Raw genomic sequence first — 72,089 nt, 5'->3', positions numbered from 1 at the left:
TGAACATCACTGAATGAATATGGTTTTATTAAAGGGATTTTTTCAGTTAAATGCCAATAATTTGTCCACATCATATGTGAGTTAACTGTACAGGGAAAAGCTTTATTAACAGAAGGGAATTATTTTTGGTGAAAAACTGCAGGTAATCTGTTTTAAAAAGGAGGATTATATAGAATAGTCCAGAGAGCCTACAGACAAAAGAATTTTGGCATGGGGAAAAAAGGGGGAAACCTACTTAAATGAGTTGTGGGTCAAAGTCACTAAAGGTAAAATAATGTTCAAGTAATCTTCTGATTACTCAAAGAGTTCTTTCTTCCTCTCCTACACTATAGAGTAGGATTCAGTTATGCATATAAGAATATGAGAAATTCCTTGCTTGGTCAGACCAGGGGTCCACCTAACCCAACACTCGCTCCCTAACAAAGGAGAAAGCAAATGAGCGTTAGGGAGTGTTAGGGAGCCTGACCAATTTCTGTGGCAGTTAGAGGGTACATTCCTCCATATTTCCTACAGTATCCATTTATGTGTATATTATGCTTTAATTTTCTAATCACTTTTTGGACTCGATGATACTGTCTGCCTCCACAGCCTCCTAGGACAGAAAGTCTCAGTGTCATTGCTTAAAGGACTGCTATTGAAAAATGTGTTTTAGTGTGACGTCCTGGTGGTTTCTGAGTATCCCTGCTTGCGTAAGCCTAGGGATTTAGCATCACTGGGATGCTTTACAGTATGCCATGTAGCCTTAGGCTCCCTCTCCTGAAGGGTCCCCATAGGTCCTGTGTGGATATTTGCCAGCCTCTTGCAGGTTTCTTAGATATCAAAGGGGATCTAATACAGTCGGAGATGCCTGTATTTAGATAATGGCATTGAGCCAAAATGTTTACATGTGTCAGAGAACCTGCCATAAAATGTATTTCCTTGGAGATGACATTGTGTCAATTTCTGAAATTCCTAGTGCTGAGTAGCTGATTTGATTTATACTTCTGAACAGAAAATACATTGTCAGTGTAATCTCAGCTCCTCTTTATGACAATATATTCCAAGTAGAGGATTTATATCTGTAATTTGTTAAGATCAGGTACAGCTAGAAATAAATCACATACAGCTCCTATTGAAAGTCTTTTGGCCAATTTCTAAGTAGATGGTACTGCAAATTGGTCTTTAAAGCCAAAAACATGAAAACATAATACTCAGTTATATGTCACTTTTGAGCAAGACAAATATATATTTACACCTAAAACTGAAAAGCAGCATAAAAATGTTAACAAAAAAGAAATGCAATGTTGTCTGCTTGAAGCATAGCAATCCCATTTGTCTTTGGAAGGAGATGTTCTCAAGTCCACAACCCAATTTAAAAGGCTACCTTTGAAGAACAACTGTAAAACTGTAATATCCTTGCATGGACCAGCAAAAGTTAAACTAGGTAGCAGGGTTTCACATGATCTACACATGAAGATAATATCCTCTGGCATGTGATGTTTTTAATGCTGAGGATTTACAAGCCTTCTAAGGGTGCTGGAACAAATGAAAGGAAGAAAAATCCAATCAGGGTACTTAAAACAAAAAAACCTCTGGCTGAGAAAGTCCCAGAGTCAACAATTTTGGGAGGCTGAAAAAAAATTCTCAGGTTTAATATTACAGGGGTGTCTTGTTTTCACAGTTTTCCCTAGGCATTTGGTCTTGGACAAAGTCATATTTGTCCAAGACGAAGTTTCCGTTCAACTGAAACAATCCAGTAGAGCTGCTGTTAGCCTCCCCCTCCCTGCAACAAATGCTAAATCCTGGCTTTGCTTCCTGAGATGGATTGCAAGGTTTTCAGTTTCCGCATGTAACATTTGCAACTAATGCCAAATTGCTCATATGTTTCACCCTTCTGTGGAGTCTAGTACAACTCTTAACATTCCTGGTACTCCTTTACTACTATTCCATAAGTAATCATCTCTGCCTGGCTTCTCTGAAAAATTCATCACACCCATGAAAAATTCAAATTAATCAAAAACACCCCATGTCAAAAATAAAGCTGCCCTCTGAATTTTTTTCTTCTTATTAACAGTCAATGCTTTGAGAGAAACACTGTTTGAACTTGCCCAGGTTGCCTGCCTTGTTTAGGAGTTTCAGCACTGGAGGAGCTTTTAATTGCTCCAATCCACTACTCAGGATACTTTAAAAAATAATCTCTTTATACTCTTCACACTATGTGGTCTTAAGCTGTACTCCAAGAAAAGGTGTCCTCAGAAGTTATATCTACTTCATTCTGTACTTCAGTTCCTATTGTTATTGAATAAGAAAAATGCATTTTTATAGCCGTTTCTAGATGTTCTTTCTCCAAAAGAAAGACATGAAACATAGAATTCTGGTTACACAGGTACAATCACAAGCAATCAATAAAAAATGGATCTACCCAAAAGAAGTGTTCTGGTATACAGGTAGTTTGCATGTGCAATGCTTTTGTGATCAATGGGTGACAAATAGCTATGCATTGTGAAACTCTGAAACGTATATAAAATTTGAAAAGATTTGTATCCAACTGGATATAAGGAGATTTTTTTTTTTTCCCTCATGAGGACAATAAAGCATTGGAGCATATTGCCCTGAGACATTGTGCAGGCACATTCTCTGGAGGTTTTCAGGATCTGACTGGATCAAGATCTGAGCAACCTAGACTGACTTTGAAGCTGATCTGGCATAAGCATGAAGTTAGACAAGAGACTTCCTGAGGTCTCTTTATCCTACCATAACATGTTTGTATGTCTTAGGTTTCTGTAAATAAATAAATTTAAGAAAGAGAAAATGCAACATGCAATTTTGAAAGTCTATTGCCCAATTGTCATCGGATGCAACTTTTTTCCTTTGTTGAGAATAAAACAGCGAGTGGCTTTGGTAAATCATTGCAGCATTGAACTCCATTTACCTAGACATTGCCTTTGCCAATATTTGTTTTCTATTAGCTTCTCTGCTGTACACCAAAATTGGGAATAAAGAAGTTTGCTAAGAAGAAATTGCAATTTTTGTTCCTGGAATGATTTGCAAAATGTTTTACATTTTTGAATCTTTATTCCTAATAAAAATATGTAATAAAAAAGATAGGGAACAATTGGTAAATTGGAATAGTACATTTGTTAATATTAAAGAGCTGTTAACTATGAATAATTATTACATTGGTCTAAAAAAGGTGCCAGCTCAAAAGAAACGTAAAAATAATAGGGTGGTTTTGTACATGTTTATTGATGAATCTCTTAACTTATTTTCTAATTTTGGGTGTTGCAATTTTATTCTGCAAATCTTGATATATTTTGAATGATTCTTCTCAAAATAGAAGCAACCCAAATATACAGTTTCGAAAATTTTTAGCTACAATGCCTTTCAAATACTTGCATGCATCCTACAAGAACATTGACCAGGTTAAATACATATTTCTGGTTCATCTATGATAACTTCATATTTTTAGATATCATTTATTGTGGATTGACAGCCAATATCCTCAGGAAAGTATAAGTAAAAGTTTTTCCCCCCCTTTACTTTAACACGAATGTTCTGATGTTGCCCGCTAGGACCAAGAAGCAATAAGAACAAAACAATATTTTTAAGTGGGAGCACTTTGGATTATCTTTTTCTGTAGGATGGAGGCACTTTTTTCCCATTTTTTTCTATCATAGGAAAAAAAGTGCATGGACTGAAAGGGGAGTACTTTCTTCATTTTTTGAAGAAGGATTTTTTTATTTCCAACATGGACAACTTGTAGGAAAAGTATAAAATTGTCTCACAAGTTTGTTTCGTACAGAAGGACTCACCTTATAAGAAGAAGAATGTTTCCAGGTAAACAGGAGCCTTTTCTCCGTGTAGAACTAGCTGAGATTTATAGGTCAAAACAAAGTTATTTTAAATCAGTGGTGATTCTTGTACCCTCCACAGAAATCCAGTTATGAAATGTATGCTATGGGGATACATGAGCTGGGAAAAGAGGTCATTTGTGTGTGTGTGTTTATATAAATATATAAATGTCTATACATGTAAATATGTATGTATAGTTACATAAATATAGCTACAGGCAAGAAGCGGAGAGAGCATTGCTAAGTCTTCTCAAAGTTCATTTTGTAGCCTGAAGCCTTGCCAATAACCTTACTTACAATAAAGTAGGATGCAATGGCATTCTGTGTGATGAAAAAAATCATTAAATTCTTACAGGTTTTATGGAGATACACATTAAATCTTTGGTGCAGAGGATTCACAAGAAAAGCCAAAAAAATGGTGTGGCAGGACGTCTTTGTTATAACCTGTTTAATAAACGTTCTCAGGATTTCTAGTTAATTGATCTCTGGAGAATACACAGTAAATTATTTTATACTTCCCATATATTTCAACTTAATCTAATTGAGAGAAAATACTTTTCCTCTCTCACAGTCTGTTGTCTCAAAGGGGCACCACCACAGAAAATGCATCTTTAAATCTCCCCAACAGTTCGCTGTTCTCGGGCCGTCATAAGAACCTGTTCATATGAATATAGATTTGTCTCAATTAATTAATTAATTCAATCTGCAACAGATACTGCTGGCATCTCCTGTACTTTGTGCAGCTCACTAACTGAACAGAACTCCCTGTATCTCCTATTAAAGGATATGCATCTCATACAGGTGTTTAGTCCATCTTTAAAAACATTAATAGGACAATTATAAGCCAAATTGATGGAACAAAATTGTCATTAACTTTCACAAAGATAGAATTGCTTGAAAGGCTTAAGGAGATGTACTTGTTCATTTAGAAATACATGAAACTACAATTCGGTAAACTCTTCCTGCAACATATTTGTAGAGCTGACATTTTTTATCAGAGTTAGGGATTTGAGATGGCAATTATTCAAAAGGAGTCTGAAGGCCTCAGATACATATTCCCTAGCAAAATCCACAAATTATTGAGAAACTGATATCCCTTGAATTTCTTTTTAAACCCAGTCTTGGAACAGCTCTGTATTTTTCCTCAAGTGCTTTCTAGAATACTCAGGAACTTCTTTTCCCTGGAGTTGAAGTGTAATGAGGCCTGAGGTGTCCAAGGAGGTGTCGGTACAGAATACACAAAGTACAAATGTTTTGGATGTAGCTCTCTCTGCTGTCCAGTTCCTTTTTCTTTTTTTTTGTTTTTTAATTGTAAGGTAAAGAATCATGCGTGCCTTGTTTTACCCAAATGCAGGGGTGCTTTTATTCTGAATAATTTTTACACCTGAGTTTCTGCTCTTGATAAATTGTTGCCTTTTATCGTATAACTTCTGTAAGATTTAAATACTCTTATTGGCTGCAGATTTCCAGATATTATTAATTTCATTTCTTTAGGCTGTTGACCTTTTTAAGTCTACAAAATTCAGAAATATTTTAAAAGATGGGGTTGGATGTTGAATGAATTACAATTTATTTTAGATTTTTTTTTTATGAAACTATTTTCTAAAATTTAAAGAAATATATTTTTATCTTTCCAGGAATTAATATCCTGATCATATTTTAGTGTTTGGAAGGTATCACAGAATCAGGAAAAAAATATTTCCAGCCTCTAAAATTGTTTAGTATAAGTTAGTGCCTTATGACATAATAGGTATATGTTTGAACTCTCGATTGCCTTTTTTTTTTTTCTTTGCCTTACCTTTTTCCTCTCATTATTCCTTAGTACTTTCCACTCAGAATATAACCCTCATATAATTTTACTATAGATTTGAAATCAATGTCTGGACAGATCTATCAGTAAAGAAAACAAATTTGTACAACTTCCATATTAAGCTTTATAAAGCCTTCGTATTGACAGTGTCATTAGGTGTTAGGAAATGAACTTTATGTAAGGTTTTCTTCTGTGACACTCCTTGAACAAAATCTCACCAAAAATTTATTTCTTCACTTGCTCCATAGAAGCAACATTTCTGATAATTGGAGTCTGATACAGGACACGCACTGAGCCCATTTCTTTGTTGTACTTATACAGCCTTAGCTTTTAGGATACCAAAAAAGCTGATATGTATGTGACACATATGAAAGAAATGGAAAAAACAAAATATGTGTTTTCCTCTACTCCATCCAGCCCCCCATTAATTACATATCATTACAGTTTATTTGTTGATGATTTTTTTTTTTCAGTTGAGTGATTTCTAGCTTCTAGCTTTCCCCTACTCTGTGGGGAACTTTGTAGTATGAAAGCAGAACTGTGTAGAAATGTGGACCCGTGCTAGCCAGGAAAGTCAAAGGCAAAGGCAAGTGATAGATGATCCCTCTGCCAATGTCCAAACTGAGATGAAATGCAGTGCTTCCCATTCACAGAAAAAAAAAAATTAAAAATATTGATGATTTTTTACAAACCTTCCCAACCCCTACAGTTTTCAGTAAAACTGATGTCCTTGTCAGATTCATTGCTAAGAGTGCTGGATATTTGCTCAGCTGTAGAAATCTGGAGTGAAAGATTGTAGGTTCAATGAAATGGCATTTTCCAAGTAAACTGTGTTTTGCTGGAAGTACCCCAAGCTCTACCAAACACTATGATTATACATCCTATGCAGACTAGAGATGTGCATCATTCTTGCATGACAGATTTTTGAATGCATAAGACTTGGGGGAGCAAAGCTTTGCAAGGTGAACAATAGAAAATGCCCAGTGTTTTTTCTTTCTCCCACAGGCTTTCCTGCAGACACAGATAATAGGGACATTAGTTATTAAATAGTCACCAAGTCTTTCTCTATTTCTCTACCCTTTTCAAACAGGTTAATTAAAACACATTTATATGTCAGTTAAATAGAAGGTAGCTTGAGTCACAGGAAACTTCAGCACCCATTTTTTAATAAATCCTCCTGATTTTATAAATGTCCTTCAATCACTTTCAATAGCTGTCTCTTGGAAGATGCAAATATCTGCATCTTCATTTTTTTTTCCAAAAAAAAGCAAGTTTTTTTTTTTTATATGGGACTTCATTATCAAAATTTCTGTATTATGGTTGTAAATAAGCTCAAAAAAAGAAGTTATTTTATACAGTTATCATTCATAAAGAATGAAAAGGTAAAATAAAATTTCTTCCTGAGATTAAGAACAGGATAACCGCTTATCATGTAGTCCATGGGCTGACATGTACAAAGGTACCAGTATTGGGCACCTCAATCTACTTTTAGCTTAAGTGAGATGCTGGCAAACAAAGAAAGCATTTTATGCTCAGCCTCTCTCTTTTGGGACAACTGTTCACACAACTGCAAGTGCATCTTCAATGTAGGTTCTATTGATGACAGAAAACCCCAGGTACTGCTGGTATGCAAAAACCTTATTAGCCACAAGTACATAAAACTGTCATATCTGTTTGTGCTGCTCAAGACTCAAAACAAAAATGTTAGGGCTCACCTATATGATCAAGTTAAATTGCTGTCTCCTTTGTCTATGCTCTTAACCAATACCGAAGCAAGACAATATAGTGTGACTCAAACTTCTGTCACAGTTTCATGTCTGTAGAGAATGTTTTAATGTGAAGATGCACGTAACTATTTCGAAGCGCCAGGAGCAAGGAGTACACTCTTACATACATTTTAATTCTACAGATCTGGTTTTATATATTTTCTACGATTTTTTTCCCTTTAATCTGGTAAGCTCCATGAAATTGATAAACCATAAATATGGTGTTACTGTGAAACTAATACCCCAAATTGGTTTATTCTATTGTATCCCAAAAGACTGTCACAGAATACTCTAGCATAAAAAAACTTGGATCATATATTACCATTGATTTTTAGTCATAGTTCTTCATTGATTTCAATGGGGAGTTCTTATTAGGAATCCCTGGCATGAAATGGCCACCTGTATTAGATTTTTTAGAAAAAAACCCACAGCTGGTAAAAATGATCAAAATAAGCATCAAGAATTTCGCTCCATATTGGGAGCAACCGCAATAACAAAGTTATCTATCCTGCACCACAGAATAATTTCAGCATGAAAAAACAACTTTTTTTTTTTTAATAAAAATAACTCCTCGGGAGTTAAAAGTAGACAGATTAAACCATATGAATTAGGATTACTTTCTGCAGTACCAAAAAATAAAATCTTCAGAGCCTGGTGTTTCTCACTGTAGGAGCCATCTTGTGGAGAGAAATTATTTTCCCTATGTTAGCTTAAAAAGCAAATTTGCTCTCCCTGAATTGAAAATATATTCATGGGATTTAAAAAGCACACAGCCCTAAGTGTGTGCTTTTTCACAGTTTTAAGAGAAAAAGTATAGACAAATGAGTCAGGAAAATGTTTTGGGCTTTTTTTTATACCCATTATCGGATGCTCATTCCCCAAAGATTTGTGGGCATAATTCTAAATCTATTGGAGGGAGAATTTTAAATTCTGAGGTAAAGAAACACTCCTTTTTTAGGAAAAAACATGACGTGCAGTCTTTAGAACTTGGATATGAATATCCCTTATGTCGTAGTACAAAAAAACTCATGCAATATAATTTATCACTTTTGTCACTGCCTTATTTTCTGAGCAGTTTATAATACTTAAAGGACATATTTACTCACATGCAGCAATTAATTATCTGTCCCCATTTGCTAGGTAACAAGGAGGATTAAAGTCAAGTATACCAGAAATTTGTGAAAGAGGATGGAGTCAAACTTGGGAAGTTTTCCCACTCCTCATGCCGTGAGTTTAAACACTGAGCTGTGCATTTTCCCATTAGCAATTACAGTGTTTATATGATTCCTCATTCTGTTATCCCCTACTCTAACTGAGCAATTTAGTTAGTAATACTGCTAACATTACCAGATCCTGCTGGTAGTTCTGGCTGTCGGTCTTTATAGCTACTTTTCTCTCTGGGCAGGGCTTGGAGATGTTTCCTTTCTTAGTCAGTCCAGCATCATCGGCGGGGAAATCATGTCAGTTCTGCCTGCCTTTGCTCTAGCGTACATTTGATCTGAGCATCTTTTCTCTTGATCCTTCACTTTTGCTACTAAGTGCTTTGCTTTTGCAGTAAGCTTGTTCTAGCCCCAGTTTCCACGAGTCATGTTGAGATCCGAGGTTGTTATTCAGTCTCCGTACACTGGAATCCACTCCTGCAAAAGAGTGCATTGTCTCACTTCTGTGCTGCAGAGTTCATTCCTTTAACGATCTGATCATTGTTCGCTTTCATTTCTACGTTTGCAAACTGAACTGGAGCCTCACTGCTGGCTGTCTGAGGAGAAAAAGATGGGCCTGCTGCTTCTCAATGGAATTGAGTGAGCATGGCAACTCTTTTAAGAAAACAGGTATCTCTTCCTGAAAGATTATTCTTTAGTCCTTGCTTTTATCCTGAGCGCGTTTATCCGGAGCGCATTTATCCCAGCTTTCCTGCCTTTCATAGACAACCTTTTCATGGGAATTGTTGCAAAAGAATGATGAGGCATTGCTCTTTTAGCTAATAGCTGTCTTTGACACTGTCTTTCTAGAACACTCAAAAACTTGATTTTAAAGTCCCTTTATCCCCAGATTTTCTTCAATAGTGTTATAGAATTAAAAAATTTAAAATATAAGAAAGAACATCAACAATCTTAAAATCCATCTGACTTCCTGTGGTCAGGGTCCTATGGGACAACGGTATGCGGCACAGGGGAGTATGCCAGACTACCTCATTCCTGAAGATTAGCAGCAAAACTAGAATCACTGGGAAGTTTTAGAAGGCTATAAAGAAATAAGAAAGATGACTTCAGTAATGTTCCAAGTAATGAAGTTTGGGATTTTTCAAAGCTTTTTGGCAAGTGTTTTGTGCTTGGTTTAACTGCTACTTTCTTTTTTATTTTATACCATCAAAGCAAGTCAGTTCCACAATACCTTCTTTACTCCTTTGGTCTGTCTCTGACTTTGATATTCTCATTGTAGGGTCAGGTCTAAGAACTCAGAGCTTTCCCAAAAGACAAAGTTTTAACACTTACTCTAGGTTTGCTGACCCATAAAATTCTAGAAAAGCAAGTAATATGTACAAAGAGGGCATTTAGATCACAGAAAAAATACAGAACCCAAGACGGAAATACAATCAGAGGCATTACTAAAGAATAAGGAGAAAAGAATTGTTGGAAAAAAGGATGCCCCAAAACAGTTAGGCCTGCAGATAAATCAGGGAGTGGAGTTAGGGAAGGGATGTCTTTGAAAAGATTTCTTCCCTGCACACCCTGCGTTTTTCTTAAATGCAGCAAAATGGAATGTATTAATAAAATACACGACTCCCTCATAAAAATATCTGTGACCAAGCAGAAAAAACTTTCAATAAGGTTTATGTTCTTGAGGTGTAGATATAGTATTAAAAATCTCTTCCTAAACCCCATAATTTCTGCTTCAGTGATAAAAGTGACACCGACGTCTTCAGTTTTGCTGTTAACGTATTCAGGTAGTTTCAGGCAGCTTTCTGCCCATTTGACTGCTTTCAAGTTACCTTTGATTTTGTCTAAATAGGCAACAAAAGTCAGGCATTTCTTCCAGATTTAGTTACAGAATATGTAATGCTTCATCATCTTAAGCAGGCTACTCAGTCTAGTTAAAGAATGTTGTTGATTTTTCAGTGTTTGTGCAGCTACAGTAGATCTGACCTAAAACTCATTTAAATGAAAGACATCTATTGAATCCATGGGCTTTGGGGCATAAACCAGTCAGCCTTTCACTGACTCACTGAAATGCTGTAGTCAGAAAAATGATTCATGTTTCCTTCCAATGCCTTGGACTTGAATGTGGTTATTCAAGGAGTTAGTAATCGCAGGGCCAGTATTTTATAAGCTATGAATGTTATAAGAATGCAGATATATCAACTCAGTGCTGTTCTTTCTGAACAGAATTATTTTTTTAACAGTGCAATTCAGCTTCAAAGCAGAACTGAAGACAAAAAATCAAAAAAGACAACATAAATTCTGTGTTAAAATTGCAGTTCAAAACTGGAACCTACATGTATAAGCATTCACAATCATTGATATTAGGAAAACAAGACAGGTAGATAAGGTGTTAGTTTGCAACCGCGGATAACAAAAAAGTTAAAAAGATTTAAACAGAGAAGAAATCTATGGCTCCGGTTTTTAATTACATTGATGTCATTGACATTATCATTAGGCTTCACTAGAATCACTACCTAGATTTGTATAAAGTGGCAGCAGGTTTGGAAATGTGGTTGTAGATTATTTTGAATAAGCTATAAAAATAAGGATATGTAGGGGGGAAAACCACAAAACATCAGGATGAAAATCTCAACTGTATAAAAAGCTCTCATTAATCTCAAGAAAGACCAACTGGATAATTTATCTAGTTATCAGTGTATGAGGACGAGTACCAGTGAAAAGACACAGACACCTACTTGCTGATTGCTGATTTGTCAATTTCTCTCCCTCCAGTTAACTAGAAAATAGAAGAGAAAAAGACATTAATGCATTTTTTCTAGGGTTTTTTCCCTTAATATTCTTTTATGTATTCATTATCTAAATTTAGTAAGTCAAGCAAGCTCTACTATAAAAAGAAATATTTCCTGCATTTAATTAAGGGGATACTTTAGAATATGGGTCCATTTTTTCAGCCTGAATCAGTGCTTATCACACACCATCAATGACCTCCATTATCACTAAGTATTACTTAAACAGGTGTCATTCAAGAGTTTTCCGTTGTTAAACTAAATCCTAATGCTGAAAAAGTTAGTGGAATCACATAATGTATATGATAACAATTGCCCTGAGAATTATTGCAGGACCCATGAAGGTCCTTCCTCTTCTGCCTGGCTTTGTAGAATTTCAGTGGAGTCCCCTTAACTTTGTAGTCAGAGAAGAAAGTTGAGTTACAGTAGCAGATAAGGAGGCCTTCAAGTTTCTGGACCAGATTTCATTCCTTCCTTGCTAGACAGCTAATGTGAAGAATGATTGCCATCTATAAAGCCTCTAATCTGCCCCACCAAGATAAATAAAATGGGGAGCAATCAAAATTTTCAGGATACCCTTCACGCTGTATCATCCATGGTCAAATTACCTGTTTTCACCAGATTAAACTACACTTTAGTGTATTTCTGAAATGATGTGATAGAAACACGCTGTATAGCCAGGATGCTAGGGACTGGTATTTTAGGCTTATATAAAGTAAATCTTTAACCTGATATTTTTTCTCAGTTAGAGGAAGGACATGAAGAACCAGTAAATCTGGGTCTGCAATATGCCAGAAGATGATTCCAAGGGAGAGAAGTATTAGTTGAAAAAGACTATTTGCCTTAGTTTCTTAGATATATACAATTAGCATTGCTAGAGGACAATTTCATGCCCCATGAAGAAATCTGAGTGGAAACTTCATGTCACAAATTAACAGCAGACATTCTGTGAGTTGCTTTCTAACCACTGATAAAGTGTGATTGCTCAAGTTGCAGCAAAGGGAACTATACTTGGGTGCACCACCCTTCCGTTGGAAAAAAAAGGTTTTTTTCATTCTGCTTTCCTTGGAAATGTTGCAAACAATTTTTCAAGCCCACCTTGACTTTTCTGTGTTGTGTGACAGGATCATTTCCAAATATCCCATGTTTCAAGGCTACTAAGGAATGAACTAACCTCTTGTTCACTTACATGCACTTGACAGTCATTCTTGTTTCTCATTTTTAAGAAAATAACATCACTGCAGACCAAATTTATGCTTAGTGATAGGTGTGTGTCACTGCATGCCCCCAGTTCCTAGTCACCCAGATTGGTATTATTGGAACTATGCCCTCAAGTCCTGTACAGACCTTGCACCCAAACTTCCTTCTAGGGAAGGAACAGGGACCAGCAGAGGAAAAGGCTGGCACATTCGCAGATCTCACTTCAAGAAGGGATCAGGGTGTAGTTAGGGCATGGAGCTGAAGGCTCAGAAACAGAGGTGGCCAGTTTAGATATAGTTCCTCAGTCTGGAGGATAGTGACATGAGCATTGTAAATTATTTGATTCTTAAAAATAAGATAAAAATGTTTTCATTGTCTACTCTACTAATGGACTATAAATGTCCATAGTGCCAGTTCTGCATGCTCAGTACAACTGGGACTTACAAAATAGTTCCCCATTTTTCAATTTAATGGAGAATTTGTGAACTCTATTATCACTACTAATATAGTAGAATCTAAAGATTCCAATTGCTTTATTTTGCTGTACATTTTCCTGCAAAAATGTGTAGTTTGAATAAAAGAAGCTGAAAAACTATATACGTATGTATAAATATTATACACATCAAAGGTCGTTATTTCTTTTTTTGTTGACGAGGAATTGAAGAACAGAGAGAGGCAGTAACTAGTCAAAGTGCACATATGAAAATCAAAATATTAGCCTTCCCATTCCAATGCCACCTGGTTGATTCTCCCTAAAATATGCAAGAGCATGGCACTGTCACAGATGAATTACAACTTGATGTTCTCCACAGGAGCTCACTGCCAGATGCTGTGGCCCTCCACCACCAGTCAGCAAGCAGGAATTGTAGTGCTTAGGGAGGCCAGCTGCGTGAGTTGAGTTTTGGTAGTTCTTTGATTAGGTCTGTATTGTCTACCTGAAATTCAAGTCAACACAGAACGCTTTCACTAACATCCTACTTGCATATGTAGGAAAAAAATCGAGGGACAGTGTCCTCAGTGGTAGCTCCCAACCTTTGAACTTGCTCTACTGATGACCTGACATAATCCTAAAAGCCATCGGATGGTGTCTCTGCCACGCTTAGACAGCAAGAGTCTGAAGTCACCAATCATCACAGGGAGCCATATGCCCTTGTACTGCAGGAAAGGGATCAGAGGATCTTTTTTTCAAGGAGAGAGAGTGAGGATTCTTTTAATAGACAGACAGCTTTATTACATCACTCAGTGTTGTTTTGTTACTTTGAAGTAAGGAGAGTTTCTGTGCAGTAAAAGTAACCTTAGACTAAAATGTCTGAAATGGCTGTATGTGAGTAGGTATCTGGCAGTTTTGCTTTATAGTAGGCTATGCAAAGAGTACGAAGGTTAGAGAAGAGGACAGGAAGAATATTAAAAGGGAAATTAATAATTTTATGAGTTTTACAGAAGGGCTTGGGATGTAATGATAGTATGCACTGTAATATGCAGTATCCACTGAAAGTCATAGTTAATGGTTAAGGTAGGTTATATGTAGCATTTACATAGTGCTCCGCAGCTTCAAAGAACGATGAAAACATAAATTAATTAATTCTCAGGATTTTAAGATCTCTATTTAGATAGGTAGGATCCTCTTAGAAAGTTCAATGTAATACAGTTGATAACATCTACTTACAAAACAGGACAAACAACAGCAGTATTATCACTGGCTTTGTGAATTAGTTAAGCACCATTGTCCCTCTTCTGCTCGTGGAAAAGCTGAGGTTTAACTATTGGGAAATTTCTGTGAGGCATGTCAATGACAGAGCTGAAATTAAACTTTAGGAATAGCCTATGTTTTGGCTCGCTTTTTCTGTATGCTAAGTAAATCTAAGGAACAGTATGGTTTAGTGATGTGAGATAGACAAATATATTTAAATTTAAAAGTTCATAGTCATGATATTTCTGTTCTTATGACATTTCCATCACAATAGTGTAGCTTGGTGATATTTGTTTGAAGCCTACATCATAAGCAATTTTGTGGTATGGGAAAAGATATGGGAAAAGCATTCATCATAATATGGTCAGATTCTGACCCCTGCCAAAGAACAGACCAGCTTCACAGCACCTGTTAATGTATCTGCTTGGTGCTTTTTACAAGCTCTTTCCTTATTATCCACTTCCTCAGCTTTTCAGATACAGCTAACAAATATGGCTGCAATAAAGTCTGATGTAATGCAGAAATGTCCACCGGAGTCTGCAGAGATCCTGTAATAACATTGATCCCATTTAGGAGTTAACTCAGAGGCCTGATGATAATTAAAAATGTCAATATCATTAAATATTTCATTTCTCAAATATGAACGAAGAGGTTGAGTCACAAATTTGCATAAATTACATAACAGCCATCTAATTTTGATGATTGAATTGATGACACCTGGGACATGTAAGATGTTGGTTTTTTTCTCTCTAGTCCACAAAGAGTCAGACCCAGAAAACTTTTCAGGTCCCATCAGTGTATTGAAGCTCCACTACGGGTATTCAAATCCAAAAATCTGAGAGAACACAAACACTCTTATTGTGGTTATTCACATAATTTGTGAATTTAAGTATGATGGCAGATGATATGGATGGAACACAGAGAGCTTTTCCCACTTTATTGTTCTCGCCTGACTCCTGCTAGGAAGATAAATGGCAACGTTGTCAGTCAAAAATATTTTAATATTAAGTTTTCTCTCTCAAGTGGGACTAAATGGTATAACAGCATTGCATCAATCATTTTAATACAACTTAGCTTTTAAGAACAGTATATTGTGTTTTCAGAAATTAACTCAGTTCTACAGAAACAAACTGTCATTAACAGCGCAGCCTGGTAACTTCCTGTTTTACTTTATTGCATCACTAATTTGCAGGAAGATGTCCCATTTGTAAACGAGAAATAGCCAAGGAATAGAGCCAAGAAGACTCTTCATGGTGTCGATAGTGTAGTTAACTCCATTTTGAACCTTTTTTCACATAAATTAAAATGCTAAATCTTACAAGGTTTGCGTTACAAATATGTTTCTGGTGTTGGCAGCTGTGGTTTGGGGGTGGGAGGTTGCATTTTATTTTTGAGTGAATATTATAATATAGACCTAGAATTCTGTTTAGGTAGTAAATTTCTTTGCTATAATAGCTGTAAAAAATTAAAAAACAAATCGCCTAGGATAAAATCTTGACTGATGGGAAATTCATCTGTCATGGGACAAGAGGGACGGTCTTCTCATGAATTAATAAATAGCTTAAAAAATGGGATTAAGTGATCAGCTTCAACAAAAGTAGCAGTTTAAGAGTGGAGTTCCTAAGGGAGCTCTGCTGGGGTATCTACTGCTCGACATAAATGATCTAGAAAAGGACGTGAATGAGGCGACTAAGTGTTCTGATGATACAAAATTCTTCAAAATAATAATGATGAAAACTGACGGCTAAGAGTTGCAGCAGATTTCAGGGTGCTGATCAACTATGGGACAAAGAGCAAATGAACATTACTGTTAATAAATGTAAGGTAATGTACAGGGGAAAAAGCTTATCATTAGAAATACACAGTGATGGTCACTAAACAAGCTGTTACCATTCAGAAGAGATATTTAATTGTCATTGTCCATAATTCTAGGCAAGCGTTACTAGTCCAATACTCAGTGACAGTCAAAGGCTAAGCAGTATGATACCAAAAAAACAGCTAACAAAAAGAACAGAAAGTAAAAGAGACCATCATCATGGCATCACATACAGTCATAGCATAGTCACACCCTGAATTACCAATTCATTCCAGTCTCCTCAGCTGAAAAACAAGACTGCCAAAAAGGCAGGGCAAAGAAAAACAAAGGTACGGATTGCTTTCAATACTAAACAGACCCTGACACATTGGTTTGGCAAAGTGAACTCTTAGGTTTTTAAAATCATGAACAGAGAACAAGGAATGATTATTTATGTTTTTTTCATGACAGAATTAAGAAACATGAAGTTAGTAGGCAGAAGCATTAAAACAGGAGTACCTACTTTTTCAGCACAATGAATATCTTGTAGGGTTCACGTGGAGTTCATTGCCATACAATGCTTTGGATCTGAAAGGGGTTTGAAATCAGACTAGCCTGCATCATGGAAAAGAGTCCCTGCCAGGCTTCTCTTACAATGCTAAATTACAGCCTCTGCCCCAGATGCAAGGTGAAGAAAGGCAGAAGAAAAACCCGGAGGGGTACCTCTCTGTCCTTTCTCATGTGTCAGAAGCAGAAAGATTGGCTAGATGAAGGTTTCAGTCAAAGTGTTTTTATGATCTTGGGCAGTTTATTTCTTGCTATTGCCCTTCTCTTCTGTGAAATGGGGATAAAAATACATACCACCCTTACTTTCGAAGCATGTTACGATTTGAGATTTTCTGTAATGTCTTTAAAGATGCTTAAAAGTACACAGGTTGCAGGCTCTAGTTTTGATTGCAAAAATGCTCTGACATTTGCTTATGATTAAATTATTTAAAATGTCTTCTAAATAATGTGAAGACAGTTTCATCTAGTTATAGTGACTTCTAAGGAAGAATGACATTGGGTGGAAATTGTATTGGCATGTTCATTCTACACTTAATCATTTGTATTTATTGATGGGAGGGCTGTTAACGTTTTCTTTGAGCCAGCCTCTGGCTACATATGCAGAAATCTATAAAACCACAACTCAACTGCATTATAATATAAATAAATGGCTAGCATTCTGCTATTCCCAGGATAATTTACCTCAAGTGTTTTTCAGATTCCTGTTTCCCTGTCCTTAGCAGAGATGTAATGGATCATGATCACACACTCTCGCTCTTTGCTGCTGGAGCAACTGTGGCATTTTCCGCTGCTTCTTTTTGCAGCAATTGCTCAAATACTAAGTCTGTCTTGAGTTCTCTTTTCTGACTTGCCTGCTAATGAAGGAGGTGGAAGAAGATACCATAGTGTCTATTACTTTGCATGCTAGAACCACTTTCAAGTGAGTGGTGCCTTGACCTGTGAAAGTAAGATGTCCATATTCCCTGTAGAAAGTGATTGCTGCAATCTTGCTCACATGTATTCATCTCTGTTAAACATTCTGCTTGTTCTGGAATTTACTCTCTAGGCAGCTTGAAGGCCATTGAACAAAGAATTTTCCTAATATATCATAATTACACAAACACCTGTGCCAAGCAACCTTGTACTCAGCTACTCAAAATTTTTTCAGGGGTTCAACAATGCTCAGCACCCCTCAGCTGTGATTTGATGGTCTAATGGCTGAGCTTAGGGTACAATGAAGTACAGATGGGAATTCTAGATCAAAGACTTTTAAAGACAAGTGCCCAGATATACTTGTAGCACATTATTGATTTTGATATAGTTGTACAACACGCTTTACAACATAATACTGCTTCTCTTCCCTGTAAGAGCAAAACAAGAACTACACAGAGGGTCATTTGCAGGTGTTCACTTCAGAACGGATTATATAAAAAGCTTAATGGATTATTTGTTTGGCTTGATATATAAATGCCACCTTGCACAGTACTGTGTACAAAATGTCTTTTTAGAGAACTTCTTTCCTTTTCCAGATTGCTTAACTGGCTTTTGGAACCCATAAAATCTTGCTTGGAGTCATACAAACTTCAGTCTCCAAATCTCAAAGCTATTCTTTACTAAATCTGCTCCTAGTAACACACTCTTTTGTGAAGTCATCTTTGAAAATATAAATATTTAACACTGGATTTGAAAGTTCATCACAGTGATTTTTCAGAATGTCTTGAATGATTCACTCTCTCTTCAGCCATCAAATAGAGCTGATTTTTAGATGGACAGTAACTCTTTCCCCACCTCTCGAATTCTTTCTAAAACTTGTGAGGATTTTCAACAGCTTAACAAATTAATATATTCTCAGTTTTTCTCACATCAATATTATCTGGTATCATCAGCACAAACAATTCAAACATTTCAAAATGTATTAATATGGGAGATCTCTTACTCTTCACCTCGATTTACAACATTTTTTTTTCTAATGTGGTTCAAACTGCCTGAAAATATAAGTCCACTAATGAGTTTATACATTGGGATTATTTAAAGAACTAGACCTTTCAATGTAACATCAATGTCATTTTTTTTCAGAACAATGTTAGTACTAGAAGTCAGAACCTTCTTACCACATTAAAGCAAATAAAAATCTAGTATATTGACATATAGTTACTGACCTGAATTTGGAGTGGAATTGCAGAGATTCCACTTTCTTACAGATGTTATAAAAACCAACAGAAGTTATATTTCTACATTCAATCATGTTAACATTTGTGTGAGAATATGTATCATTATAAGACGTCATAGAAATGGTTAAAGGAGTCAGATCATTCTGCCCTGAAATCTCTCTTCAGCAGTGGCTGCAAGTGGATTCCTCCAGAATAAAAGACCAGAAATCGAGTGATACTTTTCCAGGGTACTCTTACAACCTCCAAAACCATAAAGGATTCCTAATGCTTAGGTGGTCCCTTTGTACTCAGCAGCTTTCATTTGTTTTTTCTCCCCCAGATTTGTCCAGTTTCTTTTTGAATCCACATATGTAAACATTTAACATTCATTTTTAGAAAAATGTGTGATTACAAAGACTAGAGGTTTGGCTTAATTTTATCTGTCTTGGTTTTTAATCTGTTTAGTAAACAATCTGCCTACAGCAAAGCATGGGGATAGAGAATATTTTTACAAAAACCCAAGCTGTTAAAACATGAGCCTGACAAAGGATTAATTCCTTAAAAAATTGCCCAAGGGTTGCAGAGGATTTTAACAGTTGGGAATTAAAGAATGATGGAGTGCTTGCAGTATAGCCATGATCTACTTCGTCCCAGGATGTGACTTGCACAGAACAAACAGCAGTCAGGGAAAGGTGATAACAAGATAAAGCAAAAGAGGTTTCCTTCTTTAAAAGGCCTTCTTAAAATTCCTTCTTAATGTCTTCTTCTGGAGCTTCAGATCTCACAGAAGGTCAACTTTTCAACTGAAGTCAGCAAAATGTAAGCTTACTTTTATTTATATATATATATATATATATATGGTTACTTCCCAACATGCCCATTTCCAGTACTCTTAAATCTCTGAGCAGTTCATCACAAAGCCAAATGGGCCATCTGTCCCAGTCATAGTATACAGCCTGCGTTGGCTATCTTATACCAGCACATTATTAAAAAATTTTATTAAAAATTTTAGTTTAAATTATGATTACACTTGACCGAAATCAATTGGAATTTCACACTGTCACGCTATAATATACATATACACACACTATGTATATGACTCAAAATCTTTTATTCTTCTTGAACACTTAATGAAAAGTAATTAATCCAGAATCATCTGTACCATTCAGGAATGGAAATATTCAATTGTATAACTCTTGAAGTAAGACATTTTCAATACCATTAAGTAATTTTCTTTGTTTATTTGACCTACATTGTGAATTGATCTTATATCAATACCAGCAGTATATGCTTACATAGTACACTAAAGAGGTGACATTTCCTTACGATAGGAAAACTGTTCAATTTTTAGACTGTAAAAGATGCAAGTTCTTCTTGTGTTCACATCAGGATTTTCCAAGTAAGATCCTTCACTTTGTCCCTGATAGCTGTCTAGATTTCTAGGGACAGTGACTTGGTGTTGATTATCAGTGGGAAAAAAAATATAATGACTTATTAAGGATATTGCCAGACTTAACTAATGTTTATGACACTGAAAATTTCAGATAGAAGGAGCTATAAAAAATGAAGACTATTAGCGACATGAAAGTGCTTGTGGACATTTTTTTCTTTTTTGATTATAAACAGTAGGCCTTTCTAACCTGACTGAAGGAAGGTGATGAAGCTATTAGCAGCAGATAAGAAAAGAAAGACAGTAGTATGCATGCTTGCAGCACAGCTTCTTTCACAGCACTCGGGTCAAATAGGTCTCTTCTACATCTAAAAGCTCTTCAACCCTTTTATTACAATGTGCCAGACCTCCAAGAAAAAGAGATTACCTAGAAAGAAACATGCCGGGGTGTGGAGGAAGCAGATAGAAGTCAAACAGACAAAGATAAGAGGGACATCCAGTTGACTTCACTCTTCTGTAATGAAAATACACCAAAGACACCAAATAATCCTTTTCTGGTAATTTGTAATTGTAAATTTTATCAAAATAAAACATTTCTGGCCTTCTCAACAACAGCACAAAGGTAAAAATTAATACAAATTCAAGTACAGGGATAGAAAACTGGAGAAGTTGGTGAAAAGAAAGTGTATCACAAGTTTTGCGGCCATAAAAATATCCTTAGATCATGATTATCTTCTGAATCCCAAACACGGGTTTATATTTAGTACCAATATTTGAAGACTTTAATCATGCTTTAACATTTCAAATTTCATATCAACAGAGGTTGACTAGCAAAAATTAAAGTACTACAGGAAACAAATAGTATGTGAACAAACCTGTTACTATTCTCCCAGATGTAAGAGTTGTTTGGTTTCTGGCATTGTGTTTTCTACACGTGTCTTGCTTTCAGCTGGGATAGAGTTAATTTTCCTCCTGATAACTGGTACAGTGCTGTGTTTTGGATTTGGGATGAAAATAATGTTCATAACATACTGATGTTTTGAGTTGTTGCTGAGCAGTCAAGGACAGTCCAGCTTCTCGTGCTGGGCTGCCAGCGAGCAGGCTGGGGGTGCACGGGGAGCTGGGAGTGGGCACGGCCAGGACAGCTGGCCCAGGCTGGCCAAAGGGATATTCCATAGCATATGACAGCATGCTCAGTATATTAAGCTGGGACGAAGAAGAAGGAAGGGGGGACATTCGGAGTGATGGCGTTTTGTCGTCCCAAGTACCCGTTAATGTGTGATGGAGCCCTGCTTCCCAGGAGGTGGCTGAACACGTGCCTGCCCATGGGGAGTGGTGAATGGATTCCTTGTTTTGCTTTGCTTGTGTGCCCAGCTTTTGCTGTGCCTGTTAAACTGTCTTTACTCAACCTATGAGTTTTCTCACTTTTACTCTTCTGATTCTCTCCCCAGTCCCGCCATGGGGAGAGTGAGCGAGCAGCTGTGTGGTGCTTAGTTCCCGGCTGGGCTTAAAATCGCAGCAACTTAACTTAAAGTCTTAGGTAACTTGGCAGGCATTTATGAAAATTAGATATATTGAACACAAACTTAGAATCATTTCTCATGAGGATGCATAAACAAAATTACATAATTTTATCTCATTAAAAATATTATGCCATAATAAGAATGTAGAGCGACTTCATATTCCAAAGTGATAAAATCCTACTTACATAGCCTGCTCTGAAACTAGAAGTTTAGCAAGTCAAACTTGAGATAGATAGATAGATAGATATATATATATATATATATATCTCCTTGCTGAAGCACCTTTAAAACATTACTAACTCTCGTTTGAGGGTTTAAACATATTCTGACTTTAACACATGTTCTCCACCGCAGCATTTCAGATCACGATACTCTGATTGGCTCCATTTCTGTAAGCAATGTTTAGGCAAGTAGAATGAAAACTAAGAGAAGTTATCCTCTCATAAGATGCATTTGAGGAGACTGAAGAACTGGAACAGATCACATGCATGACTATCTTGGAAAAACAGGAAAATTATTTCTTTTAAGCAGAATTTTAGCCAACAAATTAAGTTTACCACTTTGGCATAAATCAGACTTTCTGCAGAGTCCTTGTATTTAAAACCAGTAGAATTAAACAGTACAGTTAACAACCTGATAAATAAAGGTTGCCTTTTCAGTGACCTGACTGATCAACACCTTTGACATACATCACCAGGAAGCAGAACAGCTGATTAGAGGGGTTTTATACTTATGAAACAGCTACATCCGTTTTTTTATTAACTGTTATACAACTGTATAAAGTGAGAAAAGACCATGGAAAAAATTTAATCTATACAATGACATTAAGAGCTCCTGTTTTTCTAAACAAATAATTATAATTATTGATAGAAATATTAATGTATCAATTATTAATTGCTCTTAAAATATTAATCAATTAATAAGCAACTATTTTAATAATTATAGTAATTAAAGTATTACATATTTATGCAAATATTTTGTTTTTTTCCCCACACCTTTGCTGGACTGTATCACAGTGGAACAACTCCTTGCAGTGAAGCAGAGGAGCAAATTACAAGTTCTAAGTCAGATGAGATGATTGTAAGGAAGCATCAAATAACAGATAGCATACATTTGCATTTTTTAACTTCAAATTTTCAAAAAAGTTTAGCTCTTGGATTTTTAAAAATTATTCTGAAACAATTACTCTGCACCATTTTTCACTCATTTATTTCAAAACACCGAGGAAAACATAATTCCCTTTCTAGAACTGAGGAAAATGTGGGATGGTGTAGGAAGGATTTGCTGAACCCTATCCATGGTTTGGGAGGAGAAACAACCAAATATCATCATAAGTACTCTAAAATACAAAATTCTGAACTAGTATCTTGCCTCTTCCAGTAAAGTACTATTTTCTTTTCTGTGGAAGATTTATAATGCGGTTCCCAAATAACATCTTACTGAACTGTGACCATGGTTCAAATGAAACATTATTTAAAAGAGATGATGTTGTACTGAAAGGAGCTTAAAATGTAGTTTTCACTTTTGGGTTTTTTTGGTGGTGGGGTTTGGGTTTTGTGTTTGTTTGTTTACAGCTCTAAAAATTCATTAGAAACAAATACATGTTGAAGTGACTAAGGTATATCAGCCTGCAGATGTGGCAAATGGAACGATATACAAACTGGAAATTATGATGAGTAGGCTCCTAAGCAATGACATTTAAATCTCTTATGAGTGAATGGTATCTTTATCAGTCACTAAGGGGTAGATCCTAGAGACAACGTTCTAGTAACAAGTAAAACTTCATGAGAAAAGTTATTCATGTGGCTCATATCCCTGTATTTAGACATCGCATTCACAATAAATTTATGTTTAAAATCCTTTACTAAATGACCTATACATAGCACAGTTCAGTGTATTCTGTTTCTATGATCAAGATGAAAAATTGTTAAAAACTGAATAATACAGAGCAACTAGACTTACCTTTCACTGTATCTGTAAGCACAATAAACAGCCATTATCTTCCTTTTTTAACATATTGGTATTATTTACTATTTCTATGTATCACTACATTAAAATATTGGTTGATTTATACTGTTTTGTTAGTGCAGTGTTTATTCCCTATATCTTGAGTTACAATATCTGAATGTGGTTTTGCAGTATATTGTATTCATTTATGCAGTAAAGGCACTTTATTGAAAGCATGTATGAACTTTATTTCTTGTGTTAGTTATGGATTTATAAATACTTGAAATAAAATTTGGAACCTGAATTTTAGTTGTGTGCATAGTCCTTCCATTACTTTCCTTTCTATTTCAACATTTTCACTTGTTCAATTTACTACAGGAGCCAGGTGGGATGAGATAATGCTAAGCTATAAAGAAAGGAAGAAATGGAAATAAATTAAACAACAGTTCATTTTCTATTAAGTAACCAAAAATGGGTATTTTTTTTTTTCAAAAAAAGTTTTTTAGTTTTTTTGTAAAGCGTTACAATCATTCAATAATAGGAAGTTAACACAGAAGGAATCTAGATGTAGTTTAGCCTATGAAGATTTAAAACTATTCATACTGCCAAACAAATCTGTGTTTATAGTTAGCACTTCTAAAATTATCTTGCTGAAGTTCATAAGAAATCACAGAATGAAAATGTAAACCCTCAGGTGTGTCAAAGATCCTCTAAGCAATGCTGTAATGTCAGATTCCATTTTCAAACTAAGTCTGTTTTTTTAATCCCTTACAATTTAAACCTACTAGAGCAATGTCATTTCATAGAAGTAAAATACATGAGAATTTTTCAGTTAGGCAATTTGATTTGTACAGCAGTAGTATTTACTTCCACTGAAATATATCGACCTTCTGCATTTTATCTTCTTTAATATTTTTGCTGATTCAGGGATCAGCTATTACACAGTTTATCAGTCATTATTAAGATTTTCAAAGCTGCTGAGGAGATTTAGTCACACTTAGTTCCCTCCCACTGAGAAGGTGAATATCTGAAGTCCCTTGAATAACATTGATACATTTTTTTTAATGTTTCATTTTATACATAATCGTCAAAAAAAAAACCACACAACTAGAGTCAGACTATCACATTCTCATCTGCAATGTCATGCCTAAATGTATGTATATTTGTACACAAACATTCCTCTTCTATACAATTGTATTTATTTTATTATATAAAGTATTACTTACTATCTTGTATAATACAGTTACACATTTCTCAATAGTTGGAGTATTCTTCAATGAAACCATTCAATGGTATGCAGAGAAAGCAAGCATAAATGAATGTTGTATGGCTGAAGGTTCAGCTTCTGAGTGTTGAAGCAAAACAAAGCAGGACTCTCTCATGCCAGAGTTTGCAAAATTGTCAGCAGTTTTACTGCTAGGTGTGTAGTTGTGAGGCCTCAGGTACTACTATATAACAATTGCACTTTCAAAACACTGATGTGTGAATTACTTTGAACAGATCATCATCATCATAACAAAATGGAGTTTGGCTATCATGTGGATAAGGGGTATCTGTAACAAAATCAATACGAACGCAGTGAGTTTCATTTTACATGATTTATTTTTGCAGTAATCAGCAATTGTTCAAACATTATGGTTTCCACAAGGGCCACTTACAGTAAGGACAACTAGCTATGCTGCCATGAACAAATAGTGAGTGTATTTGACTCTCCAACTCAAAAAGCAATTAGTCTAATGAATTAGTCTAAATGGGGAACGATGAAGTTAGACTAAATGAAGAGAATAAACAGAAGATTAATGTGACCTGTGATCTGCTACTGTAAAATAAAAGAATTACTGATGAAATATATATAATTTTGCATATAAATGACATATACTGTCTATATATACACAAAACTTTTATGTACAATTACACTGTTAAAATGTAATATAAATAGAGCTAAAATATTTTACTTATGCTTAAATATTTTCACAGTTTAAAAAAAAAATCTTATTCCTCACTAGTATAAAATCAAGACTTTTCACAAAGAAAATTTGCAGAGGATCCCATCCTAGATTAGGTTCAAATTTAGGATATGCATCAAAAATGTAGGTAAACAACGGCGTTCATTTCCCATTACCTTAACGATCAAAATAAGACATGTAATCTAAGCTACTTGACTAGACTTCTGTATTTTTCAGCAGAAAGTTAATGTGTTGGCAACAATTCTCTCTACCCTTCAGAACTGGAGAACTACCTCTTTCTCCTGATTAATAAAGGAACTCAAATTTCGCCATTTTACTTCCTACATACACTTTAATTCTTCAGGTTTCTTATTTACATTTTCCCTCATGAATTTCAGGGACATTCCTCAAATCTTAATTATTGCAAGCTTGATTTTGTAGGTCATTAAAAATACTGTCTCTAGACAAATTGCTTATGAACCTTGCAGATAAGACAGAGAGCTCAATGATACTTATTGTAAGTATGGACTGTCTTACTAGATCCTCAGTTTTATCCATTTCTTTAATTCTCATTTTCCATGTTTTCATTAATGACCCAAGAGTAAGCATGTTAGCCAGAATATTAAGTTATTTTGCATTAACTCTTTTGAAACATCTGGAAATATAATCATAGACTGCTGTTATATAGAAATTTTGAGAATTATATCTGCCCATTTCTAGAGAACACCCCTGCATCCCAGTTCAGTTTCAGTTTCCATGTATTACTGCTTATATAATATTTATAATATTTTCTGGATGCCAGAACCAGTATAGAAATAGAATCATAGAATAGTTTGAGTTGGAAGGGACCTTCAAAAGTCATCTAGTCCAACCCCCCTACAATGAACAGGGATGTCTAACTAGATCAGAACCCCTTTCAATGTGACCTTGAATGTTTCCAAGGGACGGGGTATCTGCCACCTCTCTGGGCAACCTGTGCCAGTCTTTCACCACCCTCATTGTGATCTATTTCTTCCTTATATCTACTCTAAACCTACCCTCTTTTAGTTTAAAATGGTTACCCCTTGTCCTATCGCAACAGGCCCTGCTTAAAAAGTCTGTCCCCATGTTAGAAGCCCCCTTTAAGTACTGGAAGGCTCCAATACGGTCTCCCCAGGAGCCTTCTCTTCTCCAGGCTGAACAACCCCAACTCTCTCAGCCTGTGCTCACAGCAGAGGTGTTCCAGCCCTCTGAGCATTTTTGTGGCCCTCCTCTGGATATGCTCCAACAGGTCCATGTCTTTCCTGTGCTGAGGGCTCCACAGCTGGGCACAGGACTCCAGGTGGGGTCTCACCAGAGCAGAGTAGAGGGGCAGAACCACCTCCCCCGACCTGCTGGCCACGCTGCTTTGGGTGCAGCCCAGGATACGGTTGGCCTTCTGGGCTGCGAGCGCACATTGCCGGCTCATGTCCAGCTTTTCATCCACCAGTACCCCCAAGTCCTTCTCGGCAGGGCTGCTCTCAGTCCTCTCATCCCCCAGTCTGTACTGATACCAGGGGTTTCCTCAACCCAGGTGCAGGACCCTGCACTTGACCTTATTGAACCTCATTAGTTCAACATAAAACACCACCTTCTGGGTTTTTTTTAACAGTGTTTCAAACTTTTTTTTTTCTTTTGCCCAAGTTACTTAAAGAGAGCGCCATGGGATGAAATTAACATGGGTGCACAAAGCTGTGTTTCAAGAAAACAATAAAAGTGAACCTACAATAATAATCTAACAACAAATTTCCAATCAATAAACCACTTCTCTTCCAAGTAAGCATTAGCATTAAACTGGCAGATGTTGGGATCACCCTGCGAAGGCTTGACCTTGAGGAGAAGGAACTGTGGCTTTAAGGATGGTAAACAACCAAGGAGGAAGCGGAGAAGCACATAAAAGGGGACGTACTGAAGCAGAAGGAGGAAGGAGAATGGTTAGAGAAGAGCACGTGGAGACCTGCAGGCAGCCAATCCTGACTGTGTGACAAACGCATGGACTGTGTGTGATAACCAATCAGGATGCATTTTGTGGCGTGTGAGAGAGCTGTAACTGAATAAAAAGCAGACACTTGTAGCAATAAAGGTCTTTGGCTTGAATCCCTGCCAGAATCTCCCCAGGCAGAGCCTCTATAGTTTTTATTATTATAACGATAATACTTTTAACTAAGGTTTATTAGTTGTTCTCAGTTGACCATTTCTTTATCCATGTCATTGGAGACAACATTTTAGTGTGACGAGAATATCTCATATACAACTCATTTCAAAATGTTCATTTTTTTAGTGGAACAGATTCACTGGTATAATTCGCACATTAAAAAAAATAAAAGTTATCTGTTAAAGTCATTGGATTTTAGGTCAAAGGTTTTTAATTTCTCAGCAACTCATTACGATTGGTTAAAAAGAATCACACATAACAGTAATTATGGGAAACTGATTTGTTTCAGTCTTCATTTGTCACAGGCATTATGAAGTTTTCCACACAGAAAGTAAGGCCAACTTTTACCCTGAAAATTTATCGAAAACTTGGTAGGTACAAGTAGTAATCCATGTGAAAAAAATTGTTTAAGCACCTGTTCATAGTGAGCATATACAAACATAATGTAGGAAACCCCCATTCTAGAGTAATACATACTTCATCTATACCATAAAGTGGTGAGGGGAAGATGTGAATGCAAACAAAACAGGTTTGATTGAATTTAACAACATGCAGAACTAAAGTACACGAATGCAAAATAATCAGATTCACAGGTCGGGGGAAAGTACTGATGGTACAGAGTAATCTAGAAGAGAACAGAATAGTTGAGGTGGACCTACAATTATCCGCTAGTCCAACTGCCAGTCTGCTTCAGGGCTGACCAAAAGTCGAAGCATGTTACTAAGGGCATTGTCCAAATGACTCTTAAATATTGACGGGCTTGGGACACTGACCATCTCTCCAGGAGGCCTGTGCCAGTGTTTGACCACCCCCTCAGTAAAGAAATGCTTCTTAATGTCCAGCCTAAACTGGTGCACCTTTGAGCCATTCCCATGTGTCCTGTCACTGGATGCCAGGGAGAAGTCAGCACCTCCCTCTCCACTTGCCCTCCTCAGAAAGATTTAGAGGACGAGGTCACCCCTCAGCCTCCTTCTCTCCAAACTAGACCAACCCAGTGTGTGACAAACCCAGGATCTCTAGCTAACAAATTTCTTCTAATCCTACCTAAGTCTTCTGATACAATATATACTGTATATCATGTGACATTGAAATTGGGAATTTTCTGTCTGTGGTTGGTTGGATATCAACAGGGTTTTGTGGGGATGTAGAGTTTTTCCTGGGGATTTGTTTGTTTTTCTGTTTGTTTTTAAAGCTGGCCATTAATAAAATTGTAGGGGAAATTTACTTGACCTGGAATAAATGTGAAAGGATAGCACTTCTGTGAACAAATCTTTTAGCCGACTCGAAAACAGGTCTTATTATTTGAGTTTGAACATGTGTTCAGTTATATAGAAAGTGGATGATAATGTGTCCTTGGTATCATTCAATAACATTATTACTGGACTGTAGAACATGAAGATAAAAAAATGCAAACAAAACCAAGAAATATGACAACCTTTTTTGTAACAGTGATCTGTTTTCCACTGTGGGCCAATTGTCCTTTCTTCCCCTCTCTGTCCTTCCCCAAAAGGCATACAATGAAAAAAAATCATGATACTATAATTTTATTCCAAGTATGCTTTTTCTTTTTTTTTTTTAACACTTCTATGTGATTAGCCTAAGGGGTGTTTTCACACATGCCATGAAAGGCAAATCCTACAACGACAATTGCAAAAATACTGTTAATTTTGAGGATTCCATTTTCTACATCATGAAAGACAAACCTCTTACCCAAACACCAGTCAAGCATCCATGATTTGAATTCATGTGGATCCTTACGCCATTCCGCAAAGCCCCACAAAATTAATTTGAAAAATCCAGTAATGCTGTTATGTTAAGTGATAGCAGTGCAGTTTTGTCGTATGATTTGCATCACCCAATCACAAGTAGTAGAAAGAAAACAAAAGGACATCGGAATTCTTAGGCTGTACACATGCTGAACCTGCATATTTTTTCATATAAATTAATGAATGCATATTTTATTACTCCATGCTACAGGAAATGTGATTACACATATGTAACTCTGCTTCTCAGTTTCTCTTACTTAGAAAGATAAATATTTATTTCCTCTACTGTTAAAAAAATACTATTTTTGTTAATCTGAGTATTTATCTACTTATTTATTTATTTATGAAGGATTCATAGTATGTCATTGCTTCCTTCTCTAGTTGGTTTTATAACTTGTTTACAAATTTGGATTTTGTGGAAGAAGAAAGGAAACACTTAGAAGAAAACGAAATAGCAATAGACATGTCTTCCATGGCTATCAAGTTGTCAAAAATTTGTAGAACTATGTAAATCTCAAAGTGTCCACTTTTTACTGCCAAAATCTTCAGAATACATTCTGAAGCAAGATTTTGGATTTGTTTGGTTGGGGTTTTTTTAATTTTAAGCATAACTATTCTCCTTTGTCTCAAGATTTGAGCTCATTTTCGAAAGAGATATGGCTGACAGAAAACAGGCTGTAATTCTCTGAATCCAGTATCACTTGAAATGAAGGAATAGGCACTTCATATAGCAATACCCTTGGTTTTCCTGTACTTCAGCCCAATAAATTTATAGCAGCATGACCACATGTGTTTTTCATAACTGAACCTGTTGTGAGTGAGGTACATACTTAAATACACTCATACTACTCCAGCAAAGGAGAATTGGCACTTTGAATTTTCAGAATGGAATTCAGAATATTTACCTTCTTGGAAATAAAGAAATCATTCCATTAAATAAAGAGAAGAAAGCCTGATCTTATGAATAATCATGTTATGAATCTTTGATAAATTTGAATAGTGGATGTACATGTTGCTAAAACTAAAGTTTCACGTTCATTATCCAGTACATTATGGCTCTACAGTCATTTGGCAACATGAAGAAGGAAGTCAGTATTGTTGGATCTGGGGGAACACATTGAACGATATTGTTTGTGGTTTAACCCCAGCCAGCAACTAAGCACCATGTAACTGCTCGCTCACTCTCCCCATGGTGGGATGGGGGAGAGAAACAGAAGGGTAAAAGTGAGATAAAGATGTGTTGAGATAAAGACAATTTAAACAGGAAAAGCAAAAGCTGAGCACACGAGCAAGGCAAGGCAAGGAATCCATTCACCACTCCCCATGGGCAGGCACGTGTTCAGCCACCTCCAGGGAAGCAGGGCTCCATCACACATTAACGGGTACTTGGGACGACAAAACGCCATCACTCCGAATGTCCCCCCTTCCTTCTTCTTCGTCCCAGCTTAATATACTGAGCATGCTGTCATATGGTATGGAATATCCCTTTGGCCAGCCTGGGCCAGCTGTCCTGGCCGTGCCCACTCCCAGCTCCCCGTGCACCCCCAGCCTGCTCGCTGGCAGCCCAGCACGAGAAGCTGGACAGTCCTTGACTGCTTAGCCACAACTCAAAACATCAGTATGTTATGAACATTATTTTCATCCCAAATCCAAAACACAGCACTGTACCAGCTCTCAGGAGGAAAATTAACTCTATCCCAGCTGAAAGCAAGACACGTATAGAAAACACAACGCCAGAAACCAAACAACTCTTACATCTGGGAGAATAGTAACAGGTAACAGTAGTAACAGTAACAGGTTCAAGTGTTCAAAAAACGTGTGGATGTGGCGCTTCAGGACATGGTTTAGGGGACATGGTGGCACTGGATCAATGGTTGGACTTGATGATCTTGAAGGTCCTTTCCAACCTAGTGATTCTGTGATTTGTCCAGGTTAATTCCTAGCAAACTGGTTTACTTTTAAGTTTCCATGCAATAGCTTAATTCCCTGCCTCAAGCAGATGTGGAAGCCTTCAGAGAATCACATAAATGAGTGGCTAAAGCAAGGAATAAATATCAAAGATAGGTAAATTTTACAAAGCAATGAAAACTTTGCAGGGGTAAATCATGTAGTCTAATGATCTATAACTCATTTTATCATTTGTATTAAGGTTGGAGGAGGCTTGTTCAATTATTAGAAACAGAAAGTTACAGTGCATCAGCCAACTAGTAAAAATAATGTGGGTGAGAGCCCTTGCAACCACTTGATGTATTCAGGATTCCTCATAGCTGAAAATATAATTTTCATCATAGAATTCAAAAAAAGATAAAACAATGAAGCTCAAAAGAGAAACTACCAGACAACTGTCACAAAAATGAAAACCCTCATGGTATTTATAGAATATTAAAATATTATTATATTATTAGTATTAAACTTTGGAATCTAATTTTTGAATACTCGCCATGGAGAAGACATGCTGCCAATACTCTAGAAGTACAAGCCTGTAGGAAATGACACAAGCTCCTGGACTGCATAATCATATAACTGTATAACCTGAGGGAATCTCTATAAAGGGGAAAAAACAAACAAACAAAAAAAACCCACAAAACACAGACACAGAATTAAATTAACACAATAAAAAAGCACTTTATATAAATAAGAATATTTATTTTTGGAGTTACTATGAATGCTGCTGTCTTGGGCTTAGATGGACACGCTTATAAGTTCTTTCAGGCTCAACAAGGATCATGACCCGTTCACAGCAACTGCTAGCCTGTTCTTATGTACTCATTTCAGCTGCTGTAGAGAATTTCTACATAGGAACAGACTAGGTGTAAACTTTCCACTCATTACATACCTCAAAGCCGGAAGCGGTTTCATGCTACTCTTCTCCTTTGTCTTTCTATTGAGTGGAAAGGTCAATTACAATAGTCACACTGCTAGATTATTTTTTGTTGGTCTGTCTGCACAAAATCTCTTTAAAATACTAGAGTACTGAAGTCATTTGCTCTCTCTTGCCATAACCTCAAATGACCAAAGTTCCTTTCTTAAAAGCTGCTATTATAGCCATACTCTGGCCTTGGAAATCATGAATAAAACACTAATCAAAAAACAAGATTCCTATATGTAGCATTTACTTTTACAATAATCTTGCTATAATATTGGAGCTGACAAAGTTGCCTGACTTAAGATTCCCAATCCTGTTTATGGTCTGCCTCCTGTAAACAGTTATAAAAAACTTAATATTATGAATGAAAGAATATTTGTAATGTAGACTTAACGTTGGCATTGCATTTCCATTAGGAATAATCTTCAAAAGATATCCCTAGCATACAAAAAGCACAAAACATGAAGACCTCTAAGTCAAATTGCTATCAAACTGCTGAAAGATAACTCCTAAAATTAATTCCCATCTAAACCCATGCTGACATTTTTTAAATCAAATTGCCACAATTTCACCTAAAAAAAATTAATGTATTATTCATTAACCTAGGTATCGACAAGCAATAATTTTAGAAAAAATCAGCAGCTTGAGTAGCACTTCTGTCAGTTATTTGAGCTATCAGTAATCCTTGTGGATAAAGGGAGGAAAAAAAATTGAAAGACATTCTGGCTACACCATGAAGCAATATGATCTAATATGGAAGTGCTTGGGTCCAACTGAAGAACAATTCCATTCATCCTGCTAATAGAAACAGACTAGACTGTCATCCATATCTGTGATAGGGCATGAAATAGATGAAAAAGCCTTAGAGAAGGTCATAGTCATGAACAGAGAATGAAGCAAAACCACTGTCTTCAGAGGGTTGAGGATTTCTATAATAATGAAAAACTGGCAGCTGGACTTGTGCTATGAGACACAAAAAGTTTCGTGTGGGTAGGAAATAAAAGTGGGGAATAAAGGCCTAAAGACAAAAGTACGCTGCATACTGATTTAACAGGAATTGATTACTTCCATTGTTACCTGTTACAAGGCTGTCCTCTACCTGCAAAACATACAGTATTTACCTAAGTGAGAATGTTTACCAGAAAAACCATTAATTCAGAAACTCTCTTGTAAAAACAGGGATCCAGTGTTCAGGTGTGTCTGCAAAGTATTTATACCTTTCTCACATGAAATAAGAGAAGCAGTAGAAACTGCTGCCTAGATAATTTCTTCCAACATTTTGAGGAAACTCCAACCATAATTTTGTGGTGGCTGAGTCCTCTTGAGAAAATGTGAGGTATTCCACTGGTAAGTAAGAAAAAATGGCAACAGGACAGAACCTAAACACACACAGGAAAAATTCCAGAGTGAGCTTTGGCTTATAGAGATTGATGGATGCTACACTGAGTGGAGAAAAAGAAAAGGATGTGGGTAAAACCAAAGTGGAATAATACAGAACTGGTCTATAGAAGAGAGACAATTGAATAGAACACACTGATTTTGTTGAAAGGAAGACAAAGAAGTTTTATCCACAATAAGTAAACAAGATGCAGGAAGAGAGGATAAGGAGAATATGGAAGTCCTGGATAAGGAAGAAAAAAGTTATGAAGATAAATAAATAGCGTGGTCTTTTCTCCTTTCATTTCTTGAGAACATTTTTATACTACCAGTTTATATCATCTGTTGCATATTTTTTTCCCCTCAAATAGAAAGCCCTTAAAGAATAATAATATTTAAACACTAAAATTATTCATTATTGAGGTGAAAATGAGGTAATTACAGTAGACTTAGGCTATATTTTTGTTGAGAGATAATAAAAAGAACCTAAAACAAACAGTCCTGATTCAGCAAAGATCGTAGGCAGGTATTTATTAAATTCCTTTGGAATCCAAGAAAAACCTTCCAAATTTATTTATTTATAAGCATAGTATAATGTATTTATTAGTATTAAAGTTACCATAAATAGTATTTATTAATAATGTAGTATAAATATGCATGCTAACACATGTGCCAGGAAGTTCAGAATGGAGTTTGAGTTCTTAAGTGATGTAGACACTTAAAAAAACCTCTGATGTATTTGTCATTTTCAGGTTTATAATGATGTCAGTAAAAATTAGACAAATGAGAGAAATCTTAGAAGCACAGCTATGAGGAAATGGAGTTTCATTTGGCCCTTACAACATGAACAGAAGTCCCAACTTCGCCTCTGTTTATAATGTATAACTAACCAATATTTAAATAACGACATTATAATGTCATGTTTCCAACCCACAATTGTATTTCAGCCTTTAGAACCTTAAATATCTGCTGGAGCTATGTTACAGAATTTGACCTTTATTTGATATCTGAAAAAATGTATGTGCAGGATAACAGAATAAGGGAAGGAAAAGAAAAGGTACCATAAGCATACTGCAAGCTCAGTCATTTGACAAAAATGACCATATTAAGCACTTGGAATAAATCACTTGAGAAGAAAATCCACACCTACACATGGGATTCCAAAATTCTGAATTTGCAACCAGGTCTAGAGTATTATACAGCAAGCACTCTTAAAAATGACTCCAGTGTCCGACAAAAGGCACAGAAGACTGATGGCAATTCTAAATTGCCAGTAGAATTTCTTATTCTAAATAACACATAGAATATGCTACCTTGCACAAGCTATCCTACCACTTAGGGAATGATAACTTGATTACTTTTTAATAGTGCCAGTTTTTATTCTTACCGTTTTGTTTCACTTTGAATGAGTCTGATCTGCGATAATAAAATATATTTCTCATAGAGGTTGAGCTGATGACAATTCTCTTTTAAATAGCCAAGTAGAACAGCCTATGAACTGACATAGCCCATCTACCAGGGGACTGGTTACTCAAATGCACGACCAAAGTAGTAATCAGGAGAACAAGTACCAGCTACTGTCAGGAAGCCACCAATCCTCAACAAGTCTCTATTAAACATGCCAGGTCAAAGTTTAGATCTGGTAAGAGAGTACTAATCAGAAAAAAGGGCATTCACTATTAACTTAGTTTTCAATAAGTAAAGGACTTACAGAGCTCAGTAACGTATGAAGGTTTATGAAAATTAGGATTGGGACATGGCAGACAGATTGAATTTCATGTACAGAACATGTGTCATTCTTACCAATGCATATTATCTCCAAATTTGGGAAGTGGGGGGCACGAGTATCATGCATAAATAGTGGTGATTTTTTTCTCCCCTCCAATATATAAATACGTAAATACTTGTGCCTCAAAAGAAACTGAATAGAAAGGATTAGGTGGACTAACAGTATAGGAAAAAATAAGGAAACATCTATGGCATATATCAAATCTAAAGCATGCAGCTACATCATGAATTCAGAAACAAACCCAAGCTCAAGATTATTTCACAAATTATCTGTCCAAGACAACCCTGAATGAGTTTGACACAGACTTGGGAAAAGCCTTCACAACTGTTTTAACACCATAGCTACCTCTGGCAACCCAGAACCTTACCCAGAACTGTTTCAAACTAACCTCCATGACATTTTAATTTGCTATACTGGGACATCTGTAATCATGGACTTCCTCCGTATTTACAAAAGTTGGGATGAATACGTTAAATGTGCAAAGCTACAATGCATAACTTCAGCATCTTAAATCCCTAGGTGGAAGCTTTAACTAGAAAATAATTTAGTTCATGATGTGAGTGTTTGTTCTTTTGTCTTAACCTTTACACGTTTCAGACTCTACTCCTTATTGAAAAGGGAAAAAAAAGTATTATCATAAAAAGATTTTTAAGGCAGAGTAGTCTAAATCTTTCCCTTAACAAAGAAAAAAAAAAGTAAGGCTTAAATCTTAAGTTACAATTAAATTGTAACTTGATTTTGTGAAATACATATCATGATTTATGTCAAATACCTGATGTTTTCATTACCAATTATAATGGTTCTTCATGTTTAGTGGTGCCAACCCCAACAAGTATTCCAGCTCTAAACCAGAAATTTCCTTACCCAAAGTTTATATTTAGTTTCTTATTTAAATTCTATAAGTTAGGGCATAAAAGAATAAATTAACTAGAAACATTTTAGCCAAAAATCTTCCATAAGTTTAATAAATCCAACATGTAATCTGCTCAGAGACAACAAACCCAAAAAATTAGTTTCTGAACTGTTAAATACCAACAGGAAAAACTTCTCATCTGAGAGAATTATTTCACAGCTTCATAGTGCATTAAGTACCAACAGAAATTAAAGTATGTTTGCCTTGATTCACAAGTACTTAAACAAAGCAAGCATAATAACTACTAGGTTGTAAGTTACTCCTATAACTATCTTATTTTACCTTCTTTATTACTGTATCAGCCATGTCTAGTGCCTTGCATCTTTAAGCAGAGAAAATGTTGTTCATCTCCCAATCCATTACTCGTCACACATTCCTTTCCAGCTTTGCTATGAATATGACGAATATCCTCTCAAACTAGTTCTTAAAAGTTGAAGTCAGTGTAATATAGCAAACGAAAAGGTTAAGGAAAATATTATATTAGATTTATTAAGCCTCTCTAGGGTATGTAACATTACAAAACCTGCTTTTAACATTTAATCTGTGATATGTGTTCCAGGATTTAAAAAAAAAAAATAGGAACTGTGAAACTGAAATCACCACATTTATAAAATCATTTGATACATATCTTGAAGCTGTTATCTTTAACGGATTTTAAAAAAATCTGATTTCTGAACATTTTGTCCGTGTAAGTCAACAAAAAATAGATTGTGGGATAAGATAAATTAAATATCCCCCTCCCTCCACCCCCCCCTTTTTTCTTTTTTTTTTTTTTTAGGAACATTAATAACAACTTAAGCCTTCGCATTGTTTCACTCTTCAGAAACATCAATTATTTCAGACTGAATCTACAGATGTGTTTAAAAATTAAATATCACAGATTGTTGGGCAGTGCTTACACAAAGTCCTTTTCTGTTTTTCACCCCCCACCACCAGCAAGGAGGCTGGGGGTGCACAAGAAGCTGCAAGGGGACACAGCTGGGACAGCTGACCTCAACTGACCAAAGGGTTATTCCATACCATATGATGTCATGCTCAACATATAAAGCTGGGGGAAGAAAGGGGAACTTTCAGAGTGATGGTGTTTGTCTTCCCATGTAAGCGTTATGCATGACAGAGCCCTGCTATCCCGGAGATGGCTGAGCACCTGTCTGCCTATGGGAAGCAGTGAACGAATTCCTTGCTTTGCTTTGCTTGTGTGTGTGGCTTTTGCTTTCCTTATTAAACTGTTTTTATCTTCACCCTACGAGTTTTCTCACTTTTACCCTTATGATTTTCTTCCCCCATCCCACCATGCGGGGGAGTAAGCAAGTGGCTGTATAGTGCTTAGTCGCCAGCCGGGTTTAAACCAGGACAAGCATAAAGGGCATTAGGCAGTCTCTAGCAATATAGCCTCTTCTATGTTGAACGTATATTGTTCTCCAAAGTGAAATTTCAGATTTTTACAGACGTTCACATATTTTCCAAACAATTTGGTAGGTAAACTTAGAATTTGTCCTGGTTTCAGCCAGGATAGAGTTAATTTTCTTCATAGAAGCTAATGTGAGGCTACGTTTTGGATTTGGGATGAGAAAATGTTGATAACAACTCAAAAAATCAGCATGTTAAGTAGACAAGGACAGTCCAGCTTCTCGTGCTGGCCTGCTAGCAAGGAGGCTGGGGGTGCACGGGAAGCTGGGAGGGGACACAGCCAGGACAGCTGACCCAGGCTGGCCAAAGAGATATTCCATACCTTATGACATCATGCTCAGTATATAAAGCTGGGACAAAGAAGAAGGAAGGGGTGGAGGGATGTTCGGAGTGATGGCATCTGTCTTCCCAAGCAACCATTATGCATGATGGATCCCTGTTTCCCTGGAGATGGCTGAACACCTGCCTGCCCATGGGGAGCAGTGAATTAATTTCTTGGTTTGATCTGCTTCTGTGCACAGCTTTTACTTTACCTATTAAACTGTCTTTATCACAGCCCACGAGTTTTCTCACTTTCCCGATTCTCTCCCTATCCCACCATGGTGGGGTGTGAGAGTGGCTGCCTGGTGCTTAGTTGCCAGCTGGGGTTAAACCACAACAGAATTAAAAATAGAAAATCAAAAATCCTAACTTTCACATGAAAAACTCGGGGGGAGGACGGGGAATCCTCCTTCATTTTTCACACTGTATTTGTGAATGATGCCAATACATTAAATACTTGACAAAATTAAAGGAAGGAAGAAAAGAGAGAGGAAAAGAAAGAAGGAAAATAAAAATCCAATGAAGCCCTAATGTTTAACAGCTATACACCAGTTCCAAGAATCCATTGATTCTATACAGAACCCATCACATGCTTCTCCACATCTGCTGGACTGATTTAAGAGTTAGCCAACAGCTCAATATTTCCTCCTACCAATGCAGATTTTCAGATTGTAAAAATTCTTAGCTTCCTAGAAATCATTAGTTTTGTCGTATTTAAAACTCACTGTAAATCGATCTATTAGTCTTCCTTATAACAATTGCAATAGGTGACCTAAAGAAGTCACATCACTCCAACTGTAATGGAAAATGGTCAATAGGTCACAAATTTTTTTTGAGTTTGTCCACAGTATTAATACATTGAACAAACTTGTACTAATTAATCAAACAAAACTCTTAAATTATATGAGCACAAGCTACATCTATTTCAAGTGCTAGCACTTCCTCAGTTTGAGTCTTAAGCCAATGAAGATAAAAGCAAGGAAGCAAACTCTGATAAGTCTTGCAAGACATGTTTTTTCTTTTTAAACCGTTTTTTAAAGTTTTAACTATTTCCAGAACTCACTCTTTACTCAAAATGTCTCACCTCTTCCATTGCATTAGCTTATTGTGGGCTCTAGGTACATGTGGGTGATTAGGAGACCAGCACTACTGGACCTCAGGGAAGACATCCACCCTCTCAGTTCCATTAAAAGTCAAACAAGAAATTATGAGGAGTCTGTGCCAATCCCTAGCTTTTCAAAACTGACATCTTCCAACTTCTTTAGAGTCATGAGCGTAAAATAGGGACTAACAATTACAAGTCAAAATTTTGCTACAGTACATTAAGCAGGGTAGTCAGACTACCAAGGAAGGCCTACAGCTACTAAGGTATGAGTGTCATGGTGTTGAGTCTCTGATCAGACTACAGGAATCAAACATTTTATGTGACTAACATATACAAGTATTGGAAAGTGCATATATGTAGCAAATTACCCTCCTTGTCCTGTAATGTTGTGAACATACCCAGGCTGTGTAGTAACATTGAAACAAATTTATGTTTTTCTTCTTGCAAAAGGGAGCAATGGCAATAGCTTCTAAAAACTCTAAGACAAATATCTTCTATAGTAAATAATTATATATGGTCTAAGAGATACAGTAGATTTATAAAGTACTTGGTACAAAAGTTGAATTTTGTACAAGCAAAAATATTTTGATAAGTGGAGTGTAAAATGTAAATTAATAGTGTTTGGAATGCATAGTCTCCTCTCTTGTTTAGTTTCAGAGTTACACTAAAAAAATCCCATAACCTTGAACACAGAACTTGAGTGTCAGAGGTAGCCTTCGTGTGTCTGTTATCCTTTCCTGACAATACAAATAAACACATAATATATGCATTTCTTTTTGTCTTGCCATGTTTCTGAAGAGTAAATGTACATTTAGGTAAAAATTAAATGCAGAAAAAAAATCCATTGGAAACACTGCTGAAAGAAATCAAACTGAAGAGGTTATGACACTTTGCCTAGAGAGGGTTCTGCCTTTGTATTCTAAATCCAGCTTTAAAACAGTCTAACTTTAGTCTTTCTAGAGTGATATTAACAGGGCTTACTGAAAATAATACCTTGAAGAAAAAAGCTGCATGATAATATTAGTGAGTAAGATTTCCTTAAATTATTTTGAATGATATTAAATACCATAAACATGATCAATCTTCGGTTTAGGTTCCTTACATCAAGGTCTATTTTCTTTATTTGAAGAAATGGTTTGTGGTCAGTAGTGTTTTAGGAAGAAACAGAAAACGTACTTTTTCTGAGACAAGAATTGTCCTGTTTTCTTCCCTGATAATTTATACATGAAGTAGCACATGTGCAGCAGCAATTGAGGTGAGTTAGATAAAGCATTTGGCATAACTTAGGCAAATGGTGTTATGGCTGATAGAGCTGAACCAGTTTGCTTCCTTTGAAGGAATGGGGGTATGCCTTGATTTATAGCAAGATATCTCTAGGCATTGCTCAAATCGCACATAAACAATATGCTGTTGCTCACATTCATGTTTTATTGTTAAACTATAGTGAAGCAATGAAATTCCCACATGGAAGATACTCCAGAAATGTAAATGAGTAAGTGTATCTGCATTCACATATTCATATAAATAATGAATAGAAATATATATTTCAAAGACAATACACTTTGCTGTTTATTAAAATATTTTCACTTCTCACCAATATGTATTCTACAAGGCCTTTGGTGATTTTATTTTTCTGTTGTTAGACCTTTTGCCATCAAAACAACAATTCGCCATAGCCTCCAAGTGCAGAGGCAGATTAATTGTACTAATCAGTGTTTCAAAATGGACGCAGGCTTAATTAGCAAGTATCTTTAAAGTTCTTGTTCCTATACAGATACAACCTCCGGGTATTTCAGTGGAAGTGCTAAATGCCTCACATGTTTGATAGCCAGCCAGTCCGTTTTCTATTGTACTGCAGCATAAAGAAATTCACACTGCCAGGAGGTACATCAGTGTAAGTCACTAATTTTTTTTCTTTTTTAGAACCTTTTTCCTAAATGTTATATTCATTTAGTATTTGTGTAGGATGTTGGTCTGCTGGATGAGGTCCATTTTATTTACAGAACCATAAAGTCTCAATTGTGGCAGCGCTGTCTTTCCTAACCCATTATTGTACCTCAGTCCAGGTGGCCTGAAGAATTAGTTTTATTTCCAAAATCTGTTCAGGTTTTTTCCTGATATTGCCGTCTCCGGTCCTGTACAATGTCCTTTATGCTGTTGAAAAGTTTGTACAGTGACATTGCCTAGAACTAAGGCTATTTTATTTTGAACTATGAACAATAAAGATTATGATTTCTGATAGGTATTGTTACTTATTATGTTGCACTTCAGCCTACCTGAAGCAACCTCAGTATGAGCCACGTATGGATTCTGCATATGCACACTGGTGAAAGGCCACCCGTTATCAAAAACTGACATTTTCCACAAAGTAGACAAGAGACATGAAGACATATGTGTCATGAATATGAACTTGAAATCAAGTTCACTGAAGATATCACTAGCTAGCATGGACAAAACATTCATACCATGGCATTTAACTTCTTACGAATATTGACATTTCTAACTGTGCCTACAATACAAGCACCACCCGAGGTCTGTCTACACGCATCAGGTAAATACATCAAAGGTCACAGAATGGAATTACACAGCAAGTGCTGGGAGAGCTGATACTTAAACTCAAGACTCCTAGTTTGCTTCATTAACATAATATTTTTTTCAAGCTTCTCTTTAGGAATAACAATTTTAATATCACCTTCCTCTGGTATTTTAGCCAGCAGAGATACTGACAAGTGTCTGTAAGACAGGTCAGCATTCCAGTAGTACACGGTTAATCTGTCATTAATTTCACCAAACTCAACCATATGGACTGAAATTTCTTATGCTAGTGTCAGCTTCAGACTGCAGGGTTTTAGAAAATGTAATTAAAAACAGTTTGGCAGTTTCTCAGAAAAGAAACAGAGTCTTTTTGCTTGTGTTAAGCAAGCCTGTCTGCTCATTTTAAATCATTAAAGCATTTCCATACTGGAGAGATGGACTTTAGAGTTTGAAACAATAGAAAAGACGACTGTGGTTTGCACTGAGTCCACCACTTCCACATTTCAGCAGAACAAGAGAGTATTTCTGAAGCATATCTCCCAATCACCCACGTACAGTGCCTTGTGTCACTCCGTGGAGAGGTCTAAGAGTGAACAAACTGGATTCCTTTCAGCCATAAACAAATCTGAATATGTGCTCCAGCAATACATCATGTATGCTCCAAATGCTAATGGACACTCAGTCCTCAATCCTGACTAGAGCTGGTTCCAAGGAAAACTCTTGAAATGTATATAGTATAGTTACTAGGTGCCGCTTCCCAACAAATGTGCCATCATTGCTCTCTGCCTCTCACAATCAAGTGTTTACTTCTATTGTTCACAGACATTTTTTTCTAGGTTATCAATATAAACCGGCTGAGAACAGGGTCTGAAGACAGCTGGAGCCAGTAAAAGACTATAGAGAAGAAAAGGGACAAGTAGCAACAAACAACATCATGGATTATTTTCCCCTTACAGCTCTAGCAAGCCAAAATACACCCTTTCACAATGAGAAGAGGGAGGTACACTCTTTCCTGTTCTCCATGACATGCCAATGATGCTCAGAAAGTGGGAGAGATTCTAACTTTGTTAAGGCCTACCACAGCAACAAAGGAGAAACCATTCTTTGCTTTGAAATCCTGCAGGAAGTTTTAAGTCTCTCCAAAGAAACTGCTCTTTTCTGAATATGGCAAAAATCAACCAAACACACAGTAACAAAAGACTTATTATTGCCCGAATTGTAAAGCTTTCCTTATCTGCTTTGTTTTTACTTAAACACAGATCATTTTAACCAAAATGTTGTTTGCTTAATGTCTGCTGCATAGGCACAACAGGCTAAGCCATGAGAACACACAAAAAGTAGAATTTAGTCATGGCTGTCCAACCAGCTCACTAACTGAACTGAGGATTTTGCAGAGTGAAGGGAATCTTGGAAGGAGAAGGTTACCACTGAAAAACTGTATCCAAAATTAATATGAATCAGAACAGAAAATTTTGGCTATGTAGGAAAACTGGCTCATAGAATTTTATAAGAATTTCAAGTAGCCACTTCTTTAAATAGATCTGGCCTGTCCATGGAAAAAACTTTGCTGGCTTCACAAAAGTCCTTCTGGACAATTGGGGTTTTTTTCCTTAGCCTGAAGAACTGTAAAAGAATCCCTTTCTCAGCTACTTAGAAATTTTAGTTCCTCCATTACACCTTCTTTTAAAGTGGGTTTAAAATATTGCCAGATATTTCATAGTACTTCTTTTTTGCACAGTTATAAAGAGCTTTACAATAGTAACGTTTCCCGGTACACAGACTGTACTGAAACCAGTTGAACCTGTTACCCAACAATCAACCTTACTAAAACATCTTTTTCTCTAGTTTTGCACCATACCAAAATCAGTGACATTGGCAATGTCAACAATTAATCTATTCGCATTTTTTCTTTTAACACTCAAAAGACAGTATATATTTACACATTTCTTCATTTGTGGTAGGTTTTCTTCTCCTCCTTTCTCTCATATCAGCTTGCTCCGTAAGAAAGGGAAAATAAATGAGTAAATAAAAACCCCTCAGTGGGGAAAAACACATCCATGCCAAGAATCAATCAGATTTTCACATCTGCCAGAAAAGTTCACAGGACTTTTAACACATTTGTTCGTTATGAACAGAAAACCATTTTTGCCACCTAAAAAAAAAAAAAGGAGGGGAAAAAAACCCCTATAAGCTGTTTTCTGACAGTCAGGCTTTGAAAACTATGAAGTGATAAAAACTCTGAGAAGTGAGGAGATTATTTAGCAACGAAAGTAAACAGATCAGTTTGAAGAAATTTTACATAAGATTCAAATCTAGAAAAAATGAACATATCGTTTATTACTTGAACAGGAAAAAGCAGAAAAAAACCCAGAATCTAATTTTTTATTCTCTCCATAAACCTCAAAACAATCACAGAAATAGTCACTGAAAAAAAAACCTACTTAAGTACTACAAATAAAACAGCTCTACCTCTGATTAGAGGGAAAAGATCATCTTCCTTTTCATCGTATGCATGTAGTAGTAAAGCATAGTCATCCAGATTAAAGATTAGATAATAGTTCTGAACACTTACCAGCTTAAAATCAAGAAATATTCAAGATCTTTACATTTCAAAGCCATCTACTTTTTATGTTACTGCATATCTCAAAGAACAGCTGCAACTTATCATCTCTGAATTTGTTACAAATTGAAGCATCACATGCTCTGTCTTAACCTGAATGAATTGCACACAGGTGTGAAAAATTAACCTCAGGACAAAGAGAACCTCATACTGCTAAGATAAAGAATGTCATGTCTCAGCTTCCTTCTTATCCCACTTTTTTTTTTCCCCTCTTCTTATTTTACCAAAGACTATCATGAACTATTTTTTACAGTTTAGACATCTGAGACTAGCGTTGTTTATATGAAGTTAAAGTTCATATTTGTATACACTTGTATACTTTGTATGCATCATACGTGATGTATATAATGTATATACACTTATATATATTTTATATTATACAAAAACACATATATACCAAGTATATAATATATAAAATCTGTTGGTTTGTGAAAAAAACAAAAACTCATAATACAGTTTTTGTAGCTCTTTTTGTCTAATATTACACGAGTCAAGGTTTATAGGGTCATGTGTTTTTTCTTAAAAGACCAATTAATACATTTAGTTTAAAAAAATATATTCCCTGTAGGATAAGGAGACAGAAAATTGTCATCCTTAGGATCCCTAAACAGTTTGTCAGAACTGGGATTGCTAAAATCAATCACGACATGATAGAATTCTCAGTTTTGAGGGAAGTAAGGAGAGGGGTCAGCAAAACTGCTATCATGGACTTCCGGAGGGCAGACTTTGGCCTGTTCAGGTCACTGGTTGAGAGAGTCCCTTGGGAGACAGTCCTGAAGGACAAAGGGGTCCAGGAAGGCTGGACAGTCTTCAAGAAGGAAATCTTAAAGGCACAGGAGTAGGCGGTCCCCATGTGCCATAAGAAGATCTGGTGGGGAAGGCAACCGGCCTGGCTGAACAGGGAGATTTTGCTGGGACTCAGGGAAAAGAGGAGAGTTTATCATCTCTGGAAGAAGGGGCAGGCAACTCACGAAGAGTACAAGGATCTCGTTAGGTCAAGCAGGGACAAAATTAGAAAGGCAAAAGCCCAGCTAGAGCTCAATCTGGCCACAGTCGTAAAGGATAATAAAAAATGTTTTTACAAATATATTAACAACAAAAAGAGAGGCAAGGAGAATCTCCATCCCCTACTGGATATGGCAGGGAACAGTGTCTCCAAGGACGAGGACAAGGCTGAGGTACTTAATGCCATCTTTGCCTCAGTCTTTAATAGCCAGACCAGGTATCCACAGGGTATTCAGCCCCCTGAGCTGGAAGATGGGGATGGAGAGCACAAGGTACTTCTCATAATCCAGGAGGAAGCAGTCAAGGACATGCTAAACCACCTGGACACCCACAAGTCTATGGGGCCTGATGGGATCCACCCAGGTGTACTGAGGGAGCTGGCAGAGGAGCTTGCCAAGCCACTCTCCATCATTTATCAGTAGTCCTGGTTAACAGGGGAGGTCCCAGAAGACTGGAGGCTTGCCAATGTGACGCCCATCTACAGGAAAGGCCGGAAGGAGGATCCTGGGAACTACAGGCCTGTCAGCCTGACCTCTGTACCAGGGAAGATTGTGGAGCGGTTGGTCTTGAGAGTGCTCACAGGGCATCTGCAGGACAACCAAGGGACCAGGCCCAGCCAGCATGGGTTCATGAAAGGCAGGTCCTGCTTGATCAACCTGATCTCCTTCTATGACCAGGTGACCAGCCTTGTGGATGAGGGAAAGACTCTGGACGTTGTCTACCTGGACTTTAGTAAAGCCTTTGACAGCGTCTCCCACAGCATTCTCCTGAAGAAAGTGGCGGCTCGTGGCTTAGACAGGTTTACTCTTTGCTGGGTGAGGAACTGGCTGGATGGCCGAGCCCAGAGTTGTGGTGAACGGCGTTAAATCCGGCTGGCGGCCAGTCACAAGCGGTGTTCCCCAGGGCTCAGTTCTGGGGCCGGTCTTGTTCAATATCTTTATTGATGATCTGGATGAGGGAATCAAGTGCTCCCACAGTAAGTTTGCAGATGACACCGAGTTGGGTGGGAGTGTTGATCTGCTGGAGGGTAGGAGGGCTCTGCAGAGGGATCTGGACAGGCTGGATCGATGGGCAGAGGCCAACTGTATGAGGTTTAATAAGGCCAAGTGCAGGGTCCTGCACTTTGGCCACAACAACTCCATGCAACGCTACAGGCTAGGGAGGAGTAGCTAGAGAGCAGCCTGGCGGAAAGGGACCTGGGGGTGCTGGTTGACAGCCGGCTGAACATAAGCCGGCAGTGTGCCCAGGTGGCCAAGGCGGCCAACAGCGTCCTGGCCTGTATCAGGAGTAGTGTGGCCAGCAGGAGTAGGGAAGTGATTGTGCCCCTGTACTCGGCACTGGTGAGGCCGCACCTTGAATCCTGTGTTCAGTTTTGGGCCCCTCACTACAAGAAGGATGCTGAGGTGCTGGAGCGTGTCCAGAGAAGGGCAACGAAGCTGATGAGGGGGCTGGAGCACAAGTCTTATGAGGAGCGGCTGAGGGAACTGGGGTTGTTTAGTCTGGAGAAGAGGAGGCTGAGAGGAGACCTTATCGCTCTCTACAACTACCTGAAAGGGGGTTGTGGCGAAGAGGGTGTTGGTCTCTTCTCCCAAGTAACTAGTGATAGGACAAGAGGAAATGGCCTCAAGTTGCTCCAGGGGAGGTTTAGATTGGATATTAGGAAAAATTTCTTCACTGAGAGAGTGGTCAGGCATTGGAACAGGCTGCCCAGGGAGGTGGTGGAGTCGCCATCTCTGGAAGTGTTCAAAAAATGTGTGGATGTGGCGCTTCAAGGACATGGTTTAGGGGACATGGTGGCGCTGGATTAATGGTTGGACTTGATGATCTTGAAGGTCCTTTCCAACCTAGTGATTCTGTGATTCTGTGAAATATGTCATGAATTTAATAAGGAGATTATGACTTTTAATATTGGATAGAATTGGATGTCTTAACACAGAAGAGGTTTTCAGTGTGTTATTTATCAAAGCAAGTTGAAGGAGGAGGAACTTAAAATAGAGTGGTTTCACATGAACTGGGCTTTAGTTACTTTTTTAATATCATTCTTAAAAGAGTAAAGAAACACAACCAACAAAAGCCATATGATAATTAAAAAGCTGTAGTTTTAAAAGACATTAGAAGTTTTAATGATCTACTTTGGTTGATTAAAACATTATGAACACAATAAAACTCCATCATCTCAGAACATCTTTCCATACACCCATATATGGAAAGTAAGAATTTCTGGTAGAATTTAGATCTCAGTTAAAAACTGAAGTCAAGAAAACATCTGTATAATTTTTATCTATGCTATGAGACAAGCAGATTCAGCCAGGTACCTCAACTTCATTTTTTAGTTCCTTAGAGACCTAAAGTTTTGTCGTCTTGACCAAACTAAACAATCAGGTCAGTTCATAGCCTGTTATAGGTCTCTCATTAGACTTCTATTTGGGATGTGTTTTAGAATTACTGGGTAAAATTAATAATCTGGTCTTGATAAAGCCACCGGAGCTGATCTTTTCCACTCAAACAACTGTCTTTATGACCAACATGAAGGGCCTTTCTTCTTTTGTGCTCTCTGTTCAACCCCTTGAATCCTGTGGTGTATGTTTTTAAGTTAAAGATTTAAAAGATAGGAAGGATGGAAACTATGTCCTCTCTTGAGCTCCCAAATACTTTATCACTTGGCTAGTGCTTTCTCTTCAGTAGAGAATGAACCATCTTTTCCACCTCTTAAAGCAAAAAATCCAGCTATATTTGTAAATTAAAGGATTTCAGTCTTTCACTACCCAGGGAACTGGGGGTATAAGCCTATAAAGGAAGAATCCTCGAAGAGGGAGAAATCTAAGTGACTACTCTCTGTTTTCAGTGTTTGCTATTGACTAGCTAGCTCTACTGTAAACATAATCTGAGAGTCACATTTTGGTGTCTAACTCTTCATCTAGTCTCCATAGGAGCCAAGCTACTCCCTTTGTATTTCATTGTAGGACTGGGTAAAAATATAACCGCCCAAATATTAATTTGTTTTGGTTTTTTTTTTTCCTAGGCTGAAATGGGTCTCTAGTTAGCACACCACAAGAAACTTGAAAACAATAAAGTTCATATAAAAATTTACTACTTCCTTTCTTCTGCCTTTATTTTTCCCTTTTAATAATGCTGCTAATATGCCTGCTCTATAATGTTCATTTTCCTTTTACTTTTGATTTCTTGGTCTGCCTGTACTGTACTTGTAGAACTAGCGTTATGACCTCAACTAGTCTTATGATTGAAAGACTTTCACAAAACCTAAGATGACTGTTTTTAACCACACACGAAGAAACCATCAATATTATTCACTCTTTGAGATGACTTGTCAGTTATCAATGGAATCCCAAACACAGAAGACTGTAAGGGAAATAATTTCTTCATTGGTTGATGGTAAGTTCCTGGAAGGTGTTACTCCTGCTGCTGACACTAACGGGGTGCAGAGGAAGGAATTGATAAATAGCTGCTGCTGTAGGCATTACAGTTTTAGGCACTACTACTTTCTCCTCCATATGTCATTTGTAGCTTATATTCCAACCCATCATTCTCAGAACAGCCGCTGTTTTTATCCTGGGTTTTGATCTACTTAACAACAATATATTGTCTAAGATTTTTGCCATCTTTACTATGTACCTATTGCATGTAATTCCAGTTGGCCTACTTCTCCTTCCATTTAGTAGTAAGTCAGATTTATTCTCTCCTTTGTAATATTTCTTTGAGAAACATAATGAACCGTGGCTCTTTCAAATCTTCTCAAATGTCTTTGACATTTCTCTTGCAACATTTGACCTTGAAGTAGTGAATACTTTTCATTTCTACTGACAAAAACAGACTTTTGCATGTTGCAAAGATGTGTGTAACAAGCTGACATTTGTTTTGTTTAATCCTTTCTTCTAATAGGCAACAAAAATGGGAAGACAGTTTTCTCACACAACCTAAACAGTTAAAGAAAAGCAACAGTGTGTCAAAGCTACAAAGAAAAAGACTAGAGAAGGCAGATGATGTCTAATCAAAGGCAAAGCCAACCACAACACAGGTCTCCAGTAAATATTTTCATCAGTAAAATAGAGTGAATCACACATTTAAATGGCTACTCACAATGGTCTTAGCAAACATATGTCAAACTTTTTGTAGACAGCATGGAAAGGACAGTTTTGTGGAGGTTACTGCTGTTTATGAAGATAGTCTGCTGCACTTGAGGGGCATCATGAGAAATGCTAGGAAAGTATTTGTTTGGAGGCTTAGCAGGGAAGCAATGGCAACTAGTATCATTTACCAGTTGGGGCCAAAAGTGATTTCTCAGAAGTAGAAAATAAGTTTATAGAAAGATACGAAAGAGTCTTAAAGAGTCTTGAAAGTAGAATCAAAACACAGCATCTGACGTGTTAAAGAGGGGGAGCTAGTGGAGAGATGTGAAGGTTCTCATAACTAATCTGGTCAAAATGACAAGACAGGAAAGCAATGCTTGCTGCAGGGGTCAGGATGAAGATGAGTGAGGCAAGAGAACCCTTTACAAGGTCAAAAGGAATACGATTACTAAATGCTAAGATCATTTACATTGGTTTACTGTACACTTCTGTTACTATGTACGCAGTAGCTGTTAGCTGAATTGAAAATTTTCTTTTATAAAAGTACATGTAAACTGAGAGTTTGAAGTCAACGGTGAAAAAAAGAATCCCTAGCTTCTGTGCTTGGCTTCATTCCACTTGCATAACAGACATAGCTCTCTGCCTGTCACTGCATACGCCTCCACACACTCATGCTTTAATACAAGTGCATAAAACTCTCGGAGTTGATGTACTGTAAAGTTATCTTTTGTTACTCACATATCTACCCACTCCTCAGATTTCTGTCTTCTTGCATGGCATGGACAAATAAGTCATTCTCTGAGCAATTAGGATCACGCAGTCTTCAGTTTTCATTGGTTGCTATTTTTCATTTATCCTCTAAAAGGGTATTAGCCTTTTTTCCACAAGGGTAGTTAAGTTTATGTTTATGCATGATTTTGTACATACCCACATATGCTGAGCTAAAAAAGTTAACTTGCTAGTTGTCATTTCCTAATTGAAGTATAGCAAGTATGGCTAGAATCATAACAGCAGAAAACAGAATATATCTTAAATAAATATATGTTTATAAAGAGAGAAAAAAAATAGACGCAGAGAGGCAGGAGGGCAATAGCTTTCCTATTCTATCAACTTACCCAAGACTGATGATTTTTTTTTCTGCAACAAAAATATTTGAAACTTCCAACACTTTTTCTTAAATTCTGAGGTGATGGAGAGGTCAGTTGTATACTCTACAATCACCAAGAAGTATACAATGTCTATTGGTGAGGTGGAAGACCTTTCTTCACTCCATTTCCTGACTCACTGGGAGCAAAGTCAATGCTTAACCTTCATAAAAATACTATAATTAAAGCTACAAAAAAAAAAAAAACCAAAACCAAAAAACAATCAAAACAATCTTTGACTTAAAGACTCCAACCCAAAATGGTGAATTAGGAGAGGGGAAAAAAAATATTCTCAGCAACCCTATGCATGCTATGTAATCCACCTGAAATGTATGAAATTGAGGTTCGGTTCCAGTTTCAAATCAGAATGCAGAATTCGTCTTTTTTTTTTTTACCAAATTTTATAACAGTGTACCTAGTTATTCTTCAGCATTAGTCCAGATCAATCAATAGTTACTTAGAAAGTTGTACAAGTCAGAGGAAAAGAATTCAGGTAGTTCTGTTCTAGATGGGCAGTATAATGTCCACCTGAACTTCCAAAGACTAAGTCACTATCCCAAGCACTTGCTCATCTGTCTCTGCTTCTCCTCTGTTCTAAGCAGAAATTCCATCTTGAATGTGAGAAACCCTCACAACTCACATTTCATTAGTACCAATATTTTTCCACAAAAGAAGCTTTGCATTCATTAAATGGCCTTTTCCTATAAAAAGGAAATTTTGCTTACATAAAATTCAAAGTACTCTTTCTTCAATACTTTTGATACATATTAGCAAATTACGTTTCATATATTAGGGGATATATGGAAGGTAATGTGTGCACCATGAAACGAAATATAACTGTTTTGTCACACTACAATGTCTGTTACTGGCACCTTTCTACACTGTATTAAAAAAAAACCTTTATACCAAAATCCTTGGTAGAAATATTTTAGTGAATCAAGTCTTGCATATTTATCCACATGGATAACATTTAGATCTTAGATTTAGGGGTTAGGTTTGTGAAAATACTTAGAAGGATTAATATATAGAACTGCTATCTCCATATCAGTTATCAAGATCACTGACTAACGCCTGCCTGTATCTGAAGAGACATTATATTCAGTAATCTTTATGGTTTTAATTTTATAATTGTCCAAGAACTAAAACTATGTGCTTTTGGGTCTGTAGTGCTCTGGAGTGTAGAGCTCCAGCAGGATGGTGCTTTCCGGCTCTCCTCACTCACAATGCTTAAGCCAGCAGTTGTTCTCAGAGCCTGCCCCAAAACTCAGTCCCTACTTCAAGAACAACCCTTGTCTTCCCACCCCCATCCCAGTGCTCCTTACCCAGTCTTTCTTTCTCTCTGTCATGTTATCTCTGAATCTTTAAATTATTTTCTGGGAAGTTAAGCAGTTTCAAGGAAGGGCTGTGAAAGCATAATCCCACATGTAAGACTTGTCAGTAACCTGGTGATTAACACAGTATATGGTAAGAGATTTAAGTGGGCAGACATTCAGGAGAAGAATGGAAAAGCATCCAGGCATCCCACTGGTATTAAGGATGAACGGAAAGGGTCAGAAACAAGTATCACGTACTCTTCTAGCCATGTTTTTCAACAAACATGACAGCTGCCATGCTGTTTTGTGAATGTGGTGCCCTTGTTGTGGTACGTTTTACATGCTCTCAGTACACCTACAGGATTCAATCCCTCAGGGGAATGTCATGCAGGAAATGCAGTATTGTTGATTCTCAGGATGCTTGAGTGTGAGACAGCAGTCTGTCTCAGCTGGGCATTTGATTCCCTAGGCTCATCTATTTCTGAGATGCTATCTTTACATCTCATGCAAAGAGAAAAGAGTAGGAGCTTGCACCGCCTTACAGGTTAAAGGCCAAACACTTCCACTTCTGACTATATCAATCCCAATACACAAAAGTGTCTTGATAAGTTAAATCCAGAAACTAAGAATGTGGGTTCAATACAGCTAAGGACTATGTGACAGAAGGTACAGATTGTACAGACAGTTTGCTTGTAAGACAAAAAGAACTGTGGCACTGCTCTGTGCTGATCCCTCCAGGGCAACATGGAAGAGGTTGAGGATGGCAGAAGCAAGTCAGGGGATTGTAATCTTCTCCGGGAGTGCACAGGAAGGTATGGCTGCATCCTCAGGGAGGTGGAGGAGGAATGGGGAAGGTTATAAAGGAGACTTATGCCTTTCTTGTCTCCATTTATTCCGCTTTGCTTCCTGTTTCATGGTAACGTAGCCATGCAGTGGCACCTTTGTATCATGGCTCTCATGCAATAACGTTTCCTGAACGAGAAACATATCTCCAGGTCCTTTTTGAAACTCCAGGGATTTCAGTAGTCTGTGTTTAAATGATACAACACACAGAAAATTACTTGCAGTCTCTTCTTCACCCAACATATACGTGCCCTGTAAATAGAAACCACAGACTGATTGTGTGTTTTGGGAAATCAGAATAAAAAGTTCTTCCTCTGGACTCATTACTTTTATTTCACCTTCTCTTTTAAAATATAAATCTTCCAGCAAAAATTGACTTTCATATCAGATACTGAGACACTTGTCAGAGCTTAACAAGCCACATAAAGGGTAGGAATTGGGGTTTGACTATTGGACTAAAAAACTGTAGATGTTGGAGGAGAGAGCATTTCATAGGCAAAACTGTTTTTGTTCTGAGGGCTAGCTACACCAAGAATTCTTCATTAGGACACACTATGACACTTTAGAAATCTCATTCTATAGTCAAGCATCAAACAAAAAAATGTTAAAAACTATCCCCTTGACAGTGGCCAATTCATCACAGAGTTTTCTAAACAGTAAAACCAAGACATCTTCTCCTGGCTTGGTCATTGTCATAGTTATCTATATATTGCATCTCTCATTGAAGAACATGAATAGAAATCATTCTCTAGCTGTATCATATTCTACTTCCTTGTTGGTCCCCTGGAGAATCAGGCTGGTGATTAGCAGCTCCCAGATTATCAACATATATCTTTCCCCCATTTTGCTCATATAAAGTATTGAGGAGTTCACATTTCTCAGTTGGCAAAACAAAGCAGAACTGCCGCTAAACAACGGAGCATTCCTAGAAAAGCGTAATCAATTCTCTTATGTCTCAGCACAAAATATAAGAAGGATTTGTATGAAATATTACTGCATAAGCTAATGTAAAATATGTGATGCAAGAGAAACGGGAAAATCACAGAATCACCGAATCATTAAGGTTGGAAAAAACCTTCAAGATCACCAAGTCTGACCATCAACCCAACACCACCATGCCCCCTGAAACATATACTGAAGTGCCACATCTACACGTTTTTTGAACACTTCCAGTGATGGTGACTCTACCACCTCCCTGGGCAGCCTCTTCCAATGTTTGATTACACTCTCAGTAAAGAAATTTTTCCTAATATCTAGTCTAAACCTCCCCTGCTGCAACCTGAGGCCATTTCCTCTCATCCTATCACGAGTTACTTGGAGAAGAGACCAACATCCACGTTGCCACAACCCCGTTTCAGGTAGTTGTAGAGAGTGATGAGGTCTCCCCTCAGCCTCCTCTTCTCCAGACTAAACAACACCAGTTCCCTCAGCCACTCCTCACAAGGCTTGTGCTCCAGACCCCTCATCAGCTTTGCTGCCCTTCTTTGGACACCTCAGGCACTGTTCAACCGCCTCAACATCCTTCGTGTAGTGAGGGGCCCAAAACTGAACACAGGATTCAAGGTGCAGCTTCACCAGTGCCGAGTACAGGGGCACAATCACTTCCCTGCTCCTGCTGGCCACACTACTCCTGATACAGGCCAGGACGCTGTTGGCTGCCTTGGCCACCTGGGCACACTGCCAGCTCATGTTCAGCCAGCTGTCAGCCAGCATCCCCAGGTCCTTTTCTGCTGGGGAGCTTTCCAGCCACTCTTCCCCAAGCCTGTAGCGTTGCATGGGGTTGTTGTGACCCAAGTGCAGGACTCGGCACTTGGCCTTGTTAAACCTCATACAATTGACCTTGGCCCATCAATCCAGCCTGTTCAGATCCCTCTGTAGAACCCTCCTACCCTCCAGCAGATCAACACTCCCACCCAACTTGTTGTTATCTGCAAACTTACTGAGGGAGCACTCGATCCCCTCATCCAGATCATCACTAAAGATATTGAATGAGACCAGCCCCAAAACTGAGCTCTGGGGAACACCGCTTGTGACCAGCTGCCAACTGGATTTAACTCCATTCACCAAAACTCTCTGAGCTCAGCCGTCGAACCAGTTCTTTACCCAGTGAAGAATGTACCTGTCTAAGCCACGAGCCACCAGTTTCTCCAGGAGAATGCTGTGGGAGATGGTGTCAAAGGCTTTACTAAAGTCCAGGTAGACAACTTCCACAGCCTTTCCCGCATCCACTAGGTGGGTCACCTGGTCATAGAAGGAGATCAGGTTGATCAAGCAGGACCTGCCTTTCATGAACCTGTGCTGGTTGGACCTGATCCCTTGGGTGTCCTGCACATGCCCTGTGAGCGTCCTCAAGATGAACCTCTCCACAATCTTCCCCAGTACCAAGGTCAGGCTGACAGGCCTGTAGTTCCCAGGATCCTCCTTCCAGCCTTTCTTGTAGATGGGCGTCACATTGGCAAGCCTCCGGTCATCTGGGACCTCACTCATCAGGACTACTGATAAATGATGGAGAGTGGCTTCGCAAGCTCCTCTGCCAGCTCCCTCAATACTCTTGGGTGGATCCCATCAGGCCCCATAGACTTGTGGGTATCCTGGTGGCTTAGCAGGTCCTTAACTGCTTTGTCCTGGATTATGGGGAGTTTATTCTGCTCTCCATCCCTGTCTTCCAGCTCAGGGGGATGAATACCCTGCAGATACCTGGACTGGCTATTAAAGACTGAGGCAAAGAAGGCATTAAGTACCTCAGCCTTATCCCCATCCCTGATGACAATGTTCCCTCCCACATCCAATCAGGGATGGAGATTCTCCTTGCCTCTCTTTTTGTTGTTAATATATTTGTAAAAACACTTTTTGTTATCCTTTACGACTGTGGCCAGACTGATTTCTAGCTGCGCTTTTGCCTTTCTAATTTTGTCTCTGCATGACCTAATGAGATCCTTGTACTCTTTGTGAGTTGCCTTCCCCTTCTTCCAGAGGTGATAAACTCTCCTCTTTTCCCTGAGTCTCCTCGGGGAAAATTTCCCTGTTCAGCCAAGCTGGTCGCCTTCCCCGCCAGCTTGTCTTACGGCACATAGGGACCAACATGCGCCTTTAAGATTTCCTTCCAGCCTTCCTGGACCCTTTTGCCCTTCAGGACTGTCTCCCAAGGGACTCTCTCAGTGACCTGAACAGGCCAAAGTCTGCACTCCAGAAGTCCATGGTAATGGTTTTGCTGACCCCACTCCTTACTTCACCAAGAATCAAGAATTCTTTCATTTTGTGGTCACTAAGCCCAAGATGGCCTCCAACCATCACATCTCCCACCAGTCCTTCTCTGTTTGTAAACAGCAGGTTCAGCAAGGCACCTCCCCTGGTGGGCTCACTTACCAGCTGTGTCAGGAAGTTATCATCCTCCACACACTCCAGGAACCTCCTAGACCATTTCCTCTCTTCTGTGTTATACTTCCAGTAGACATCTGGTAAATTGAAGTCCCCTGCAAGAACAAGGGCTAGCTATTGTGAGACTTCTGCCAGCCACTTGTAGAATGCTTCATCTGTCTTTTTATCCTGGTTGGGTGGTCTATGACAGACTCCCAGCAGGATATCTGCCTTGTTTGCTTCTCCCCTCATCCCTACCCATAAGCATTAGACTTGGTCATTACAATTGTAGATTTCTATACAATCAAAACACTCCCTAGCTTACAGAGCCACCCCACCACCTTTCCTTCCATACCTATCCCTTCAGAAGAGCTTATAGCCATCCATTGCAACACTCCAGCCATGAGAAGCATCCCACCATGTTTCTGTGATGGCAACTACATCATAGCTGTCCCGCTGCACAATGGCTTCCAGCTCCTCCTGTTTGGTGCCCATGCTGCGTGCATTGGTGTAGATGCACTTGAGCTGGGCTGTCGATTTCACCCACAACACATGCATGCCACCCCTAGGCTCATCTCTAGTGAGCCTGGTTTTATCCCCTTCCCCCTTCAAATCTAGCTTAAAGTCCTCTCAATGAGACCTGCCAGCTCGTAAGCTAGATTTCTTTTCCCCCTTTGAGCTAGTTGAACTCCATCTGCTGCCAGCAGGCCTGGTGCCTTGTAAACAGCCCCGTGGTGAAAAAATCCAAAATTCTGCCAATGGCACCAGCCCCTGAGCCATGTGTTAACCAGGTGTGTTTTCCTATTCCTTTCAGCGTCCCTCCCTGCCACTGAAGGGATTGAAGAAAACACTACCTGTGCTCCTGCTCCATCGACCAGTCGCCTCAGTGCTCTCAAGTCCCTTTTAATCACTTTTAGACTTCTTAGCGCAACCTGTATGACCAACAGTGAGTAGTAATCAGTGGGCCGAACCAGACCAGGGAGTTTCCTGGTGACATCTCTCACCTGAGCCCCAGGGAGGCAGCAGACTTGCCTGTGGGTTGGGTCTGGTCAGCATACTGGGCCCTCTGTACCCCTCAGAAGGGAGTCACCTACAACAATCACCCTCCTTTTTCTCTTAACAGAGGAAGCCTCGATGCGTGGGGCTGCCTGTCTCACCCTAGGCAACCCCCTGGATGGATTTTCATCAAGGTCCTCGTGTTCCTGACTCTCAAGTTCCAGCACCCCATACCTGTTGGGTAAGGGCAGCTGGGATGGGGAGGCCGGGAGGGGATTTGCCCGCTGCTACAAGCAGGGACCTGTTTCCATTCCCCCTCAACTCTTAGGTCCCCTCCTTCTGTCTGGCAGCACGAGGGCAGGGGATCCCCTGCTGCTTGTGGAGCCTCCACCGGCTGCCTCTGCCTCAGGGACGGCCAGGGGTGGCTCCACCGATCTATCATCTCCTTCTCACACCCCCTGATGCTCCTCAGTCTCTCCACTGCTTCTGCCAGCCCTGTCCCAGGCTGAGCAGGTCGCTCACCCAGTCACACGGCACATGGGTGGTGTCTCCGCTGGTCGCTGGCAAAAGTGACAGGCTCAGGCGCTGCCTGCAGCCAGACACCGGGACAGCCACCTGCTTGAGTGGGAGCTCGGTCTGGGTCGCCACATTCCTTCTGGCCACGGCTTTCAGCTGAGCAGAGGCTGGGCCTCTTCTGGGCAGGCAATGGCCACTCATTGAGAGACTCTCTAGTGCCGGGGGGGACGCTGCACTCCGCCCGCACGCCTTCCCTGTGCGAGCTGTCACGCAAACTGACATGCCAACTGCCGCACCAACTGCCACATGAACTGCCGCACCAACTGCCGCACCAACTGCTGCACCACGTGCTGCTTGCCCGCGCTCTGGGTCGCTCACGCTCCCTGGGGCTGCTGTCGTATGTGAGGGGCTTTGGCTGCCGCCACTCTTGTCGTCCCCCCACCGCGCTGCGTCAGAGCTGCCGCTCGCCGGGAGCTCGCGGTGCTGGCTCAGGGTGTGGGAGGCGGCTGGGGCCCCTTCTGTCTCCCTGCACTGCCACCTTTGTGGTTTTGCCGCTTTAGGAAGGGTCCCCCGGCACGATCCTCCGCTCCGGAGCCATTCGCCTAGGTGGCTTTGCCAAAAAAATTGTTGACGGGGGCATTGTGTACTGGCTAGATGAGTTCTTTGAGGAACAGGTACTACAAACAGGCAAAATAATCACAGTTTTAAGTGTTTCAGTGACTATACATTTTTGGTTTTTCATTTGAGTTAGAATATTTTAAATGTAGCAAATAAAACCCTGAGATTCTCTACTCACTATCCACAAACAGTATTTCACACAAGAATGGGAATGCCTACTGCTAAAGCTGAGCTGCATGATGATACTTGAAATGCTTGGGGTTGTTTCTGTAAACTTAAGCCACACAGGCCAAATAAGTAAGAAATAAGAAGTCATTATTTTTCTGTAAATTGTGCATTTCTAGTATATCAGTTCAACAACTTGCTTCATTATGCGTGAAGTGAAATATCTCTTCATGCATTTTGGTATCATCGTATTTTATTTTATTGTTGGCAGATTTGCACTGTACCACAATAAAATCAATAAATGCAACAATAAAATCATGCATCACAATCTGTGTGTTCAAAACAATTTTATAGTACATTTAATGCCTAGATCCCACTTTGAGGAATTTGTCTGAAATTTCTGACCATTATATAGGTGTATTATTACACATTATTATCATAAAGGTATATCTTATACATTAATTACATACTATATATTATATACTATATTATACATTAGTTTTAGATTATTTATAATGGATATATGCTTCTGTCTTTTTTATATATATATAAAGACAGAAACATTTTTTCTTTTGTCTTCTAGACTTCAAGATTCAAGAAATTACTCTGTTGATGACTGAAGTTTTGTCTGTCTGCTCAGCAGATAGACCTTATCCATTGAGAAAAATGTATACCACCACTTACATGAACCATTTAAAAATGCCATTTGACAAGGTATTTTAACTTGGTAATTAAAACCGCTTTAGCAACTGGAGGAAGAGATGGCTACAAAATATGTACATTAACAAGGAAAAGTACTTATTTTCCACATTTTGTCCATTAAATTTTGTCTTAAAATGCTAAAAGAAAATAGCTTAGCAGCCTCAGCTTAGCGTACCCCTTAGAAAAATCTTAACTGAAATGCATCTTCATTGGAATATAATTTCTTGCCAATGTCAGATCTCATACAAAACAGATCTGTATAGACAAACAAATTCAGAAAATGGAGTTCGCTTTAGTTTGGGACACTGTGAACTCAGCTACTTTTCTTTTCCAGATCCTGGAAGTGACCTTGCCATTCATACCCATTTTTCAATTCAGTGGCATTAACGTTTGCTCTTTCTATGATCCAAAATGGAAAATCTGTTCATTATTTTCAAAATTGCTTTGTTAAATCCCTACTGTATTTTGTGTGTCCTGAGACAAAATAAGTTGATTTTCAGTTAAAAAATAGCCATATGTTATGCCCTGACTATGTTTAGATAACACAGAAATGTACAACTCAGCTGAAGCAATGCTCCTGCTGTAAGGTGCTCTCTCCTACGCGGCATTTGCTCTGGTGTCCAGGGAACTGGTATGTCTCCAAATGGAGAAAGAGGAGTCGTGTACTGTCATATCCCCTTTTAACTTGGCTTCAAACTTTTTATGCCTGATATGCTACAGAAGAAGCAGCCACCATTTGAATGTAAGCAGTGCTGACATAATAGCTAGAATGGTACATTTCAGTCTTATGGAGAAACTACATAGCACATGTTTAACTTATACCTAATTAAACAGAAATTCAATTCCTGGGGTGAGAAAATTATGTAAATTTACTGGGCAGGACAAATAATATAAGGATTATAACCGCTTCAGTAACATGATCTAGTACAGCAGACACATTACCAATCCACATTACGTACACATGACTGAGCAAGTAAAACAGTTACAATGAAATGTAATCTTAATATCCTTATATTTATGATCAATATATCAATTATCATTATCTAAAATATTATTTTATCTTATTATACACTCCAAAGTTTATCCAGAAACTATTTTAATAACTCTCATGAATAAGCCTTAGTCAGCATTTTAACATCAAGATATTACAAATATTTTTTGTATTTTTACAAAGTGTTAAGAAGTGATTGCTATCAATTTTGTGTCTGAGATGGCTGCTGAGGGAAAAATACAGTCTTGTCTTTTGGGGGGGTATTTCATTAACTGGAATCATCAGGGTAATTACAGTAACTTTTGGGACATACTTTTCTTCATACTGGGAGATTTCCATCATTTTAAAGGGAAATGAACTCCCCTTGGGCATTAAACTGTATTTACTTTGATGTAAATGTGTTTGCAAAGGAAATTAAAGACACTTTACAGCCTCTATTGCACTGAAACATATAACATTTTGTATGCCATGTTTTGAAATACACATATAAGTACTGATTACATTAATTTTGATGAACATTTGACAAGCAATCTTTAAATGAAAGTGGTAAATGGTATAAATAATAGTATGTAATCCTAAAAGCATTTTGTGATAAAGGAGGAAGACCACTGAGATTATCTTTTGCAAAACTGTAAAAAAAGCCCACATTTTTTCCATTATATTTATTCAGTAGTTCTATTTCAAGTAAGAGGACTTGTGAAAATTCAAGCAGGTTTTACTGTGGATAATTCAGAGAAAAATAGTATTTGGGGAATATGTTACCAAAAAACATAAACACTATTGTAAAAGCAGTGTCTTTTCCCCCATATTTCAAGAAAAAAAAAAAATTTAAAATAACCATATGAATCATTCTATTACAGAAAATATCTTATTTTAAAGGCACAGTAAAGTATCAATTTATCTAACATTAAGGAATTCTTTTATCTTTGGAAGATATTTTGGTTATTGCAAATTCATGTTTTCCCTTAATGGTAAAAAAATTACAAATACTTAAATATTCAAAGACAGCCTAAACCTCTCAAGTCTGACACTTAGAAACATTTTGTATGTAAATTCAGATAAGTAGTAATAACATGTTAATATCAGTACTATGCAAGCAATAGAATATTTTATATTCCAATATGTAGGACAGCGGCCACATGACAACTTGTTATGAGTTTAAAGAAGCCATTTGAGTATAAAGAATTTGTCTTAATTGTGAATTTATTTAGGTATTTAGAAATGTGTAAATAGTTCAAAGCAAAAAGAACAAAGACAACGATCTAGAAATTGTTAAGTAAGAAAAAAAAAAGGACTTCCTGTGTGACTGTGTACAGTTTATGGCTTGTTTGATAAATTATGTTTAAAAAGAGTGTTTTCAGACCAGGAAAACTTCCTAAATTTATAAAACTTCTCTTGAATTCCAACAAAAATTAAAAAGCTGCATCAGTAAATGTGCTTAACAAGGTAATAAGCTGTAAATATTAAAGATGTTGCTACAGTTCCATCCCCAAAAAGAAAAGGAATACTAATGGTTTGCCTATTCACAAGCTACGTGTGCTTGTGATACCGTATCACAGAAGCCAATGAAAGCATTACAGATGCTCATACTTGAGCCTAAGATTATAGAATGGAAAAAAAAACCCAAAATCCTCTACAAAACTGATAAATCAGAATACTCTACAGTACTGTCTCCCAGCACGACCGCACCATTCCTTTCAGCTCCCTGACTGCAGGCTCACATCTAAGCGGCAGCAAGACACCAGCAATGTTTCGCTCCGCATTGCTCTGCCCTAGTCTTCTCTTCAAAGGTGTGAATGAGCCAGAGGGCTGGGATAACCTCGAGCCTTTACTATTCAGGAGCACTGATTGTTTAGAACATGATACAAACAAGCAAAGATGTTTTGGATATTAGAACAGCTCACAACATTTGCAGTGCTGCTGAGGAGGTGCAAAAAGGGTGTTGAGCTACTTTCATCCCAGACAACAAATTCTCTAGATCATACCCCACACTTCCACTTTATTGCATTTTCCTTTTTTTTTTTTTTTTTTATAGTTTGCTCCTTTCAAAACCAATCTGAGGCAATTTCTTGGTGGCCCTCTGGAAGTATGTATTAAACAAGTGTTTATGTTTTCTTTTTTTGTTGTTGTTATTGTATTGTCTGCTTTGTTGAGTTTAGTGAGGAGAGGACAGCATTGGTGGTTTTCTGGACTAGAACACTGCCGTTTTATGCAAAAACACCTGGTCTACAGCATCCACTGGTGAAACAAAAATGATTAAAGCACAGCTAAAGAAATGGGATTTTATTTATTCTTATAATAAATTTAACAGAAAACTGAAATTCTGTTATGATTAGAAATTTAAGTACATAATTGTGTCTTAAAATACAGTGTCAAATTACAAATCTTTAAGTTACTTTATGCTGGCAAGGAGACATAAATTAAACTTGGTAGATAGAGAAAAATGGTTGAACTTAATTACATTTTAGAGCTATTTTCTATTCAATAATTGCTTGTTGGAAGTATACACCTTTAATGACTTCTTTTAATTATCTGGTCTAAATACTTTATTTGGTTACTGTGGACTTGATAAGATCGCTCACTAGCCTGCCTATACATTTTCTAGGCTATTCATTATAAACTGAAGAAAATTCTCCAACCATTAAACAAAGCCCTTTTGCCCATGAATAATTTGCACTAAATTGTCTAAGGCATCAGAAGACAACATACATTGATTTCAGAGAATAATATTCTTTAAGTTTAATTTACTTACAACGGAGATATTTGATGCAATGTATTATTGCCTTTAAAGATGATATGGCTATGTTGATAAAGAAACATGCATTTAGGTGAAGAAACCAGCATTTATTCCTTGTGTTCCCTATTGCTCTATTTTTTTCTTCTTTTATTGGAAGTCATTACAGCTATTTTGCTTGTCTTCAATTAGATTGTTCCCTAAGACAGGGAACATTAATCTAGTGTGAATAAAATACTGAGAGTCATCCTTTGTGTGACTAAGGACACTGCTATTAAGATTTGCCCTGCCTATTTCCTGATTCCTTAGGACTGTGCATGTTAGTAATGTCAGAGCAAATCCTTTAAAAAAAACCTGCCTGTAATGGTTTTGACAATATATCTATTACCTCTTTGCAACTTACTTTTCAGTGTTCTTATTTCTTTCTGCAGCAGCACAAAACATGAATACTCCAATATTTTGTTCAGATTTCAAAGAAGAATCCTTCAAACAGGTTCAGTGAATTTTGTATAACTTACAGGAGGTAGTATCGCTGTTGGAAAAGACCAATATGTTAGCAGCTGCTGTAGACAGCGTATGAGGAAGAGTTTTATGAACACTTTCTAGATAACAGAAGAGTCAAATCTCCATCCTGAGAAGCCAGATTACATTGTGCTCTATTGCCACAGCAGGATCCTATAGGAGGCAGTTTTTCACAGCGATGCTTATTTTTTTAAATAAAAGCTTATCACTGTACCTTTGTTAACCTTTTCCTGCTGAGGATATGTAAAATCTCTTGTGCTGAACAAATTGGGTATTGTGGTGGTTAATTGAATTAATATTTCTGAGTACAGTTTGCTTTCAATACCCCAGTAAAGTGCATAGCTGGAATATTATTTTTACTTAGTTTATTAATTATGTACCAATATAGTTAATGTTGAACAAGGGTCTAGGATTTGGTCCCCTGAAAAGAATGAGGTCCCCAGCTCCTTCATTAGTGTAAAATAGCAAGGTTTGCTAATACAAACGTGGTAAAATTATCTTTGTAAATTTGTGTTAACCTTTTTCTCCTATCTGTTCCAATTTCAAAATTTCTTCATCTTAAATTTATACAAAGGTCAGACTGTACTCACTATACTGCAAAGTATATATAACAAAAAACCTGAGATAGGAAATATCAGAATTTTCCCAGCAAAATATACTGATAGTTTTTGTGCCACATAATCACCTAAAGAACTCCCCTGCAGAATACATAAGCGATGTCAGAAAATTAGTGTTTAACTCGTATTAAGATTCTCTTCTTGAGAATCCCATCTTCAGAAGTTATGTCTATATCTCATCTTAGAAGAAAAAACAATAAACATGACATTAATGGAAAAAATGAGAGGGCAATACCTTAAAGTCATGAGCTTACATATTTACCGTGACCAATCAAATGGGATCTTGTGCTGGTTTTGGCTGGGATAGAGTTAATTTTCCTCATAGCAGCTAGTACGGGGCTATGTTTTGGATTTGTGCTGGAAACAGTGTTGATAAAACAGAGATATTTTTGTTACTGCTGAGCAGTGCTTACACGGAGTCAAGGCCCTTTCTGCTTCTCACCCTACCACACCAGCACATAGACTGGGGGCAGGCACAAGAAGTTGGGAGGGGACACAGCTGGGACAGCAGACCCAGGTTGGCCAAAGGGATATTCCATACCATATGATATCATGCTCAGCACGCAAAGCTGGGGAAAGAAGGGGGGACATTTGGAGTGATGATGCTTTGTCTTCCCGAATAACCGTTACGTGTGATGGAGCCCTGCTGTCCGGGATATGGCTGAACACCAGCCTGCCGATGGGGAGTGGTGAATGAATTCCTTGTTTTGCTTTGCTTGTGTGTGTGGCTTTTGCTTTACTTATTAAGCTGTCTTTATCTCACCCCATGAGTTTTCTCACTTTTACTCTTCTGATTCCCTCCCCCATCCCACCATGGGGAGAGTGAGCGAGCGGCTGCATGGGTCTTAGTTCCCGGCTGGGGTTAAACCATAGCAGATCTTTGTAGTGCTACCTATAGAAACAAACTGCAAAAAAGGTCTGGCCAAAAAACAGGTAAAAATAACAAAACATCCTCTTATATAAAGTTAAAAAAAAATCTTGCCTGAGCCAAATATCAGGAGAGATGCTCCAAAACAATCAAGCCAAGATCTAACTAACCCAGACACAATGCTCTGCTAACTACTGCTACCTATATGTACTTGTCACAGCGGTATCGCAAGTTTCTTAACAGAATTGTTCCAGGGCACCAGCTCAACCTGATTATTGACAAACCTTGATTTTTCATTCTTTGAAATTAATAAAAATTAATGACAAACTACCCGTGGTAGTTTTAGAAAGACAAGGAGTGGGCATTTTGCTGTTACTTGATGCAGGATCATAATTTGTCCTTGCTTCAAAGAAGTGGAATTCATAGAGCAGCTACTCAAGACGCTTGATGTTTTGTGGGGTGAGTGTTCCAAGAACGGCTCATACCCGCTGCTCCTCTGGGGAGAGCTCCCTGTTTTCTGTTTCTCTTCTGTCTTCGGATAGGTACAACCCAGTTCCCAATGCCTGTATGTCTGTTTTGCCATTATGTAGAAAAATACCAGGAAGTATTTATACTGTTACTATAAATCTATTAAAAAACAAGTTTAATCTCCTGTCTTTAAAAGGTCACTAAATCTAGTGTTTATTACATGCAATCTCTCCCGTGCAAAATCAAACAATTTCGAATCCCCTGGTATTAATTGGAGCTTGTGTTTATTGCAAATAATTGTGCATAATTATAGTATTTACAGATCACTGATAAACAAAAGAAAAAAATTAGAAGACGGACAATTTTCAGATCGAGAATATCCCTCATGGTCGTTCCCTTAATGTATATGGCATGGTAGGCAAGTTCTTAAAAAGTATGTATCAGAATTAGTTTTTCACATTTTTTAAACTGTCTCCATGCTTGAAATGCCATATCCCAAATATTTTGCCTGAATTATAAAAAAAATAAAAGAGAACAGAGCACAGACATTCATTATAACTACAGTGTGACAAGTTAAAAACGTGCGACAACTGGTGGTGACAATCAACACCTTAAAATTTGAGCCTACTGTATTTTAACTTGGCACAAACATGAAAAATACACTAAGTGTGAAAACGAAAATGAATTTCAAGACCATATTTGATTCTTTTAACATTAAAATGAAGTTTATCATTGCTTGAAGTACTGGCTACAATTATTTTTTAAAAAAGCAAATAAAATTTGTAAGTGAGCAGGGGATGGCAAAACATTTTCACAAAGCACTGACCTTGTAGGTTCAAGGGCAAAACAAATTTTTACTGAAAACGGCTAACAGTAAATACACTTAAGGTAAATAAAAAAATAACATCTAAGGTAAATACTTAAAATCAGCTTAGTTTTATGGTAAAGATCAAAAACTAAAAGAACTTGGAAAAAGGTACAGAGGGAAATAAATCATCTTTTGGAAACATTTTGGAGGAAAAGAAAATAGAGTAAATAATGGACAAAATTAGCAATACTTTTAACGTAACAAATGTTGAACTGCTTGTTTTTAATTTCATGTTGAAATGATAATACAATCTAGAAAAAAATAACATCTTTTTGCAGTCACTCATTTTTTATGCCAAGTCTTGTCTTAATCTTCCCTTTGAAGTAATCTGGTCACCCTCTACTTAGAAAGAAGTGTTACAAGATTTCTAATAATCTATCCCTAGCCATCTTTATTTTGAAATAGAGAAACTGGAAATGAATACAACATCGTGTCTACATGTCATGAGTGCATGATAGAATTATAACATTAGTTGTTATTTTCTATGCTAATTTTTAAAACATTCTAATGTTCTTGTGTATTTATTTTGATTTAGGATATATCATCATATACATCAAGGAGAGCTTTTTACTGAACTGAACACAGCGATTCCCTTATCTGTTTGTTGTGGGTTTTTTTCCCCTCAGTGGCCCTAAGCTATTTTTGTAATACAAAAACTTGTACGAGTAGACCAAATTATTCATGCTGTTGGGTATTTTCATGCATTTATCAAAAGCAAATTGTCTATTTTTTAAGTTAACATTCCAGTTACGTCTGTCAGCAATTCTTCTAACACTGCTCAAAAGTTATTCTAGTTTCACTTATGTAAAATTTTATCACATTTTCTATTCATTATATTCCAGATCTTGTAAAATATATTGAATGACATCAAATTTTAAATATATAATTTTAAATCATTCTTGTGTCATACCAAAAACAAAACAAAACATTTTTTTGTTATTTCACTTCGTGTATTACAGTAGTCAGTTAGCTCTTAGACATACATTGCCGCTTATTTAAAATATACAGGCCAAATCTCACACCTACATAATTTGATGCCTATTGATGTCAAAGTGACATATTCACAATACAGAATATTTAAAACAGACTTTGAAGGATAAGAAGCTAAGTTTCCATAACAGCCTTTTGTGAAGAATTTTGCCAGAGTGTTTTTCATTCATATGAATTACTACTAATACCTTTGAATATACCAATTAACTTTTCTGTTATAATCACAATATTGTAGCTTGTTTGGGGTACTTTTTCACTTTTAGATAGGAATATTGATTAATTCCTATAAAATTATTCTAGATCAATTTCAACTGATTTTCTTTTACTAGTAAATAATTCTATGCCCCATTTAGGGATAAATAGTCTGAAATTACCCAAGCGCTAAGCATGGCAATTAATTGGAAATATTCATTATCTAGCCATTTTCTTTTGATCTGAGTAATTTCATTCTGATATAAAGTTTTGAAAAGTCTGGTTGGAAGGGTGGCCTTTTTGCATGGACAGGACTTAGCTGTGTGAGCTCTGCAGTGTGTGGTAGTGGTAAGATACACATCTGGGTGTAAAGAAGGAGTTTTCATAGCATTGAATTGAATAAGAGCTTCACAGTCTGCATTTACATTTACAGAAGAGCAAGCATTTTGCTTGCTTTTATCATTTTGTTTAGGTTTTTCACCTGTTCCAAACACACCTTATTCACTTTGATACAGTCAGATAGACAATTACTGATGAAGACCAAGGACACAGTTTGCTGTCCAATTTAGCAGCCAGCTGCCACTGAAAGGAAATGTTTCATCCAAAAATCTACAGAAAGATGTTTTGAAAAAAAAGCCATGTATTATTTTGTCCTATATTTACTATCTTGACAGCAGGCTCTGAAGCCTGATGCTGTCAGGGGAAAGGGAGGGGTACAATTGTGTGGCCAGAGGTGAGTGGTGAAGAGCAGCATCGCTCCTTCTGGCAGCTGTTAGCCACTAGCTTAGCTGTGACATCAAACAGCACCATAAATTAATTTCAATAATGAATCATTTTACCTTTCAGATTGATTTTCTATCACTTCCATCTGGAGAACCTTTTATTTTATGCAAAACAGGTGTTAAACACTACCAAATTTAATCATACTTGTACTGTTACACTCACTATGAAATAAAATAAGCACCTATACAGGATGCAAGGAAGTGGAGATTTAAATACAGTCATAAATGTGTGTGAACAGAACATATCTTGCATTCATGTCTGCAGCTCCTCTTTACAAAACATCAAACTCTTTCAGATGTGCCAAAGTTAAATTATTTTTTTCACTCATATGAAAAGTTCATTTAAGATAAAGCCCTTTTTAAACAATGCAAGCAGTTCTTAAGTATTTACTGCAACATACTATCACATTCAGGAGTCCCAACTTTTTCTGCTATTATCTGACTCTTGATATTGACTATTGCTTCAGCATTGCCTTGCTGCAATTATTATGTATGACAGTTGCGTAAGGATTGTTTAGACTGAAGGCATTGAACTAGACATGTCCATTGTTTTGATATGTTACCCTGGAAGAAAAAGAGACAGATATTGCTTTCTTACTGAAATTACAAACTATGGAACTAAATATTTCATTAACATTGCGACCTCATTTGTTGTATTTGATTGCAGACTCTTTTGCCTCATATTTCCTCCAACAGTTTTATTCCATATCAGAGAAATGCAATAAAAATGAGAAAAAAAAAAAGAGCTGAGAAATTAAATGATAGCAAGGAATAACTAAATGTTTGTGTTAAACTACTAAAGGCTTAGAAAAATTATTTGAAGTTCTTTTTTCTGTTGACATTTTCTGATTAAATGGTTGTTTCATTTCCTCTGAAACTGAGGGGTTTTTTTCATTCACTGAGCTGACAACTGACTCCTGCAGCTCCCACTTGTGCAGCTTATATAACAAGTTGAATCCCACATTTACATTCAAAGAACTTTCAGTTCATCTTTCTCTGATGATATCAAAATTCAGTTAAAATACATTGTTGAGCTTATGACTCTCTAGTGTATTTTTCCAAAGAATTTCTTTGAATATAGTTTTTATCTTCTTGTTTGTTTTATTTTCTTTATTTGGATATCTTTGTAAACTATGATAGCACAAACATGCAGTACAATAGAAAATTGAAAGGAAATAGTGCAGAATATATTGAAGAATGTTTTTTTATAATTTACATCAGAAGTCTGCATCTAAGTGTTATATTCCATTCCAAACAAAATATTGTATAGGTAATGTGGCTGAATGACACTGTTAAAAAAAAAAATAAAAGAAAGAAAAAAAACCCCTACAGATATTATGCAGTGCATATTGGGAAATGTAATTTAAAAAAAAAAACAGCACATGCTTTCACTTACCTGTAATTTGCAAATTAAATAAAATGTGGAATTTGTGAAATAGAAAAACTGTATACATTGTTCTCTCAGCTCTGATTGTAATTTGACATAAAAAATAGATTAAAAATGGATCGGTCTGTAATAAAAAGTCATCATTCCATACTGTGCTCACTCAGGGTCTCTTCTTCTGCAATGTAAGTCTTCTTTGTCAGTTCCATACAAATACATTGTGTCATAGGATGTAGTTGCCATCATAAAGATTACAGATTCGGTGACAGAGAGGAACCTATGCACTTAGAAACAAAAAACATGGAAATGCCAGGAAGTATACACATTAATTAGTATCTCTAATTAGACATAAAGACAGAAAATTGCTGCATACAAACACAAAGTTCAAGCCACAGGAGATGTTTGATACTGATATCTGAGGACTATTAGCAAATTCTGTAATAGGCGCCTTCTGCCACCACTTTACAAAAGAGGACCTGCTCTTGCTGTGACGGGCCCATTTGCACAGGCATAACCACCAATTCTATGTAGTCAGTCCAATCCCATTTAAATCAAACAGATGACATTTAGATCTGCAAGACATAGCTCTAGAGTCTACCAAATTTACTTTAAGGACACATTTAGCCCTTGTTTTCGGAAAGTCCCCAACCAACATGATGTTATTTTCAGTATATTTTCAAACACTGATACAAAGTTTGTGTCAGTTTTGATTTTCATGTTCCATGTAGCCTATAATAAAGGATGTTTCTCAAAAGAGACTTGCCTCTCTAGTAGTTGAGCTGTTATCTGTCATAACAAGGCTGAAATACAAGTCTGGGAAAGCTGGATATGACACACTTTTCTCCTCCAGCATTACACAAAAAACACTGAAGGTTCATACATACTCATCTGTGTCTGATTCCAGACCAGACGCCCTGATTCTTCTTGGGTATATTGCTATAGCTTTTCCCACATGCAATTGCTCAGAAGTTCATTACATGAAGTGGATGGAAGCAGTAGTGGTGAGTAGATCAAATTTTAGTATAACCACTGAAATGCAAAATGCATTTCCACTTTCGTAACATTGTCTAAAGACATAGACACATCTGAGAATAGGATTAAACTCCAAAAAAGAACTGGAGAAGAGATGAAGTTAATCCTCAGTTATCTTCTTTTAATAACTGTTAGGGGAAATTATTTTCCAGAATATCTGTATGAGAAATGTGTGAAAGAACACTATAAATTTCTAAAATCTTACACATTATAGCATTCTATGGCAGATACATTGTACCTAGCAGCAATTATTTTGAACTGTGAATTAGTTTGTACGATAAACTTAGTCAAGAAAGTGTATTATTTTTACAGATCTTAAAATAAAAAAGCAGACCATATTTACAGTGTGAGATGCTACATTTTGCAAACCAGATACTTTGAAAATTGGTTAGATTTTAAAAGGAATAACTAGTTCAACACAATATTATAACTTAAAAAAGTACAACAAATTGTTGGTAAAAAAATGCTCATGAAATCTTTTAATGCATAAACGATTGAATGGTGAGTTCAATTAATCCAGCAATTTTATCTTCATAAATAATGGTGGTTGAAGGTGACAATGAAGGATTATGTCTGGTTGCACCTGCCCAAATTTCAAAATGGACATTGAAACATGGGATGCATGTCACACAAATGACAAGTGAAAAAAATGCCTTGCATATATTAGAAAGTTGTCTCATACATTTATGTGATGACAATATTGAAAGACTGGTGATTGGTTATAAATACATCCTGAAGGAAAATTATAAATAACAATGAGCTTTTTACTCTAGTGAAGATTTGTGGCAAGAAGGTGTGGTTGGATATTAGAGTTAGGCACATTTAAATGAGGATTTAGGCACATATAATTGATGGTGAAATAGTTATGCATTGGAATAAGCTACTATGCAAAATTATGGAATTTCCCTGTCATGATGATTTCCAATCAAGTCTAAAAGCCCTTCTGGAAAACCTGGTTTTGCTGTGTACAAGTTATTGAACCTAATATTGGGGTAATTACATAAAAACAGATGGCTTTATTATGCAGAATGTCACATTAAATCGTCTAATAAATCTATATAGCCTTCATCTTTATGAATTCAAAACAAAAAGAACAAAAGGACCAAACAATGCTGTATCAGGGAATACTGCCATGGACACTGAGAAAGCAGTGTTATCCAGTTACATTGTTGTTAAAATTTTTTCTTTGGCTAATTGCTTTCCCTATCAGAGTAAGATAAGCTGAAGTCCAGCTGCAAAGAAACAGCAGCCTTGAAAACAAGGAACATGGAGGCAGTATTTGAATTTCTCATGTGGGTTTTTGTTGGTTTTTTTTTCTTTTATAGTCAAATTTCCTAATGGAATAAGGATTTCTAAAGAAAACGAATACACCAAGTCACTGAAGGAAGTGAGACAACTTAAAAGAAGGTCAGGATAGGCCCAGGCTGAGGCTAGAAAGCAGATGTAGGCAAGTCTTGTACACTCAAGAGTTATAAAAGG

This window comes from Phaethon aethereus, assembly GCF_964289735.1.
Source record: "Phaethon aethereus genome assembly, chromosome: 1".
Classification (NCBI taxonomy): Eukaryota; Metazoa; Chordata; class Aves; order Phaethontiformes; family Phaethontidae; genus Phaethon; species Phaethon aethereus.
Note: the sequence above shows the minus strand (reverse complement) of the source record.